Source organism: Artibeus jamaicensis, unplaced genomic scaffold (genome assembly GCF_021234435.1).
Source record: "Artibeus jamaicensis isolate MK-2021 breed Jamaican fruit bat unplaced genomic scaffold, CSHL_Jam_final scaffold_1019, whole genome shotgun sequence".
Lineage (NCBI taxonomy): Eukaryota > Metazoa > Chordata > Mammalia > Chiroptera > Phyllostomidae > Artibeus > Artibeus jamaicensis.
In genome coordinates, this window is record NW_026522025.1 from 8,375,253 (window position 1) to 8,446,680 (window position 71,428).

At 50.3% G+C, this 71,428-nt stretch overlaps 3 long non-coding RNA genes across 4 annotated transcripts in view; all 3 read right to left on the bottom strand.

The window, feature by feature from the left end:
* LOC128625868 (uncharacterized) overlaps positions 1-11,892 on the bottom strand; it is a 12,953-nt gene extending 1,061 nt beyond the window's left edge. The window contains exons 1-4 of the long non-coding RNA XR_008389713.1: positions 11,315-11,892; positions 6,716-6,817; positions 3,586-5,320; positions 1-756 (exon numbers count right to left, since the gene is read on the bottom strand). The exon at positions 1-756 is cut by the window's left edge and continues 1,061 nt beyond it. This is a non-coding gene — a long non-coding RNA (uncharacterized LOC128625868). The remainder of the gene's footprint in view (positions 757-3,585; positions 5,321-6,715; positions 6,818-11,314) is intronic.
* Positions 11,893-21,740: 9,848 nt separating this feature from the next.
* Positions 21,741-50,940, bottom strand: LOC128625869 (uncharacterized). 2 transcript variants are annotated; one of them, XR_008389714.1, is made up of 4 exons: positions 50,583-50,940; positions 46,666-46,792; positions 35,021-35,145; positions 34,175-34,370 (listed from the first exon to the last, which is right to left on the bottom strand). It is a non-coding gene; the product is annotated as an uncharacterized LOC128625869 (long non-coding RNA). The 2 variants fall into 2 exon arrangements; XR_008389715.1 differs by lacking the exons at positions 34,175-34,370; positions 35,021-35,145 and adding an exon at positions 21,741-24,881 and having other exon boundaries at positions 50,583-50,939.
* A 13,189-nt stretch (positions 50,941-64,129) lies between these two features.
* The window catches only part of LOC128625867 (uncharacterized), a 7,803-nt gene continuing 504 nt past the window's right edge, over positions 64,130-71,428 (bottom strand). Inside the window, exons 1-5 of the long non-coding RNA XR_008389712.1 lie at positions 71,265-71,428; positions 69,758-69,882; positions 68,962-69,107; positions 67,987-68,351; positions 64,130-64,214 (exon numbers count right to left, since the gene is read on the bottom strand). The exon at positions 71,265-71,428 is cut by the window's right edge and continues 504 nt beyond it. This is a non-coding gene — a long non-coding RNA (uncharacterized LOC128625867). The remainder of the gene's footprint in view (positions 64,215-67,986; positions 68,352-68,961; positions 69,108-69,757; positions 69,883-71,264) is intronic.

Sequence of the window (71,428 nt, forward strand, 5' to 3'; positions counted from 1 at the left end):
GTGGGGTGTTTTAAAAACTGCTGCGCCACACGAGTGGGCCGCGGCACATGTGTTGGAAATCGCAGCTCCATGGCCTGTGCCCTCGACACGCATCTCAAACATCATTTTAAATGTCAAATCACCGGGTGACCTCCAGGGGGTGGGGGGAGGGGAGAAGGGGGTCCAGGGGGAGGCAATGGTGATGGAAGGAGACTTGACTTGGGGGTGAACAGACAGTACAATATACACATGAGGTTCTATGCAACTGTGCTGCTGAAAACCAAATCCTTGTGTGAACCAGGGGCACCCCAGTGAGATAAATCACTAATAAATAAAGGGTGGGGCCTTTGAGGGGAGAGCCCTTGTGAATAGGATGAACACCCAGTTGAAAGACACCCCTACTAGACTTACTGGGGAAATCACTCTGTAACCTTAAAATGTCTAACCACTACATGGTGCACCTGAATCTAAAACTAGATGTCAACTCTAATTGAAAAAACTTAGATTATTAAAAATACATAGACATATAATGCAGAGTGACCTTTAAAAAGTATAAATCAGATCATGTCAGTGTCGTGTCTAAAGGCCTTGCTGGCTCCAGCAGCCGTCAGCAGTGCAGATGGACCCACTGCTGGGACAGACTCACACAGCTGGGAGAGAAGTGGCCCATCTCCTTCCCCGTGGGACTTCTGTCCTGTCCAGGTGGCCTCTCGTGCTGGTGCAGGCAGAGCTGGGCTGCCCTGAGAGGGGGCTAAGCGTTCACTCGGCTGCTTCGTTCTACAGTGGGAGCAGACACAGAACAAAATTTTAAAAACCCTTAATGATTCCAACAGCATTTTTACCCCACGCAAGGGATCCTTAGCTGCCCACCCACCCCCTCTCCCATGCACCCCAGCCGCCTGGCTCACCCAGCCCTGGGGGACAGGATGGGAGGAGACTGCCCGGGCAGCCGGTTACCACGCGTCTGCAGTGCATGCCGGAACTCAACCAGAGAAAGTCCACAGCAACAGAGCCCAAAGATACTCCCAAAACTGAGGGGAAGAGCGGACGCAATTAGTGAGGACTGAAACGAAGAGATAGTAAGCATGAAAAAGGACAGAGAAGCAGTAAAAAAAAAATAAGTTAGAAGTGAAGAACATAACATCTGAAATGAATATAGTAGAAGGAATAAGTGGTTGGATGAAGGAGAGGATCAAACCAGCGATTTGGAAGACAAGATGGCAGGAAACACAACCAGAACAGAGAAAAATATTTAAAAATGAGAACAGTTGAAGAGACCTGCGGGACGACATGAGGTGTAACAACACCCACATCACAGCGGCACCAGGGGAGGAAGAGGAAGAGACGGGACAGACACCTATTGCAGGTGATCATGACTAAACACTTCCCTACCCTGGCTCTGGCCGGGTGGGCCAGTTCGTTGGAGGGTCTTCCACAAAGCTGATGGGTTGGGTCCCCAGTTGGGGCTCACACAGGAGGCAACCGATCCATGTTCTTCTCTCCCCGTTCTTCTCTGTAAGCATGTCTTCAGGTAAGGAAAAAAATAGCCCTGGCTGGTTTGGCTCAGTGGACTCAGTGCCAGCCTGTGGACCCAAAGGTCACTGGTTCAATTCCCAGTCAAGGCACATGCCTGGGTTGGGGGCCAGGTCCACAGTTGGGGACATGCAAAAGGCAACTGATGGATGTGTCTCTTGCACATCAATGTTTCTCCTCTTCTTTTCCTCTCTCCCTTCCTCTTGCTCTTAAAATAAGTACAGAAAATATATTTTTTAAACTCCCTAATCTGGAGAAGGAAAAAGATACACAAGGCCAAAAGCACAGAGAGTCCCAAGCAAGTGAATCCAAAGAGGCTCCCACCAAGACACATCATATTTAAGGGAACAAACATTAAAGATAAAGAGAATCTTAAGAGCAGCAAGAGACACAGCCCTACCTACAGGGCGGCTCCTGTAAGTCTGTCAGCTGATTTCTCAGCAGACATTTCAGGCAAGAAGGGTTGGCCCATAATAGTCCAAGGGATGAAAAGCAAGGACCTCCAACCAAGACTACTCCACCCAGCAAGGCTGTCATTTAACACTGAAGGAGACTTGCCTTGGCTGGGAGCTCAGTTGGTTAGAGTGTCAGGCCAACATGCCGAGGTTGCAGGTCTCATCCCTGTTCAGGGCACATACCAGAAGCAACTAATGAATGCATCAATACGTGGAACAACAGATTGATGTTTCTCTCTCTCTCTCCCTTCTCTCTATCTAAATCACTTAAAAGAAAAAGAAAAAAACACAGAACCCAAATAAAATCAGACATGAAAGAGAAGTAACAACCGACTCCACAGAAATACAAAGCTGTGTAAGGAAACAGTACAAACAACTACAAGCCAACACAGTGGACAATCTGGACAAAATGGGTGAAGTCCTGGAAACACACCACCTTTCCAATGGAATCGGGAAGAAGAGGAAATTCTGAATAGACCAACTCAATAGACCAAAGAATAAAATTGAAGTAGTAACAAGAAGCAAAAGTCCTGAACCAGATGGCTTCACAGGTGAATTCTACCAAACACTCAAAGAAGTCTTTGAGCTAACACCTGTCTTTCTCAAACTATTCCAAGAAACTCCAGAGGAGGGAACACTCCCAAGCTGCTTTTACAAGGCTAGCATTGTGCTAATTCCAAAACCAGATAAAGACACGACAAAGAAAGAAAATTATAGGCAATATCCCTGTTGAGCACAGACGCCAAAATTCTCAGCAAAATTTGAGCCAACCAGATCCAGCAACATGTATAAGATTCTACACCACAATCAAGTGGACTTAACAAAGCTCCTTGCAGTCCAAGGATGCAAGGTTGGTGTGATATCCACAAATCAATAACTGTGATACACCATATGAACAAAATGAAGGGTGAAAATCACCTGATCATATTGACAGATGAAAGAAGAGCATTTGATAAAATTGAGCACTCGTGACAAAGAACTCTCAGCAACGGGGATGAAGGGGACACACCTCAACACAAAGGCCACTTAGGACAACCTCATGACCAACATCATACTCAACAGGAAACAGCTGAAAGCATCTCCCTTAAGACTGGGGGCAAGGCAAGGATGCCTGCACTCACCACCCTCATCCAACACAGCGCTGGGGTCCTCGTGGCAGCAGCCGGACAAGGGGACAAGGGCGTCCACATCGCAAAGGAGGAAGTGACACTGTCACTATTTGCAGGTTCTGTACACAGAGACCCTCAAGGTTCCACCAAATGCTCCTAGAACTGACACATGAATCCGGTAAAGTAGCAGGACACAAAATAAACACCCAGAAATCACTTGCATTTTCAATGCGCCAACAACGAACCACCAGAAAGGGTGGTTCTCTTAGTTAAGAGAACAATCCCATTTACAGCTGCATCAAAAAAAAAAAAAAAAAAACCACCCTAGGAGTAAACTTTACCAAGTACATTAAAGACCTTCTGGGTACCTCGGCTGGGTCGTGAAGGATGTCAAGGAGCAGTGCCTGTGAGTGACGCTCATCAAGGATGTGCGATGATCTGGCGGCACCGTCGGTGGAATGAGTGCTTTTTAATCATCGGCAGATCACAGCTGCAGACGCGATACTTACACTGTCCAGGTAAGGGGTGATTAATAATTTTCCTCTATGTACTTGGCAGAAGGGTGCTCAGAATGAGGTAATGATGATACCTCATCTTCATAGGCGCTCTCCTTCCACAGGTGGCTTTGATTTATCTTCCAACGTGGCAGAGAAGAGGGACAAGCAATGCTGGTGGGTGGAATCGACACACCCCATTCAGCTGGGGGCTAAACGAAGATGAGGGACACAAAGTGACTCATCAAAAGTCTGACACTTACTCAGCAGTCAAGCCAGGGAGAGTCGAATTGCCCATCAGAGACTCTGCCCATGAAAGTCATAACGGTAAGTTGTCCTAACGAACTTTTCAGCATTTGAACTCAGTGAAATCTACTTGGTCCTTGTGTCCCACGATGTGGGCCAGGGAGCCACCATGGCTCATCCTCTCCACACAGGGACTCAGGGACCCAGGGCTTCTCTGCTCTGTGGTTCCTCCAAGTGCCCCGGAGGCTTGCTGTCCCTCCGAATTCAGCTGGCAAGGAGCACAGACCAGTGGTGTGCAGGACAGACAGACAGGTGGTGTCGGGAAGGCCTGGGAGGAGCCACGACGGCTGGTCCCGCCTCTGTCCAGACCTGAACTGCCTGGTGAGAGGGGCTCAGACACGGAGCAGCACGAACAGGGTGCTTCTGGGCACCGGGAAGGCGCGCCCACCTTCCGGTCCCGGTGCGTGTGCAGCCAACTCCGTGCACCCTCTTCAGGAAGAGCAACCAGAGGAGAAGAAAATAAAAGTGCGTCCTGCCAATCAACACAGCACTTCAGAGGACTGTGAGTAAAGACAACACCGGGCACTGATTTCTGCACAGCAGAAAGTCCACCTGCTGTCCACTCACTCTCTTCCTCCCCTGTGTTCCTTTAAAGAGACCACAGCGTTCTGCAGCCACCAGTGTGGAGCAGGTCCACAGCCAGCCGCCCCCTCACTGATGACAACCAAGAGCTAGGGACAGAACAGAGAAGCCGGTGTCCATGGATTCTGGAGCGAAGCAGCAGTGTGCAGACTGGGGATGGAAGTCAGGACTGGACGAGTGACCAGCATGGCAGTGACCTGGTGGGTCCCCGCCTGCATCTAAGCTCTGTCCTGAAGGAGGTGAGTGTCAGCACTGCTCCATGAGCAGGGTGGGAAGGACGCAGAAAGGACTGGACAGGAGCCTGTCAGAGCCACAGTGGGGGCTGCTGGGCACCCTTCCCCCTCCTCCTCTCCTGGCCCTGCTGCTGCCCTGAAGGTGCAGCCATGGCCAGGGAAGAAGCTCCTGAAATGCAAAGGAAAAACCCTGTCTCTGGCGAGGACCTCAGAAAATGGGCTTTGTGCTACACAATTTGGGGAATCCCGCTTATTTTCTCTCTCTTTTTCCTCTTGCCAGTTAGCCCTGAAAACCACCCAGTTCTGTGAAGGGTCCACGCAGTGCATGAAGAGCTTCTGAGAGAAACCAGAGCTTCCCACTAAAGGACAGGGAAGGTGGCAGAATCCAGGACAAGATGTGCTGATGGTGAGCTGGGGCTATGAGAGCGCACCCTGGAGGCCACCTCGGGCTCTGCGCCACGCTGGTGCTAAGGTCAGCCCTGCAGACACTGAGACAGGACTCACAGACTTAATAGGTGGTGTCACCCTCTGCTGTGTAGTGGTGAGGAGACAGACTACACAACCCCGTTTGGAAAGGAGAAAGGGCAACACATCCATAGGCAGCTTCATCCGAAGTTCGGAGGGAGAATCTGATTGAATGTGAACAGGCACAGAGGTCAAGCAGAAGAAGGCCAGAGTCCTGGAGCCCGGCCTGCAGCCCCACCCCACCCCCTGCAGCCCCCCCCCGCCCTGCCCTGGATTTTAGATTGGAGAACAAGCTCATTTTGGCAAATAAATTGATTTTTCTTTTGTGCTTTCAGTTTTTCCTGTTGCCTATGTTATGCACTAAATTTCTTGTCTGAAAAGTAAACATAAGCAAGTGAAGAGCAGCTCTCAGGAGCCCCCGTCTGCTAGGGAAGTGCTGATCCAGCAGGTGCACAGGCCCAGCCTGACCTCAGCGCCAGGGAGACCAGGCGCAGTTTGGTGCCCCTCAGTGGGTGTGCCTGGTGGGGTCGGGCTGTGCCTGCCGATGGCCCAGCAGTCCTCCCGGTTCTGATGGAAAATGTGGAGACACCATGACCAAATCCACGATACAATCAAGGCATGGCACCTGATTTTAAGTCACACGGGATACACTTTGTTGCCTTTGGGGGCAAGCGGTGGGTGTGAGTAACAGGCCTTAACCAGGAACTGCCCCCCAAACGCTATGCCTTCCATGACACATGAGACGGTTCACCATCAAATCACACTCAGGACTAGGGCGTCAGGACTAACGCCTGCGGGGCCGTATGGTCCCTTCTCTGCCCATGGTCCCAGTCACCCTACTGGATGTTGTGACTAGTTCTACAGACCACCTCACCTGCCCAGAGGTGGGCAGGACGCAGAGACAGGGAAAGAGAAGCGGGGAGGTTTCCCCTCCGCAGGAGGTCTGGACAGCCGAGCATTTGCTGGGGGAGAGAGTCCGCGGCATCTGAGGCATTTAGAGTGTGGCACATGTGACCACCAGGGCACAAAAACCTCCTACTCCTCCGAGGTTTGCTGGCCTCCGCTCCCCCTCCGTGAGACCCCTGCTGTATACACTGGTCACTTTGTGGGTATAACCAGCACGCACCTACGGGGGTAGGAAGTACCAGACAAAATGAGCTCCAGTTCAAGGAAAAATAATAACCATCCTCACAGGTGTGTTTTGGAAGGCAGCCCACCTCTGACTACACACAGGTCTCACTTGAGAACATTTGAACACTATCACTTCATAGGAATTCCTTTGACTTTATCACCCTTACCCCTGCCTGCTGTCAAACAACCAGAGAAATACGCCCAGTCTTCACTGTGGGGCACTTCCCTGGGGGTACTAGAGTGGGAGCCGAACCTGAGGAACTGCAGGGACAGGCAGGAGGCAGCCCCCTGGCACCAGACGGCCCCGGGTGTGAGGGACTAAATGCTTTCATTAAGAGACCCTCCACCCTGCCCAGTGCCACCCTGATGTCCTCTACCACAGTCGCTGAATTTATCGTTGCTGGCACTTTAAGTGGACTGCAGCTTACCTCGAGCTGTGAATTCAGCAGAATTTCACACCATTCACCCCCACTCTGCTCTGCAGATTCAGGTCTATTCTTCAGCTGGTTCCAAGGCCGCGAATCAGAATTCTTTCTTTTATAACGAGAAAAAAATTACTTTATCCACAGAGCAAAAGAGAATAAATCAGAATTCTGTTTCACCTCCAGAAGGGACAGACAAGGGGGAAGGTACTGATTTACATACATGAACAGTTTATGTTATGCCGGGTGCTGGTTCTGTGATTATACTTTTAAAGTTAGGAAACACTTTGGCCCCTGGGGTGGCCAGGGACAGGCTCAGCCAATGGAAATCTCCAGAGTGTTCACTTGGCTGCCTCGCACAGAGCAGAGGAACATGCCTGAAGTCGATGTTTTATTGAAGCACTTTATTGGCTTTTTCTGAGTCTTGGGCATAATCACCAACATCACTGGTGAACATTTGATAATTTTTTGATTTCCAGGGCGGTGGGTACCCTAACCCCAGCGTGCTCAGGAGTCAAGGGCACCCACGGGAACAGCCTTTCAAAGAGGTGCCATTTCCTGAGGTTCTGGGTGCAGCCCAGCACTGTTCTCTCCCCACCAATCACAACAGTCAGCCTGACAGCAGCATTATACACGGAGGGACTATTATCGCTGCTGTACACATGAAGACACAGGCAGGCAGAGGGCGAGTCCCAGTCAGGGCACAGGCCTGGGGTACAAGCCAAGTCCCTGGTGTGGGGCAGGCAAGAGGCAACCACACACTGATGATTTCTCTCCCTCTTTTCTCCCTCCCTTCCCCTCTAAACATAACTCAATATAAAGATATAGGTTTTTTTTTAGATTTTATTGTGTTTATCTTTAGAGGGGAAGGGAAGGAGACAGGGAGAGAAACATCAATGTGTGGTTGCCTTCATGCATCCCCTGCTGGGAACTGGCCTGCAGGGAACGGGCTTGCAACTCAGGCATGTGCCCTGAATAAGAATGGAACCGCCACTGTCTGGTTCGCAGGCCCATGCTCAATCCACTGAGCTACACCAGCCAGGGCAAAGATATAGATTTTGCATGATGGCACATGGCTCTGAAACAGAACATCTCTCTGAAGGCTGGCCTGTTGGCTACTCTGGCCACTGGGTGGGGACAGTGTGAAGGAGAGGTTCGAAGAGCTGGACAGGAGGGTGGCTGGCCCAGCAGCACCACCACAGCTTGCGCCCTGTGCCTCCAAGACGCACCCTCGTTGTGCGTCACCATCTTCGGTGGTGAGTTAAGTGGCCAGGCTCCTGTCCAGATCCCCACAGATGACTGCCTCGGGGTACCTGTACCAGACCCGGCCTGTGCTGCAGCATCCCTTCCACAACCACAGTGTGCCCTTGGCCCCCTTGAACTTTTACATCCTCTCCCTTCCCTTAACAACAATACAGTTGAAGTTGAAATAAAGCAGCAACCAACACTCTTTCTTGCGTTTGGTCACAGCCAACCTGTTGAACATTTCACAAGGAGCACACTGTTAACAGTTCCAAAGCAGGAGGCAGGAAGGTTGCATGGATTTGTCTCTGCAGCAGGAGGACGATGCGGCCTGACTGTCATGAAGACAGAGATCTCCGGGCTGCGGGGCCCAGCAGCTCAGTACCCTCTGACTCTCTGCAGCTGCCACTGAAATGGGGTCTGTGCTGGGCTCCGGGAGCACCCGCGTCCCCCAGACTCCTGCACAGCAGCTGAGCTTGTCTTACTCACCCTGGGCCTGGGCTCCAAGGTCAGCCCTGGATCCTTCCAGAGGCTGCGGGCGGGAGTCTCATGTGCTGTAGGGGCGTGAGGAGCTGGGAGGAGGGGCAGAGACCTCAGCCTCCCTTCTCTGGCCGCCTCCCAGAGGCCCCAGGAGGCTCTGGGGTTCCCAGACTCAGGTTCTGACCCCTGGATGTGAACACCCTTGCTGACACCCTCCTCCGCTCTTTTAAACAAACATGTTAAATCACTAGACTGGGAGTCCTTCCTGAGAGGACAAGGTTTCATTGGCTTGCTATCCCTAGTACTTCCCATACACCTGAAGCCCAATATGCTGAAGGAATAGCTTCAAATACTACTTGGCCTTGACCCTGTGGGACAGGGTACACACGGTCTATAAAACTCATCCTATAACATGTTAGTAGATTCTGTTTAACGATTCTTAGTTAACTATCCCATCACCCATCTAAAGCCTCAGCCAAAAACCAAAGATTGCTCAACACACTGCACACAGCGGGCACGTGATTTACTTTGCGTGTCTGCCAAAATCTGTAGCAGTGGGCACTGACTACATCGGTCCCTGATGCAAGTCAAAACATTACAGGGTAGAGGTGTTTCTTGTTTTAATGTCCAAAATAACGGGAACACTATGTACACCAAGGGCCTCCACGTAAAATAGTAGGTAAAATTAGGTATCGCTTCAGTTTTAAAACCGTAACAATATGAATTTTAGGACTGAAGCTGTCTCTTGGTGAACTGCCTAACCTCAGGATTGACCAAACACTGCATTTAGGTATTTCAGCTTCACAAACCATTGGAGTGAGTTAAATATTTTATTTATTTATTAAACTTTGAGGGCAGAAGATACAGCCACATTTTAATGTTTACAAAGAAGTTGATTTTTACCCAAAGAAAACTGGCTTTTCATACCTGGGAAGTTACTTGTTCAATTTGAATCAAAGTGACAGCATGTGCTACACATCTGTATTTCTGAGTCTATGAAACAGATATTCGATACCAAATACAAAGAACACACAGTTGGTGTTTTTTAAAGATACTGCTAAATTTACTATTTTAGACATACTCTTTCTCTCTAGAAGTCTGTAAAATCACCTTTAATTACTAACCTGTTCCTCACCCTCAATATAGTCAATGAAAATCACAATTGGATTAGAGTCTGAGGTTTAAAAAGAAAAAGTAAGACATTTACTAAGGTTTCCTTTTTTTTTTTTTCAGCTTCTTAGCCAATCCCTAGTCAATCATGGTCCAGATGTTTTTCTTAACAGAACCTACACACATCATTATGATTCAAAAAGCATAGTCTAATGTTAAAATAATAGTGGAACCACTGGTTCACTTTGAATTCAACAGCTTTCCAGTTTTGTTATAGAAAATAATTTTTTTTTAAATGTGTTTGTGCCCTGGCTGGTGTAGCTCAGTGGATTAAGTGCAGGGCTATGAACCAAACAAGGGCATGTGCCTGGGTTGGAGGCCAGTTTCCAGCAGGGGACGCACAAAAGGCAACCATACACTGATATTTCTCTCTCTCCTTCCCTTCTCCTCTAAAGATAAATTAATAAAATCTTTTTTTTAATGTTTAAAAAATGTGTTTGTGTGATTATGTGCCTCAATCCATAAATCCACTACTGCAGCCCACTGTCTGGATAAATACAGAGATTCAAAGAAGAAAGTGACCCCAGCTAATTCTCTTCTCAGTATTTTTAAAACAATGTCTCTGCATTAAGGGAGTGTGCCCACTACAAATTATACCAATAGTTACTATTTACCTAGCCCCTCCTATGGACGGGCATGGGTGCTGGTCACTTCCCATATATGCTTTTATTTACTCCTCAGAGAACCCCTGCAAGAAAGATATTATCTCCACCTCACAGATGAGAAAACAAAGACAGAAAGAAGATACAAGGCTGCAAAGTGGCAGAGCCTGCGTTGGTCCACTTGGAAGTTCATGCACGTTATATTAAGCTACAGTGTTTTGAGCTCCTCAAAGATGTACTAAAGTTTTCTCTAGGTTTCCCAAGCAGAACTATTTCTCTGAGACCAGTACAACTGTTTGTAGTAATAGGCTATCTGCACCATCAATTAATGCAGTCTTGCCAAAAGGATAGGACTGACAAGGAGTAAACAATTCTTGTACCAAGGGACTATCAGAAAATGCAGAGTTAACTCAACACACAGGCACTCCGGCTGATCTTTTCCGCATCACACAAAAGTTCTAATAGGGATAATTAGCCCCGAGTTTTTCCATATTAATTTTAGTGGTATTAGATACACATTCCACCCTGCTACTTGTTGAAATATAGTCACCTCGTGCCAAAAAAAGAAAAAACAAAAAAGAAAAATCATATTACAAAAAAGCCAAACAAATAGGTAAATAAATGTACACTTTAGGCAACACTCATCTCTTTTCCTCCAAGCTCTACTCCTTCCTGTTTCTCCAGCAGCACAGCAGTCACATGACGCCTATTTGCCCAATAAGGGAGCTGGGTCTGGAAACCAGTCCCAGGACCACAAGTGCTGGGCAGCTGGCCCCAGGGAGGGAGGGGTCTGGGTGGGCTCCGAGGCCGAAGAGCTGCTGCTCTCTGTTTTCTGAACAGGCTACAAGCACCCTGAGAAGGACCAGCCCCTGCCCCCTGAGACTGAGCCAGGGCAACTGCGGGCGTTAAAGGGCGATGAGACTCTTTCCCTCTGATTTCTTCCCTAACCAACCAAACCACCATAACTGAACAGTCACCCTTGGGTTGCGCATGGGTTCCCTGGGCGAATTCCCTCCCAGACGTCCACTCCCGGGCCTGGAATCAGTTCCGTCCTTGCCCAGTCCCCTCTGCCCTTCCACAGAACCCCACCCCCCACCCCCACGCCACACACCCCGTTTGTCAAGGCGGTTAATTCTCTGCGGACTACAGATCCTCTTGTCCCTCACCGCCCCCTCTTGAGACCTGGAAAAGCAGAGACCCCCACTTAATAAAAGGGGGTTGGGGGGGGCAGCTGCAGCTGGGCTGGGATTCTGTTCCCGGCGCCCAAAGGTCAGCGCAGCAGCAGCCACCAAGGAACCCGACCTCAGTGTCCGGGAACAAGTCCTGCTGGTTCAAGGGACCAACTACCGGCTCGCTGAGTCCCGCCCTTTGGGAGAGCGCTGACCTGGAGTCAACCCTCCCGCTGCCACTGCTGCCACCGAGCAAGCCCCGAGGAAATGCCAATCCCCCAAGCACTTTGAATAGGCGACCAGCCCAAGCTCGCCCTTCTCGAGCCCCCCACTCACATCTCCCGAGCCCGACCTACGCGGGGCTTTTCAGCCAAAAGGAACGAACCCTTCAGCTGCCGACCGCTACTACCAACACACGTGGCCCGCTCCACGCCCCAGAATCCCAGGGCGCGAGGGGAGGGGCCCCACCTGGCCATCGCGGGAGCAGGACGGCTGCACGGGGCTGACGCCAGCAGTTCTCACCTTGATGACGTGGGACACCAAGGAAGGCTGCCTGGCCCAGCCTTGCAGCCCCACCTCCTCCCTCCAGAAGGGCCCGAGGCACCAGTCCAGCAGGCGCCGCCGGAGGACACCAACGTGAAGGCTGACCAGCGGTGGTTTCTGCACCAGCTGGTCTGGCTCCGATGCCCCGCGGCTCCTTGGGCACGAGGCCAACAGACGCCGCAGCCAGGAGCCTGAGGGGTTCCCAGGACAAGCCCTCTTATCATGCTGTCCACCACCCAGCTCTGCTCCCAGGGAAACAGCCGGAGGGCCAGGTGTTCCTGCCGCCTACAACGCCACCTGCTGAGGCTTCTGCAAAGGACCTTGTGCCAATGGGGATCCCGGGCTCCTTTCTACCAGACCCTCCTTCGCTCTTTGGTGTTGGTTAAGTCATTCTTCCCACCGTGTTTATTGACTGTCTACTCCGCGCAGAAAGACGTCAAGACTGGGCAAGGGGGGAGGCTGGGGAAAATCGGCATAAAAATCCCTGTTCTGCATTTATGGTAATAGCAAGAGATGAAAGCCACAAGTGTTTATGAGTAGGTGGTTGATTAAATCAACTATATAGTATGTCCCTAAGAAGCAATACAAAGCACTGTAACAAAGATGAAGTTCTCTATAAAATGATATGGAATAATGTCCAGGAAATAGTTTCAAGGAAACAATGCTAGGTGCAGCCTATGTATATAATGATATTTTGGGGGTAAGTACGAAAATACGACTATATGTGTACATATATATGCACATATGTCTATATTTGCATAAAAAATACTGGAGGACTAATCAAAATAGTGACTTACGGAGGTAAGGAAGACTGGATAGCCAGAGGCAGGAATGGAAATGAGACTTCTCTAGGTACATTTGAATATCATTTTGACTTTCAACCATGTAAATGATCGCCTGTTCAAAAGTTGAACCTAATTTAAAAGTCAACAACAATATCTGCAAGGCTTTCAAATTTAACGAAATCCCTGCTTGTGAAGGTTACATTCTAGTGAGGAGACATGTCATATAATAAACAAATAAAAGACATACTGCCTTGCCTTGGCTGGTGTGGCTCAGTGGACTCAGCACTAACCTGGCAACCAAAGGGCAGCTGGTTCCATTTCCAGTCAGGCACATGCCTGGGTCACTGGCCAGGTCCCCAGTAGGTAGCGTACAAGAGGCAACCGCACATCGATGTTTCTCTCCCCCTCTTCCTCCCTTTCCCTCTCTTTAAAAATAAATAAAAATAAAATTTTTTCTACAATTTTATTTATTTAGTTTTAGAGAGAGGGGAAGGGAGAGAGGAAGAGAGGGAGAGAAACATCAATGTGTGGTTGCCTTTCATACGCTCCCAACCAGGGACCTGGCCCACAACTCAGGCATGTGCCCTGACTGGGAATTGAACTGGTGATCCATTGGTTCGCAGCCCATGCTCAATCCACTGAGCTACACCAGCCAGGGCAAAATAAAATCTTTTTTAAAAAGAAAAGATGTACTGCCTTTATGGGTTGGCTTGTGCAAGCCCTCCCCCCAAAACAGAGAAATCTTATAGTCCTAACCCCAGTACCTTCCAAAGCAAGCTTGTTCAGAAATAGAGCCATTGCAGATGTAATCAGTGAGGGTGGTTCTACTGGAGTAGGGTGGGCCCTCCATCCAAAATGACTGGTGTCCTTGTAACAAGAGGACAAGAGATACAGACCCAGGAGGGAAGAGGGCAGAGCCATTTTGGAGGATTTGCCAGCAAACTGCCAGGAACTGGGGGAGAGTCATAGAACAGGCTCTCTCAGAGCCTCAGAAGGAATCAACCTCGCCAACACCTTGACATTGGATGTCTAGCCTCCAGGACTCTGAAACAATCCATTTGTAGGGCTTTAAGCCACCCAGTCTGTGGTCCTTGGTTGCACTAGCCCTAGCAAACCAATACACAGGGAAGGAGCAGAAGCAGTGAAGGGTGAAGAGGCTATTGTGTTAGTTTGAGGGAGTGAAGTTGGAGGCTGGGACTGATGACTTTATAGGCACTTAGGTGTCAGCTGTCACAGAGCTTCCATTCAAACGGGAAAGGCAGACAATTAAGAGTAAACAAATAAATAAGCTAATTGCACAATGAGACATGGAATAGTCCTCAGAGTTTACAGTTATCGAGATTCCCTTCACCACTACAATCATTAGTTAATGGAAAAGCCACTTCTCACCTACAGAATCTAGTTTCCCATTTAAAACACTTTACAAATCACGTTTTATCATCAAAACACAATTTGTAAAAATTCAAACAGTACAGAGTTCTGATAAGGACAAGGTCGTCTATCTCTTGGCTCCTGCAATCCCTGTCTCTGAAGTAATAGTTTAATATATAATAGTTATATTCCTAGGTATACACCTCAAAACTCACACGTGAGGAGAGTTCCAGCCAAGATGGAGGTGTAGGTAGAAACCATTCCTTTCCTCATACAACCAAAAGAAGGATAACAACCAATCTGAAAACAATAAACCACAAGAAGTGCCAGAAAATCAAACTGCATGGAACTCCCACAACCAAGCAGTTAAAGAAACAGTCAACCAGACCAACCAGACCGGTACGAGGGGCACAGAGAGAACCTGTGGCGAGGTGGTGGACCATGTGGGCAGGGCTGGCTGGACCGGAAACAGACTCACAGCTGACTGTAGACTATGGCAGGGGTTGCTGTTGGGGGAGAAATGCCCAGTCTCACTTGAGGGTTCAAGGGTTCATTGGAAAGTGGGCTAGAGCCCAGCGGGTGAGCTGCATTGTTCTCTCTCTGGCCCCTCCCCCACAGGCAGCACCACAGCCCCAGCAAAGAGGGTTGCCTGCCGGGGTGAGTACCGAAGGCCCTGTTCCCCTACAACTTAACAGGTGCACTGAGACAAAGAAATATGGCCCAAATGAAATGAGAAAGCAAAACTCCAGAAAGAGAGCTAAGCCACGAGGAGACAGCCAACCTGTCTGATGGAGAGTTCAAAGCCCTGGTAATCAAAATGCTCACAGAAATGGTTGAGTTTTGTCCCAAAATGAAAGAACAAATGAAGGATACCCTAAGTGGAACAAAGCAAAATTTCAAGGAACCAACGGTATCAGAAAGGAAACCAGGACTCCAAGAAACAATTTGGAACAAAAGGAAGAAATAACCCTCCAACCAGAACAGAATGAAGAAACAAGAATTGAAAAAATGAAGAGAAGCTTAGGAACCTCCAGGACAACTTTAAACCTTCCAACATCCAAATGATAGGGGTGCCAGAAGGAGAACAGGAGCAAGAAATTAAAAACTGATTTGAACAAATAATGAGGAAAACATTTTCCAATCTCGTCAAGGAAATAGACTTCCAGGAAGTCCAGGAAGCTCAGAGAGTCCCAAAGAAGTTGGACCCAAAGAGGACCTCATCAAGGCACATCATCATTAAGTTACCCAAGATGAAAGATAAGGAGAGAATCTTAAAAGCACCAAGAGAAAAGGAGACACTTATCTACCAAGGAGTTGCCATTAGATTGAGAGCTGATTTCTCAAAAGAGATCTTACAGGCAAGAAGGGACTGGAAAGAAGTATTCGAAGTCGTGAAAGGCAAGGACGTATATCCAAGATTGCTCTATCTAGCAAAGCTATCATTTAGAATGGAAGGGCAGATAAAGTGCTTCTCAGATAAGGTCAAGTTAAAGGACTGCATCATCACCAAGCCCTTAGTCTATGAAATGCTAAAGGGACTTATCTAAGTAATTGAAGAAGATCCAAACCTATGAACAGTCCTGGCTGGTGTAGCTCAGTGGATTGAGCACAGGCCTGTGAACCAGAGGATCGCAGTTTGATTCCCAGTCAGGGTACATGCCTGGTTTCAGGCCAGTTCCCAGCAGGGGACGCACGAGAGGCACCATACACTGATGTTTCTTTCTCTCTCTCCTTCCCTTCCTGTCTAAAGATAAATGAATTTTTTAAAAACCCTATGAACAGGTACTTCCGCCAAGATGGAGGCATAGGTGGATGTGCCGTGCCTTCTCACACAACGAAGTTTAGAGACGACTAAATATTAGCAACAGAAAACACAGCCAGAACACGGAAAATTGAACTTTTCGGAAGTCCGTTAACAACAAATTCTTCAGCCTGACCGGTAAGGGGCGAAACCAGCGGCTGGTGAAGCGGGGTTGCACAGGAGGACTCGGTCAGACGGACTCAGGCTCGCAGAATCCAGACGCGCGGAATCCAGGTGCGCGGAATCCAGGTGCAGGGTTGGACCTAGTGAGCGACCGAGCGAGTGACCAGGCGAGCGACCGAGGAGGAGACAGCAGGGGAGCGAGGCTGCATGTTGACTGTGGTCCCGCATTTGTGCGCAGGTGGACAGGCGGCAGGGAGGGCACCGCCATTTCCCTGGTCTGACCCCACCTCCACATACAGCGTCATAACCCAGCGACTCTGAGTGGCCCGGCCCACGTGAACCACCTAAGGCTCTGCTCCTCACCCAGCAGCGGTGATAAACAGCACAGGGGGTCGCCATTTCCCCGCTCTGACCACGCCCCCACATACAGCATCACAACCCAGCAACCTGGAAGTCCAAGGCGCCGCTTCTCACACTTAAAGGGCACGAACAGACCAAAAATGGCGCAAGAAGATCTCAAAGCCCCAGAGCCTATAGATCTAAGCAATGAAGAAAGAGCAAAACTCTCAGATGCATAGTTTAAAACACTGGTCATCAGGATCCTCACAGAACTGGTTGATTATAGCCACAAATTGGACAAATATATGAAGGCGAAACTAATGGAAATGAATGGAATTGCACAGGACACCAATAGCAATGAAAAGGAAACTGGGACTCAAATCAATGGAGTGGACCAGAAGAAAGCAAATAATGGCCAAACAGAAAAGAGTCAAGAAGCAAGAATTCAAAGAAATGAGGAGAGTTTTAGGAACCTCCAGGACATCTTTAAATGCTCCAACATCCGAATTATAGGGGTACCAGAAGGGGGAAAGGCACAGCCACCAGTGGAAAACTTATTTGAACAAATAATAAAGGAGAACGTCCCCAATCTGGCAAAAGAAAATAGACTTCCAGAAAATCCAGGAAGCTCAGAGAGTCCTAAAGAAGTTGGACCCAAGAAGGAACACACCAAGGCACATCATAATTACATTAGCCAAAATTAAAATGAAGGAGAGAATCCTAGAAGCAGCAAGAGCTAAGAGGACAGTCACCTACAAAGCAGTCCCCATCAGACTGTCAGCAGATTTCTCAAAAGAGACCTTCCAGGCAAGAAGGGGCTGGAAAGAGGTATTCCAAGTCATGAAATCCAAAGACCTACAACCAAGATTGCTCTATCCAGCAAAACTTTCATTTAGAATGGAAGGACAGATCAAGTGCTTCTCAGATAAGATCAAATTCAAGAAGTTCATCATCACCAAGCCCTTATTATATGAAATGTTAAAGGGACTTATCTAAGAAAAAGAAGTTAAAGAAACATGAACAGTGAAAGGACAACAAACTCACAGTTATTAACAACCACACCTAAAACGAAAGCAAACTAAAAGGACAGCTAGATCAGGAGTGGAAACATAGAAATGAAGATCTCAAGGAGGGTTAGCAACAGGGGAGTGGGAGGAGGAGAAGAGGGGAGAAGGTACAGAAAATAAGTAGCATAGGCAGTAGATAGAAAATAGATGGGGGGGCAAGAATAGCATGGGAAATATAGAATCTAAAGGACTTGAGACACATGGTCATAAACTAAAGGGGGGGTAATGGTGGGGATGGGGGTGTAGGGTGGAGGGGAATGAAGGGGGGAATAGAACAACTGTAACAGCATAATCAATAAAAAATTTTAAAAAACATTCTTAAAAAATAATAATAATAAAATAAAATAAATTAAAATCCCTATGAACAGTAACATGACAACAAACTCACGACTATCAACAAATGAAAATAACAAAAAAAACATAAAAGCATGAAAACAAAAACTAAGCAAACAACTAGGACAGGAACAGAATCACACAAATGAACATCACATGGGGGTTTTCAGTGGGAAGAGGAAGGGGAGGAATAGGGGGGAAATGTACAGGGAGTAAGAAGCATAACTCATAGGCATAAAAGAGACAGGAAGAGGTAAAAAATGCTGTAGGAAACAGAGAACTCACAGAACTTATATGTACAACCCATGGATATGGACTAAGGGGGAATGCTGGAGGGTTGGGTTGCAACCCCTGGGGTGCAACCCTCCAGAGGGGGGGATAAAGGAGGAAAAATTGGGGGAAAATGTAAGAGTATAATCAATAAAATATAGTTTTAAAAAGTAGAATTAGAAATTTCAAGAAGAGCTGATCTTAAAGAACAAAAACTTAAACACGAATACCCACAGCAGCCACAGAGCAGAAACAGCCCAGTGACCACTAACCGATGGATGGACGAACAGACACCGTGGGGCATGTCCATCCAGTGGAACGGGACTCAGCAATAAGAACAAATGAAGTACCGACAGATGGGCATTAAAAACATGCTAATCGGGGACTTCCGCCAAGATGGAGGTTTAAGGTGGATGTGCCTGCCTCCTCACACAACCAAGTTTAGGGACAACTAAATATTAGCATCAGAAAACATAACCAGAACACGGAAAACTGAACTTTTCGGAAGTCCGCTAACAACAAATTCTTCGGCCCGACCGGTAAGGGGCGAAACCGGCGTTGGGTGAGGAGTTACAAAGGAGTCGACCTGGGCGCGGAATCCAGACGCACGAATCCAGTCGCATGGGTTCCAAACCCAGGATTGGACCTAGTGAGCAACCGAGCGGCCCACCGGGTGAGCCACTACAGAGGAGTCAGTGGGGAGGCGGTGGCAGCGAGTTGACTGAGGTTGCATGGTTGCACGCGGGTGAGGGAGTGAGCGCTTGGACCGGCGGAGGCGGCGGCGGCCATTTCCCCGCTCTGACCACGCCCCCACATACATCGTCACAACCCAGCGACCTGGGAATCCAAGGCGCCGCTCCTCCCACTTAAAGGGCCAGAACAGACCAAAAATGTCGCAGGAAGACCTCAAAGCCCCACAGATAAATCTAAGTGACGAAGAAATAGCAAATCTCTCAGACGCACAGTTTAAAACACTGGTCATCAGCTTCCTCACAGATCTGGTGGACTATAGCCACAAATTAGAGAAACATATGAAGGCTAAATTAAGGGAAATGAATGGAATTCCACAGGAAAACCATAGAGATGAAAAAAAAAAACTGCGACTCAAATCAATGGAGTGGACCAGAAGGAAGAAGAAAAAAAATCATCAAACAGAAAGGAATGAAGAAATAAGAATTCAGAAAAATGAGGAGAAGCTTAGGAACCTCCAGGACATCTATAAACGCTCCAATATCCGAATTATAGGGGTACCAGAAGGGGGAAAGACACAACCACCAGTGGAAAAACTATTTGAACAAATAATAAAAGAAAATTTCCCCAATCTGGCAAAGGAAATAGACTTCCAAGAAATCCAAGAAGCTCAGAGAGTACCAAAAAGTTGGACTCAAGAAGAAACACACCAAGGCATATCATAATTACATTAGCCAAAATTAAAATGAAGGAAAGAATCCTGGAAGCAGCAAGAGGTAAGGGGACAATCACCTACAAAGGAGTCCCCATCAGGCTGTCAGCAGATTTCTCAAAAGAGACCTTACAGGCAAGAAGGGACTGGAAAGAAATATTCCAAGTCATGAAATCTAAAGACCTACAACCAAGATTGCTCTACCCAGCAAAACTTTCATTTAGAACGGAAGGACAGATAAGGTGCTTCTCAGATAAGACCAAATTCAAGGAGTTCATCATCACCAAGCCCTTATTATATGAAATGTTAAAGGGACTTATCTAAGAAAAAGAAGTTAAAGAAACATGAACAGTGAAAGGACAACAAACTCACAGTTATTAACAACCACACCTAAAACGAAAGCAAACTAAAAGGACAGCTAGATCAGGAGTGGAAACATAGAAATGAAGATCTCAAGGAGGGTTAGCAACAGGGGAGTGGGAGGAGGAGATGGGGGAGAAGGTACAGAAAACAAGTAGCATAGACAGTAGATAGAAAATAGATGGGGGGGCAAGAATAGTATGGGAAATATAGAACCTAAAGGACTTGAGACACATGGACATAAACTAAAGGGGGGTAATGGTGGGGTTGGGGGGGCAGGGTGGAGGGGAATGAAGGGGGGAATAGAACAACTGTAACAGCATAATTAATTCAAAAATAAATAAATAAATTTATTTTTTAAAAAAAAACATGCTAAACGGGAGGAGCCAGACACACAGACTTCATCCCTTATTATTCCGTTCTATAAACTGCCCGGCACAGGCACATCTGTGGAGACAGAGAGTAGATCAGTGGTTGCGGGGGCTGGGGGTGGTGGGGAGAATGGGGGGTGACTGCCCATGGGCACAGGGTACCTTCTGAGAATGAGGAAATGTTCTAAAGAGAGCTGTGGAGTATAATAAAAACCACTTCACTGGGCACTTGAAATGGGCAAATTGTGTGGCAAGTGAATTATATCTCAGTAGCACTGTTAGGGACTTTTGAGGGAGTGAGAGAGAGAGAAGGAGCTGCAGAGAGAGCCCCGTGCTGAGCCTTTCACTATGGCCACCGAGGAGAGAATCCCCTAGTGTGAAACTGTGAAGACCCCCGGCCTACCTTCTCCCCCTTCTGTGTAAGGAAAACCACCCAGTTCTTCCCTCTTGTGTCTCTCTTCACTCTGGCATGTCAGGTGACCAAATGTGACCAAGCCTTTCTCCCCAACACCACCTGGGCGTCCTGCCATTTAACTGGGTTCTGACACTGTCTGCCTGGAGCTAGCCTCAGGTCCCGCAGGCTGGGGGCTCAGTCCCACAGGCCAACTGCCAGCCTCTCTGGACGCCAACCACAGGGCACAAGTGCCCAGGTGAGCCACAGCTTCTGTCCCAGTTGGCTACAAAGCAGAGGTTCCCACGACACCCTCCTCAGGTTCGGTTAATTCGCCAGAGCGGCTCACAGAACTCAGGGAAACAGGTTTGCCAGTTTACAAAGGGATGTATGTGGTGAAGGGCACCGATGAAGAGCCCCGTGTAGAGAGATACACAGGTGAGGTCTGGATGGTCCCAAGCACAGGGGCACCCGGCCAGTGGAGTTGGGGAGGGTCACCCTCCTCGTGCAGACGTGTTCACCAGCCTAGAAGCTCTTTGAACCCCGTACACCTGGGGTTTCATAGCGCTTCCCCATGAAGGCACAGGCACTTATTAAGGCCATTTCCAGCCCCTCTCCCCTCTCTGGAGGGTGGGGTGGGCTAGAAATCCCAAGTTTCTTACTGTGGCCTTGATGGTGAACAGCCCTCCCCAGGAATCACCCAGGAGCCCACCCGGAGTCCCATCAAAAGAACGAAAGATGCTCCTCGTGCCTCTGTCACTTAGAGAGTCACAGGGCAGTGCCAGGAGCTGGGCACAGAGACCAATGTATACTTTCTTCCATGGGGGCATTTCATACTGGTCCAGGAAAACTCATTCTGTCTCAACATGCAAAATAAAACAGGGGCGTGTCCTTCCCTTTTCCTGGCCCAAAACGTTCATCACAGCTCTGAGGAATCCACCGAGGAATTGTGAGTTTTACAAAATCCCGTGGTTCACTGATTGATAACTGCCAGTCTGGGCAGTGAAAACCAAAGACGAAGAAATTCTACAAAGTTCCAAGAATAAAGAAACATCACATACAGAGAAACAAAGACAACAGTTACAGTAGACTTTTTATTTTTTAATATATATTTTATTGACTTTACTATTCCAATTGTCCCACTTCCCCCCCTTCACTCCCCTCTGCCCTGCACAACCCCCCCACCCACATCCCCCCCTTTAGTTCATGTCCATGGGTCATACATGTAGGTTCTTGGCTTCTACATTTCCTACACTATTTTTGTACTCCCCTGTCTATTGTGTTTGGACCGCTATGCCCGGTTCTAGGTTCTAGGAATTGTAACTCAACCCCCTGTGGCTAAGGGTGAGTGACGACCATTAGAATGCCAGCCACAGGAGACAAAGCTTGTGTATGGTAGCAAATGCTGCCTCAGTTTCCTCTCCCTGCCCCCACAGCTTGGTCAGAAGCCAATGATGGGTAAGACCCCCTCAGAGCAGGGGCAACCTAAGCCAGACTTGATCACGTGGGAGGCCATCATGGAAGGACTCAGGGGGGTGCAACAAAGAGGGAGCAATGGACTCTCGCTACGCCCCCCTCCCCCGCCGCAGGCTTTGACAAAGCTGGAAGCATTTCCTGGTTCTAATCCCCTTAAACCTGAATACCTGCTGGGAAAGGGTGCAGCTCCTTGCTTTGCCAAAGCCTGGGGCGGAGGGGGGGGGGCGGGTGGTGGAATCTGGCATCACGAAGACTTCCTGATACACCTGTGAAGTCTCCTCTGCTAAGAGTGCTTTCATTCATGTTAAGGGTTCCAGCAGGAAACTCTAAAAGTCTGTTCCTGACAGACTCTGACTCATACTAAGCCCTCAGATTTAATTGAAATGTTATCTACTGTTTGATCCTTGCCACCCTGTATTCCTGTGTGTTAGAACCCAATAAAAGCCTTTGGAGGAAGGGGCTCAACTCCTTTTTCCCCTGAGAAACTGGCCACTGCTAAAGGCCTTTTTCCTCTGGGAAAATGGCCATCTCTCCTCCCCAAGCAGTTCACATTATGTCTCAGTCATGTTTACTCTCATCCATGGAGGCTTGGGGAACTTGCAAAGAAAGTTGCCCCCACACTGTTTTCTACCCACTGTCTATGCTATTTATTCTCTGTAGCTTTCCCTCCTCTCTCCCCCTCCCACTCCCCTGTTGATAACCCTCCATATGGTCCCCATTTCTGTGGTTCTGTTCCTATTCTAGTTATTTGCTTAGTTTGCTTTTGTTTTAGGTGTGGTTGTTAATGATTGTGAGTTTGCTGTCATTTCACTGTTCATATTTTTTATCTTCTTTTTCTTAGATAAGTCCCTTTAACATTTCCTATAATAAGGGCTTGGTGATGATGAACTCCTTCCTATAACTTGACGTTATTTGAGAAGCATTTTATGCGCCCTTCCATTCTAAATGAAAGCTTTGCTGGATAGAGCAATCTTGGATGTAGGTCCTTGCCTTCCATGACTTGGAATACTTCTTTCCAGCCCCTTCTTGCCTGCCAAGTTTCTTTTGAGAAATCAGCTGACAGTCTTATGGGAAGTCCTTATCTCTTGCTGCTTCTAGGATTCTCTCCTTCATTTGAATCTTGGCTAATGCAAAGATGATGTGCCTTGGTATTTTCTGCCTTGGATCTAACTTCTTTGGGACTCTCTGAGCTTCCTGGACTTCCTGGAAGTCTATTTCCTTTGCCAGATTGGAGAAGTTCTCCTTTATTATTTGCTCAAATAAGTTTTCCACTTTTTGTTCTTCCTTTTCCCCTTCTGGTACCCCTATAATCAGATGTTGGAGTGTTTAAAGATGTCCTGGAGGTTCCTAAGCCTCTCCTCATTTTTTTGAATTCTTATTTCTTCATTCTTTTCTGGTTGGATGTCTCTTTCTTCCTTCCAGGCCACTTCATTGATTTGAGTCCCAGTTTCCTTCCCATCACTATTGGTTCCTTGTACATTTTACTTTATTTCACTTAGCATAGCCTTCATTGTTTCATCTAATTTGTGACCAAATTCAACCAATTCTGTGAGCATCCTGATTACCAGTGTTTTGAACTGTGCATCTGATAGGTGGCCTATCTCTTCATCATTTAGTTGTATTTTTTTCTGGACCTTTAATCTGTTCTTTCATTTGGGCCATTTTTTTTGTGTGTGTGTCTTGACGTGCCTGTTCCGTAGTGAGGGGTGGAGCCTTAGGTTTTCACCAGGGTGGGGCAACCCATTGTCTGGGTTGTGACACTGTTTGTGGGGGAGGAATCCAAGAGGGAACAACAGTGCTTGCTCTACTCTCTGTCGAATTTCAGTTGCTTCCCACGATTCCCACAAGCAAAGTGGGCCCTTCTGGTGCTGATTCTCATGTCGGTGGTTTTGTGTACATACTAGGACCCTGGGGGTCTCTCCAATGAACTCTCCTGTGAGACCTGGAGATCCTCCCACCACTGTCGAAACCCCCACAGGCGTTTTCAACCAGTGGTTTGAGGCTTTATTTATCTGCTGGGGTCCTGGGTTGAGCAGTCCTGCTCCCCAGGTTTCCTCCTGGTTTATTCACTGGGGAATGTGGGACCACCCACTCACCTTGTCTACCAGCTGCTGCCTTGCTGGCCAGCTGAAGCCTTGTGCACCCCACTCCACAATCCGCCACCTCACTGGGTCCTCCAGCCACTGCCTTGCCCCAAGTCCTCTCCACCCAGATGCCTGTCTCCACCCCTCCTACTGGCCTGGATGCATCTGTCTTCTTTAACCACATGGTTGACGGACTTCCTTTCCATACAGTTCAATTTTCTGTCAGTTCTGGTTGTTTTTTGTTTTAAAATTGCTGTTGTCCTTCTTTTGGTTGCTCGAGGATGCACAGTGTGTCTACCTACACCTCCATCTTGGCTGGAAGTCTTACAGTAGACTTCTCATTGCAAAATGAAACAAAAAAATTATAACTCTCTCAAGAAGTTTGCATCATTCTCTCAAAGAAAAGTTTCCCAATTCCAATGGGTTCCATAATTTCTACAATATTAACCATTACCTGCTCCCTTTACAAAATTCACTGTCTAAGTAACTTGGAGGAAGTCTAAGCCACTCATTTAGAGTCACAAAGCACCTTGAATTAGAAATTCTTGGACATCTGGAATGCAGTTTCGCCTTCTCAGCCTCTTTAAATTCTATCATTGTCTGCATGTTGCCTGCAAGAAGGTTGGTAACACAAATCAGCTCAGTGGAACACAACTCCCGTTGCTCTTGGGTCCTGGAACTGCATAACAGTTAGAAACGAAGTACCAGCCTCACACTGAAGAAGAGTTCTTGTTTCCTCATCTTTGTCATACTGTGCCTTTTTCAAAGGGTCACAAAACAGTGGGATGGTGACCTACAAGAAAAGCATTTTGTTAAGGACTTGGTTTCAGGTCTTTTCCAGTCTGTCCTGAACATCCATTTATGGCTCTTATGCCAGAAGAACCCAGACCACGGGGTCTACAGGCTGACGGCAGTCTAACCATTACATGTATTGAACATATAATCAAGGGATGGGGCCCTGTGCGGCTTCACTTAGTGAGCCTTCCAGTCACGTTAGCCCTTCTTTTATGGCCTCTTCAGACCGTGCGGCTGAGTCTCAGGCACTACACCCCAACTCAGCAAGTGGTAGTTTCTTCAGGATTAGTTAGGATGTGGGATCTGAAACCATACCAATCAACTATTCAAACTCCGCTATGTTAAAAACCCATTGGTCTGTGGGGACGGGGCTGGGATGGGAGTAAAAAAAAAAACACAAAAAAAACCAAAACAGAAAACTGTATTTGAACAATAATTAAATTTTAAAAAAACATTGGTCTGTCTTGAACTTTGAATGAATCATTTTAGCACGTCATGGATCGGTTGTTTGGAAAAAATCAGGTCCAAGTCAGGTGAGATCTTCCAAATGTTAACACACTTCATTACACAGTAACCACATTTATTGAACCATCACCAGTCTCACCAGCCAAGCCTCTGAGTATTGGAATGCTGTCCCACTCAATAGAATTTTTTCCAAAAGTCTAATGTTTGCTTAAAAGCTCACATTTTATCACTGGCAACAAATACTGCCTGTCATTGTTCTTAAAGTGCAGACTGACTTGGATAACCTTCCAGAAAACGTCTGCCAAACACCCAAGATTAAACACCATGGTTTTGTTGGCCCTTCTTTCCTGTAACGAGAGCGTTCCATGGAAATCCCGGCCAGGCCAGCTCACAGCGCGACCATCACACTGGATGGCAGATGTGCTGGAAGTGCCCTCCGCACGCTTCCTGTTCACCACCCGACGCTGAGAAGACGTGTACTCAATGACCAAGGTCTAATACAATTAGTGATTTTTACCGTTTGGTCCAGGATATTCTCAGGGAAATGGAGCTGTTTTCTTGCTGGGAGCACAGGGCCACAGAGGCCGGGACGCCCAGCAGCACATACGAAAAACTGCTATTTCTCCATTTTCATAACAAACCTTCCACAATTAAATACATAACAGAAAATATGGGAGGTTGATTTCTAACATACATGTGAATGTAGTTAAGGTCACTGAGTTGTACTTTTAAAAACTGGTTAGAACTTCCAGTCAAGATGGTGGTGTAGGTAAACACAGCTCACCTCCTCCCACAACCACAGCAAAAATTACAACTCAATGACAAAACAACTATCATCCAGAATTGCCAGAACATCAAGCTGTGTGGAAGTCGAACAACCAAGGAATTAGAGAAGACACATTCATCAAGGCGGGTGGGAGGGATGGAGGCATGGAGATGCACAGAGACCCGGAGATATGGAACCAGTGGTCCCACACCCATGAGTGGTGGATAAAAATTGGGAGGGATACCTCGGGAGAGAGGGATTCCTTCCCAGGGTTCCAGTGCAAGGAGAGAAGACCCAATTACTTCTGGCTGTATAAATGAGTGGGCGTTAGGGAGTCAGAAAAAACCGCAGAATTCTCAGGTGTCTCCTATTAAAGAGCACCTAACTGACTGAGGACTGGACTTGCACAGACTCACTCCCTCTGGGCTCCAGCACCAGGACAGCAGCTGGAAGGGCACCACAGCATAGCGGGAAAACTGAAGTGTGTGGCATCAGGGCAAGTGCCAGGGGACAGCTTCCTCCTGGACAAAAACTCCAGAGGCCTGGCAGCGACCATTGTCCCCTTTCTGAGCCCACAGTTTACCAGTGCGCTTTTCTACACTAGGCCAGGCTACTGAGACAGGGAGTCAAAGCAGCTCTACCTAATCCAGAGAAACAAACACAGGGAGGCTGCCAAAATGGGCAGACGAAGAAACGTGGCCCAGAAGAAAGAACAGAACAAAACCCCAGAAATAGAACTAAACAAAATGGAGTTAAGCAATCTGTCAGATGCAGAGTTCAAAACACTGGTTAGCAGGGTGCTCAAGGAACTCATTGGGTACTTCAACAGCACAAAAACAACCCAGGCAGAACTCTCAACTAAGTAGGAAAAAAAGAAAAATTTACAGGGAATCAACAGTGGAGAGAATCAAATCAATAACTTGGAACATATGGAAGAAAAGAACATTCAATCAGAACAGCAAGAAGAAAAATAAAACCAAAAATACAAGGATAGAGTAAGGAGCCTCTGGGATATCTCCAAACATACCAGCGTTCAGATCAATGGGTACTGGAAGGAGAAGAGGAAGAGCAAGAAATTGAAAACTTATTTGGAAAACTAACGAAACAAAACTCCCCTGATTTGGTGAAGGAAATAGACATGCCAGTCCAGGAAGCACAGAGAGGCCCACACAACATGGATGTTTTGAGGTCATGCAAGGTGCCAGCAAGGGCAAGTGGCCTCCGTGGCCTGACAGATCCTCACATGCCCGCGTCACCACCCACTTAAGCAGCAGAGGAGACAGGAAGTTCAGTTACAAAATATGATCATTAAGTGACTGGGACGTAATTGGTAGAAAGTGTCACCAGTGGTTTCTTATCTGAGAGACAGGGAAGGGGAGGGGGAGGAGGGAAAGGAGAAGAGGAAGAGATGTGAGGTGATAAAGTGCAAAATTCTGGAAAATTGGGGGAGACCGCCATTCTCTACAGTGAGATCCGTTTATGTTTGTGTTAAATACGAGGGGATACAGTATCTACACAAACCTGAAATGAAAATTAACAGGACAAAGCAAAACTAAGTTCTGGCATAAGAGGAGCTATTCTTACATTCTCAGGCTTTAGCCTATGGGAACCTTCAGATTAACTAAAATGCTTCCAATAAATACCTTTTTTTTTACACTAAAACTGAGGTGGGCAGGGGGCAGGGGGACAGGGGAGACCCCCATAGGTGGGCAGGGCAGGGGACAGGGAACCCTCCATGGAGGTGGGGAGGGCAGGGGGACAGGGGGACCCTCCATGGAGGTGGGGAGGGCAGGGGACAGGGAGGACCCTCCATGGAGGTGGGCAGGGCAGGGGACAGGGGGACCCTCCATGGAGGTGGGGAGGGCAGGGGACAGGGGACCCTCCATGGAGGTAGGGGACAGGGGACCCTCCATGGAGGGGGAGGGCAGGGGACAGGGGACCCTCCATGAAAGGGTGAGAGCTGGAGAGAAAGGGGAGGAGGGACAGGGGACAGGGAAACCAGCCCCTTTTATGGAGAGTCCCTATCCCCCTTCTTTACCCCTGTCTCTGCTCCCCTGTCCCCCCACCCTGTCCCTTCCTGGCCTCTCATGTCCCCCTTCCTTGTCCCTCCTAAGGTCCTGTCCTGACCCTTTCTCTGTCCCCTGTCCCTCCCATTCCCTCCTGCTGGGCCTTCTGTTTTCCTGTCCCCTCCCCTCGCTCATGGGCCTCTGCGGGGCCTGTGCTGAGCCTCAGTCTCCACCTCTCCTGCCTCCCGGCCACGTGCCCGCCTCTGTGCCTGAACCACACCCTCACCCTGTGCATCTGTCTACACGAGCGATTTTCCACGGGTGTGCCCGGTCCCCAGGGGCGTGGCACCGAACTGTGCAGGCTGGGCACAGGCCTGTCCCCTTACAGTGCCCGATAAGTATGACACCCTGGCTTCAAGTTGGGGCCTAAAGAAATGCTGCTTGGCCGTTTCAGATCTTAGAAAACGTAAAACACAATTCCTTAGAAAGAAGCACCTGAGAAAAAAGGAAAAAGAGAAAAGAAAGAAAGACAGAAAGAGGAAAACATGGCAATAGCCTTGGAAAGAAGGCAGTGCCCTGAATCAACAGGTCAGGTGTGGGGTGTTTTAAAAACTGCTGCGTCACACGAGTGGGCCGAGGCACATGTGTTGGAAATCGCAGCTCCATGGCCTGTGCCCTCGACACGCATCTCAAACATCATTTTAAATGTCAAATCACCGGGTGACCTCCAGGGGGGGGGGGGAGGGGAGAGGGGGGTCCAGGGGGAGGCAATGGTGATGGAAGGAGACTTGACTTGGGGGTGAACAGACAGTGCAATATACACATGAGGTTCTATGCAACTGTGCTGCTGAAAACCAAATCCTTGTGTGAACCAGGGGCACCCCAGTGAGATAAATCACAAATAAGTAAAAGGTGGGGCCTTTGAGAAGAGAGCCCTTGTGAATAGGATGAACACCCAGTTGATAGACACCCCTACTAGACTTACTGGGGAGATCACTCTGTAACCTTAAAATGTCTAACCACTACATGGTGCACCTGAATCTAAATCTAGATGTCAACTCTAATTGAAAAAAATTTAGAGTTATTAAAAAATACATAGACATATAATGCAGAGTGACCTTTAAAAAGTATAAATCAGATCATGTCAGTGTCGTGTCTAAAGGCCTTGCTGGCTCCAGCAGCCGTCAGCAGTGCAGATGGACCCACTGCTGGGACAGACTCACACAGCTGGGAGAGAAGTGGCCCATCTCCTCCCCCGTGGGGCCTCTGTCCTGTCCGGGTGGCCTCTTGTGCTGGTGCAGGCAGAGCTGGGCTGCCCTGAGAGGGGGCTAAGCGTTCACTCGGCTGCTTCGTTCTAGAGTGGGAGCAGACACAGAACAAAATTTTAAAAACCCTTCATGATTCCAACAGCATTTTTACCCCACGCAAGGGATCCTTAGCCGCCCACTCACCCACCCTCCCATGTACCCCAGCCGCCTGGCTCACCCAGCCCTGGGGGACAGGCTGGGAGGAGACTGCCCGGGCAGCCGGTTACCACGCATCTGGGCGGACATCTGAACACAACTGCACTTCTCTTAAGAAGCAAATGGAGGGAGGCATCTGCTAGGATCCGCACATACGAGGGGACAAACCTCTTCATGACACAGTGACAGGGTCACAGCCGCATGACCCCAGCATGCTCTCGTCCCACCACCACATCCCAAGGACCCAGGATTCACCCGCAGCTGGAAGCAGCTCCCTGGCCTCTGAGAACCCAGGGACCCTCTGCAGAGCCCTTCCACATGGCTGCTCTCACGTGACTGCGGGGCCTGGACTGCTGAAGTGCGGGCATGTGGCCTACTTGGACTTTTTAATTCCACTCTGGCAGAGAAAGCCAGCCCGGGCCTCACATCCTTCACTGCTGCAGCTGCTGTGAGGAACAGCATGGAGGTTCCCCCGCAACACAATGAAAACCCCAGAACTAAAGAACTGAAGGCGCATCTGGAAGAGATGCGTGCACGCCCTTGTTCACAGCGGCGTTTCCCACAGTGGCGAAAACGTGGACGCAACTCAAGGGTTCCACTGACAGGTGAATGAGTAAATTCAACGTGGCCGATGGATAAAACAGAATATTATTCCTCCTTAAAGGAAGGACATCTCGAGAGATCCAATATGGCAGAGGAGCAATTGCATATCACACTTGCCTCCTTTCAGGACCAAAATGAAGGTACAATTAAAACAGAGAGCCAGTCACCAGAACAACCAACTGAAGAGCAGCTGAAGAGAAGTCTTATAACCAAGGATTTCAAGAGGCCGCCACAGGGAGGCCGGTCGGAAGTGCAGAGACACGAAAAGGGGACACGCCCCGCACCTCCCGGCTCCCAGCTGTCCTGCCCCAGTGACCTTGGCCTCCCAACAGAGTCTTGGACTGACTCAGGGCCCTCAGGACCCACACAAGGGACGTTCCTGGAGCACCCGACTCAGGCGATCAGGAGACTGTACCACTGGGTCCCAGGGGACACCCACACACCATGAGGTCGCCCTGCCAACACTGGGGATCGTGGCAGATCTACCTAATACACAGAAACAAACACAGAGAGGCGGCCAAAGCGGGGACACAGAGCAGCAGCCCCAAGTGGAAAACAGAAGGAATCTCCAGAGAAACAGCCAAACGCAGTGCACGCCGGAACTCAACCAGAGAGAGTCCACAGCCACAGAGCCCAAGGATACCCCCAAAACTGACGGGAAGAGCGGACGCAATTAGTGAGGACTGAAACGAAGAGATAGTAAGCATGAAAAAGGACAGAGAAGCAGTAAAAAAAAATAAGTTAGAAGTGAAGGACATAACATCTGAAATGAATATAGTAGAAGGAACAAGTGGTTGGATGAAGGAGAGGATCAAACCAGCTATTTGGAAGACAAGATGGCAGGAAACACAACCAGAACAGAGAAAAATATTTAAAAATGAAAACAGTTGAAGAGACCTGTGGGACGACATGAGGTGTAACAACACCCACATCACAGCGGCACCAGGGGGAGGGAAGAGGAAGAGACGGGACAGACACCTATTGGAGGTGATCATGACTAAACACTTCCCTACCCTGGCTCTGGCCAGGTGGGCCAGTTCGTTGGAGGGTCTTCCACAAAGCTGATGGGTTGGGTCCCCAGTTGGGGCTCACACAGGAGGCAACCGATCCATGTTCTTCTCTCCCGGTTCTTCTCTGTAAGCATGTCTTCAGGTAAGGAAAAAAAAGCCCTGGCTGGTTTGGCTCAGTGGACTCAGTGCCAGCCTGTGGACCCAAAGGTCACTGGTTCAATTCCCAGTCAAGGCACATGCCTGGGTTGTGGCCAGGTCCACTGTTGGGGACATGCAACAGGCAACTGATGGATGTATCTCTTGCACATCGATGTTTCTCCTCTTCTTTTCCTCTCTCCCCTTCCTCTTGCTCTTAAAATAAGTACAGAAAATATATTTTTTTAAACTCCCTAATCTGGAGAAGGAAAAAAGATACACAAGGCCAAAAGCACAGAGAGTCCCAAAACAAGTGAACCCAAAGAGGCTCCCACCAAGACACATCATATTTAAGGGAACAAACATTAAAGACACAGAGAATCTTAAGAGCAGCAAGAGACACAGCCCTACCTACAGGGCGGCTCCTGTAAGTCTGTCAGCTGATTTCTCAGCAGACATTTCAGGCAAGAAGGGTTGGCCCATAATAGTCCAAGGGATGAAAAGCAAGGACCTCCAACCAAGACTACTCCACCCAGCAAGGCTGTCATTTAACACTGAAGGAGACTTGCCTTGGCTGGGAGCTCAGTTGGTTAGAGTGTCGTGCCAATATGCCAAGGTTGCAGGTCTCATCCCTGTTCAGGGCACATACCAGAAGCAACTAATGAATGCATCAATACGTGGAACAACAGATTGATGTTTCTCTCTCTCTCTCCCTTCTCTCTATCTAAATCACTTAAAAGAAAAAGAAAAAAAAAACAGGGAACCCAAATAAAATCAGACATGAAAGAGAAGTAACAACCGACTCCACAGAAATACAAAGCCATATAAAGAAACAGTACAAACAACTACAAGCCAACACAGTGGATAATCTGGACAAAATGGGTGAAGTCCTGTAAACACACCACCTTTCCAATGGAATCGGGAAGAAGAGGAAATTCTGAATAGACCAACTCAATAGACCAATGAATAAAATTGAAGTAGTAACAAGAAGCAAAAGTCCTGAACCAGAGGGCTTCACAGGTGAATTTTATCAAACACTCAAAGAAGTCTTTGAACTAACACCTGTCTTTCTCAAACTATTCCAAGAAACTCCAGAGGAGGGAAGACTCCCAAGCTGCTTTTACAAGGCTAGCATTGTGCTAATTCCAAAACCAGATAAAGACACGACAAAGAAAGAAAATTATAGGCAATATCCCTGATGAGCACAGACGCTCAAATTCTCAGCAAAATTTGAGCCAACCAGATCCAGCAACATGTATAAGATTCTACACCACAATCAAGTGGACTTAACAAAGCTCCTTGCAGTCCAAGGATGCAAGGTTGGTGTGATATCCACAAATCAATAACTGTGATACACCATATGAACAAAATGAAGGGTGAAAATCACCTAATCATATCAACAGATGAAGGAAGAGCATTTGATAAAATTGAGCACTTGTGACAAAGAACTCTCAGCAACGGGGATGAAGGGGACACACCTCAACACAAAGGCCACTTAGGACAACCTCATGGCCAACATCATACTCAGCAGGAAACAGCTGAAAGCGTCTCCCTTAAGACTGGGGGCAAGGCAGGGATGCCTGCACTCACCACCCTCATCCAACACAGCGCTGGAGTCCTCGTGGCAGCAGCCGGACAAGGGGACAAGGGCGTCCACATCGCAAAGGAGGAAGTGACACTGTCACTATTTGCAGGTTCTGTACACAGAGACCCTCAAGGTGCACCAAATGCTCCTAGAACTGACATGAATCCGGTAAAGTAGCAGGACACAAAATAAACACCCAGAAATCACTTGCATTTTCAATGCGCCAACAACGAACCACCAGAAAGGGTGGTTCTCTTAGTTAAGAGAACAATCCCATTTACAGCTGCATCAAAAAAAAAAAAAAAAAAACACCCTAGGAGTAAACTTTACCGAGTACGTTAAAGACCTTCTGGGTACCTCGGCTGGGTCATGAAGGATGTCAAGGAGCAGTTCCTGTGAGTGATGCTCCTCAAGGATGTGCGATGATCTGGCGGAACCGTCGGTGGAATGAGTGCTTTTTAATCATCGGCAGATCACAGCTGCAGACGCGATCCTTACACTGTCCAGGTAAGGGGTGATTAATAATTTTCCTCTATGTACTTGGCAGAAGGGTGCTCAGAATGAGGTAATGATGATACCTCATCTTCATATGCGCTCTCCTTCCACAGGTGGCTTCGATTTATCTTCCAACGTGGCAGAAAAGAGGGACAAGCAATGCTGGTGGGTGGAATCGACACACCCCATTCAGCCAGGGGCTAAACGAAGATGAGGGACACAAAGTGACTCATCAAAAGTCTGACACTTACTCAGCAGTCAAGCCAGGGAGAGTCTAATTGCCCATCAGAGACTCTGCCCATGAAAGTCATAACGGTAAGTTGTCCTAACGAACTTTTCAGCATTTGAACTCAGTGAAATCTACTTGGTCCTTGTGTTCCACGATGTGGGCCAGGGAGCCACCAGGGCTCATCCTCTCCACACAGGGACTCAGGGACCCAGGGCTTCTCTGCTGTGTGGTTCCTCCAAGTGCCCCGGAGGCTTGCTGTCCCTCCGAATTCAGCTGGCAAGGAGCACAGACCAGTGGTGTGCAGGACAGACGGACAGGTGGTGTCGGGAAGGCCTGGGAGGAGCCACGACGGCTGGTCCCGCCTCTGTCCAGACCTGAACGGCCTGGTGAGAGGGGCTCAGACACGGAGCAGCACGAACAGGGTGCTTCTGGGCGCAGGGACGGCACGCCCACCTTCCGGTCCCAGTGCGTGTGCAGCCAACTCCGTGCACCCTCTTCAGGAAGAGCAACCAGAGGAGAAGAAAATAAAAGTGCGTCCTGCCAATCAACACAGCACTTCAGAGGACTGTGAGTAAAGACAATACCTGATTTGTGCACAGCAGAAAGTCAACCTGCTGTCCACTCATTCTCTTCCTCCCCTGTGTTCCTTTAAAGAGACCACATCGTTCTGAAGCCACCAGCATGGAGCACGTCCAGAGCCAGCCGCCCCCTCACTGATGACAACCAAGAGCTCGGGACAGAACAGAGAAGCTGGTGTCCATGGATTCTAGAGCGAAGCAGCAGCTTGCAGACTGGGGATGGAAGTCAGGACTGGACGAGTGACCAGCATGGCAGTGACCTGGTGGGTCCCCGCCTGCATCTAAGCTCTGTCCTGAAGGAGGTGAGTGTCAGCACTGCTCCATGAGCAGAGTGGGAAGGACGCAGAAAGGACTGGACAGGAGCCTGTCAGAGCCACAGTGGGGGCTGCTGGGCACCCTTCCCCCTCCTCCTCTCCTGGCCCTGCTGCTGCCCTCAAGGTGCAGCCATGGCCAGGGAAGAAGCTCCTGAAATGCAAAGGAAAACCCTGTCTCTGGCGAGGACCTCAGAAAATGGGCTTTGTGCTACACAATTTGGGGAATCCCGCTTATTTTCTCTCTCTTTTTTCCTCTTGCCAGTTAGCCCTGAAAACCACCCAGTTCTGTGAAGGTTCCACGCAGTGCATGGGGAGATTCTGAGAGAAACCAGAGCTTCCCACTAAAGGACAGGGAAGGTGGCAAAATCCAGGACAAGATGTGCTGAGGGTGAGCTCGGGCTATGAGAGAGCGCACCCTGGAGGCCACCTCGTGCTCTGTGCCACGCTGGTGCTGAGGTCAGCCCTGCAGACACTGAGACAGGACTCACAGACTTAATAGGTGGTGTCACCCTCTGCTGTGTAGTGGTGTGGAGACAGACGACCGAACCTCGTTTGGAAAGGAGAAAGGGCAGCACATCCATAGGCAGCTTCATCCGAAGTTCGGAGGGAGAATCTGATTGAATGTGAACAGGCACAGAGGTCAAGCAGAAGAAAGCCAGAGTCCTGGAGCCCGGCCTGCAGCCCCACCCCGCCCCGCCCCGCCCTGGATTTCAGATTGGAGAACAAGCTCATTTTGGCAAATAAATTGATTTTTCTTTTGTGATTTTAGTTTTCCTGTTGCCTATGTTATGCACTAAATTTCTTGTCTGAAAAGTAAACATAAACAAATGAAGAGCAGCTCTCAGGAGCCCCCGTCTGCTAGGGAAGTGCTGATTCAGCAGGTGCACAGGCCCAGCCTGACCTCAGCGCCAGGGTGACCAGGCACAGTTTTGTGCCCCTCAGTGGGTGTGTCTGGTGGGTCTCTGCCCCTGTTTATGAATAGGTGGTTGATTAAATCAACTATATAGTATGTCCCTAAGAAGCAATACAAAGCACTGTAACAAAGATGAAGTTCTCTATAAAATGATATGGGATAGTGTCCAGGAAATAGTTTCAAGGAAACAATGCTAGGTGTAGCCTCTGTATATAATGATATTTTTGGTGTAAGTATGAAAATAAGACTATATGGGTACATATATATGCACATATGTATATATTTTCATAAAAAATTCTGGAGGACTAATCAAAATAGTGACTTACCGAGGTAGGGAAGACTGGATAGCCAGAGGCTGGAATGGAAATGAAACTTCTCTAGGTACATTTTAATATCATTTTGACTTTCAACCATGTAAATGATTGCCTGTTCAAAAGTTTAACCTAATTTAAAAGTCAACAACAATATCTGTAAGGCTATCAAATTTAACTAAATCCCTGCTTGTGAAGGTTACATTCTACTGAGGAGACATGTCATATAATAAACAAAATACATACTGCCTTGCCCCTGGCTGGTGTGGCTCAGTGGACTCAGCACTAACCTGGCAACCAAAGGGCAGCTGGTTCCATTTCCAGTCAGGCACATGCCTGGGTCGCTGGCCAGGTCCCCAGTAGGTAGCGTACAAGAGGCAACCGCACATCCATGTTTCTCTCCCCCTCTTCCTCCCTTTCCCTCTCTTTAAAACTAAATAAAAATAAAATTTTTTCTACAATTTTATTTATTTAGTTTTAGACAGAGGGGGAAGGGAGAGAGGAAGAGAGGGAGAGAAACATCAATGTGTGGTTGCCTTTCATACGCTCCCAACCAGGGACCTGGCCCACAACTCAGGCATGTGCCCTGACTGGGAATTGAACTGGTGATCCTTTGGTTCGCAGCCCATGCTCAATCCACTGAGCTACACCAGCCAGGGCAAAATAAAATCTTTTTTAAAAAGAAAAGACGTACTGCCTTTATGGGTTGGCTTGTACAAGCCCTCCCCCCAAAACAGAGAAATCTTATAGTTCGAACCCCAGTACCTTCCAAAGCAACCTTGTTCAGAAATAGAGCCATTGCAGATGTAATCAGTGAGGGTGGTCCTACTGGAGTAGGGTGGGCCCTCCATCCAAAATGACTGGTGTCCTTGTAACAAGAGGACAAGAGATACAGACCCAGGAGGGAAGAGGGCAGAGCCATTCTGGAGGATTTGCCAGCAAACTGCCAGGAACTGGGGGAGAGTCACAGAACAGGCTCTCTCAGAGCCTCAGAAGGAATCAACCTCGCCAACACCTTGACATTGGATGTCTAGCCTCCAGGACCCTGAAACAATCCATTTGTAGGGCTTTAAGCCACCCAGTCCGTGGTCCTTGGTTTCAGTAACCCTAGCAAACCAATACACAGGGGAAGGAGCAGAAGCAGTGAAGGGTGAAGAGGCTATTGTGTTAGTTTGAGGGAGTGACGTTGGAGGCTGGGACTGATGACTTTATAGGCACTTAGGTGTCAGCTGTCACAGAGCTTCCATTCAAATGGGAAAGGCAGACAATTAAGAGTAAACAAATAAATAAGCTAATTGCACAATGACACATAGAATAGTCCTCAGCGTTTACAGTTATTGAGATTCCCTTCACCACTACAATCATTAGTTAATGGATAAGACACTTCTCATGAACAGATTCTAGTTTCCCATTTAAAACACTTTACAAATCACGTTTTATCATCAAAACACAATTTGTAAAAATTCAAACAGTACAGAGTTCTGATAAGGACAAGGTCGTCTATCTGTTGTCTCCTGCAATCCCTGTCTCTGAAGTAATAGTTTAATATGTAATAGTTATATTCCTAGGTATACACCTCAAAACTCACACATGAGGAGAGTTCCAGCCAAGATGGAGGTGTAGGTAGAAACCATTCCTTTCCTCATACAACCAACAGGAGGATAACAACCAATCTGAAAACAATAAACCACAAGAAGTGCCAGAAAATCAAACTGCATGGAACTCCCACAACCAAGCAGTTAAAGAAACAGTCAACCAGACCAACAAGACCAACCAGACCAACCAGACCAACCAGACCAACCAGACCGGTACGAGGGGCACAGAGAGAACCTGTGGCGAGGTGGTGGACCATGTGGGCAGGGCTGGCTGGACCAGAAACAGACTCACAGCTGACTGTGGACTATGGCAGGGGTTGCTGTTGGGGGAGAAATGCCCAGTCTCACTTGAGGGTTCAAGGGTTCATTGGAAAGTGGGCTAGAGCCCAGCAGGTGAGCTGCATTGTCCTCTCTCTGGCCCCTCCCCCACAGGCAGCACCACAGCCCCAGCAAAGAGGGTTGCCCTGCCAGGGTGAGTACCGAAGGCCCTGTTCCCCTACAACTTAACAGGTGCACTGAGACAAAGAAATATGGCCCAAATGAAATGAGAAAGCAAAACTCCAGAAAGAGAGCTAAGCCACGAGGAGACAGCCAACCTATCTGATGGAGAGTTCAAAGCCCTGGTAATTGAGTTTTGTCACAAAATGAAAGAACAAATGAAGGATACCCTAAGTGAAACAAAGCAAAATTTCAAGGAACCAACGGTATCAGAAAGGAAACCAGGACTCCAAGCAACAATTTGGAACAAAAGGAAGAAATAACCCTCCAACCAGAACAGAATGAAGAAACAAGAATTGAAAAAATGAAGAGAAGCTTAGGAACCTCCAGGACAACTTTAAACCTTCCTACATCCAAATGATAGGGGTGCCAGAAGGAGAACAAGAACAAAAAATTAAAAACTTATTTGGAACATTTAAGTTCCAAAAACTTATTTGGAACTTATTAAAAACATTTTCCAATCTCGTCAAGGAAATAGACTTCCAGGAAGTCCAGGAAGCTCAGAGAGTCCCAAAGCAGTTGGACCCAAAGAGGACCTCATCAAGGCACATCATCATTAAGTTACCCAAGAAGAAAGATAGGAGAGAATCTTAAAAGCACCAAGAGAAAAGGAGACACTTATCTACCAAGGAGTTCCCATTAGATTGAGAGCTGATTTCTCAAAAGAGATCTTACAGGCAAGAAGGGACTGGAAAGAAGTATTTGAAGTCATGAAAGGCAAGAACCTATATCCAAGATTGCTCTATCTAGCAAAGCTATCATTTAGAATGGAAGGGCAGATGAAGTGCTTCTCACATAAGGTCAAGTTAAAGGACTTCATCATCACCAAGCCCTTAGTATATGAAATGCTAAAGGGACTTATCTAAGTAATTGAAGAAGATCAAAACCTATGAACAGCCCTGGCTGGTGTAGCTCAGTGGATTGAGCACAGGGCTGTGAACCAGAGGATCGCAGTTTGATTCCCAGTCAGGGTACATGCCTGGTTTCAGGCCAGTTCCCAGCAGGGGACACACGAGAGGCACCATACACTGATGTTTCTTTCTCTCTCTCCTTCCCTTCCTGTCTAAAGATAAATGAATTTTTTAAAAAACCCTATGAACAGGTACTTCCGCCAAGATGGAGGCATAGGTGGATGTGCCGTGCCTTCTCACACAACCAAGTTTAGAGACGACAGAATATTAGCAATAGAAAACATAGCCAGAACACGGAAAATTGAACTTTTCGGAAGTCTGTTAACAACAAATTCTTCAGCCTGACCAGTAAGGGGCGAAACCAGCGGCTGGTGAAGCGGGGTTGCACAGGAAAACTCAGTCAGACGGACTCAGGCGCGCAGAATCCAGGCGCGCAGAATCCAGGCGCACGGAATCCAGGCTCAGGGTTGGACCTAGTGAGCGACCAAGCGAGCGACTAGGCGAGCGACCGAGGAGGAGACAGCGGGGAAGCGGGGCTGCATGTTGACTGTGGTCCCGCATTTGTGCGCAGGTGGACAGGGCACCCAGCAGCCGGGAGGGCGCTGCCATTTCCCTGCTATGACCCCACCTCCACATACAGCGTCATAACCCAGCGACTCTGAGTGGCCCGGCCCACGCGAAGCACCTAAGGTTATGCTCCTCACCCAGCTGTGAGAACCAGCAGAGGGTGCCGCCATTTCCCCACTCTGACCACGCCCCCACATACAGCATCACAACCCAGCGACCTGGGAGTCCAAGGCGCCACTTCTCACACTTAAAGGGCACGAACAGACCAAAAATGGCGCAAGAAGATCTCAAAGCCCCAGAGCCTATAAATCTAAGCAATGAATAAATAGCAAAACTCTCAGATGCAGAGTTTAAAACACTGGTCATCAGGATCCTCACAGAACTGGTTGATTATAGCCACAAATTGGACAAATATATGAAGGCGAAACTAATGGAAATGAATGGAATTTCACAGGACACCAATAGCAGTGAAAAGGAAACTGGGACTCAAATCAATGGAGTGGACCAGAAGAAAGCAAATAATGGCCAAACAGAAAAGAGTCAAGAAGCAAGAATTCAAAGAAATGAGGAGAGTTTTAGGAACCTCCAGGACATCTTTAAACGCTCCAACATCCGAATTATAGGGGTACCAGAAGGGGGAAAGGAACAGCCACCAGTGCAAAACTTATTTGAACAAATATTAAAGGAGAACTTCCCCAATCTGGCAAAGGAAATAGACTTCCAGGAAATCCAGGAAGCTCAGAGAGTCCCAAAGAAGTTGGACCCAAGAAGGAACACACCAAGGCACATCATAATTACATTAGCCAAGATTCAAATGAAGGAGAGAATCCTAGAAGCAGCAAGAGCTAAGGGGACAGTCACCTACACAGGAGTCCCCCATTAAAATGCTTTATAAGCCCTGAGTGGTATGGCTCAATAGGTTGAGCATCTCCCCACAAACCAAAAGGTCACCGATTTGATTCCTGGTCAGGGCAAGTGTCTGGGTTGCAGGCAAGTGCCCGGGTTGCAACCAATCAATGTTTTTCTCACACACTGATGTTTCTCTTCCTCCCCCCACTTTCCCTGCTCTAAAAAGATATAAATAAAATCTTTAATTAAAAAATACTTGATAAGGACAGAGTCCTTTTGTCCAGTACAAAATCTGCATGAATACTAAACAACCCTTGTTTTCTCCAAACCATATGTCTGTGTGCCCTTGGGGTCCAGCCCGGGGTGAACCCTGGTCTGGGACATTGCTGTGGCTTCGGAGTCCGGGAGGGCTGGGACCCGTGTGGATGGAACTGCAGGAGGTGAAGCTCTGGCAGGGGCACAGTGTTAGCTCACCACCAGCACCTGCAGGAGGAGGAGGCGCAAAAGCTATGACCCCACATCCCTTAGAAAGAACTGCCCCGCCAAGAAAAGGAGCACGAGAATCTGGTCTCCAAGGAGTTGGACAAACCTGGACGGCTGCTCTAGGGCAGCTGGGATTTACTCCTCAGGACTGATCTGGAGGCAGGAAGACACCCCGACAACCTGGGCACAAACTCACAGGGAAGGGATTCGAAAGATGACTGAGCAGCAGCAACTGGAAGCCTCACCCTGGGCAAAGGGAGCAGTGGGGGAGTGTTTCTGCCCCACCCCCACCTCCTGCCCTTCCAGCCAGTGGAGCCTGATCCACCCAAAGGGCCTGCTGGGTGGTTGGAGCCCTGATGCTGGAACCCATAGTAGCAGAAGCTTCACTCGTGTCCCTCATCACAGCAATCCCAAGGTCAGCAGGGCTGCCAGCCTCATTTTACAGGTAAAGAGACTAAAGCTCCATGAGAAGTCATTTGCAGAGGTACCAGGCATCTCATGCTTCCTGCAGGGAGTGTAAGTCCCAGTCCTCTTTCATGGTGCTGGCGGGAGGAACCCCATGTCCCCAGAGACCTGCACTGGCATGGTGCCCAGGCTCACCCATGGTGACAGCACCTTCTCCCTCCTGCCTTCCCACCTGCACCCCTGCTCCAGCCTTACAGGCCCCCAAACATGCCTCTTCTCTCCCTCCTCCTTCAGGACCATGTTGTCTGCAGGGCAGGGACTAACAGGGCTGAGGCAGCGCAGATGGAGGGCAGACTCATCCCTTCCTGCCACCCCCTCAGCAAGGACCCCAGAGGGCCTGGGACCAGGAAAGCACAAGGCAGGTAAGGCCCCGACTGCACGTGGTGGCGATTCCAGGAACAGCAGCAGGGGGGAGAGGAGATGGTTGTGCGCCCCAGTGTCAAAGGGTTTGGACAAGAAGAGAGAGGTTCCCTCCAGCCTCTTCCATGGTCAGCTAAAGTACCAGGGTGAAGCAAATTATGTAAATGTATTGAAACCCTTCATCTGTAAATGGGCTGATGCCCACCACCCATATTGCTGCTGTTGTCTCCTCCCAGTGAAGAAGTTGTACATGAGCCAGAGGTTGTGCAGGTGAGGGAGGGAGGTCTTGAAGCGCATACACAGGGCTTGTGACAATCACCAGCTGACTGACAGGTGTGGTGGGACAGGGACAGACAGAGGACATGAAAGGCTGCCTCTGGGGTTGAGAGGACCAGAAACATCAATGCTGACTCCTGCTGGAGATGCCGTTGGGTGCAGTTGGAAGAAAACCTCCCAAGAGATAAGACTCTGAGTTTCACTGAAGCCTGGGGCTGTGGACAGGAAATCAGTGGCTACTGTTAATGGCCTGGGGGAGGAGGTGAGGGTCCAACCCCAGGGCTGCTACTGGGAAGTGATTGCTCTGAAACAAAGGCTGTCTCCTCCATGATAAGGGCGTCTGAAGGGGGCCCTGGACACTGCTCTGGTCCTAGCTCAGTGTCCAGAGAGCTGCTCAGTGACTCGGGGACAGCTGAGCACATGGCCGGCCAAGTATGGCCACCTGAAAGAAAGAGGGCCCCAGGCAGGGCAGGCAGGGCAACCTCTCCATCAGTCTCAGGATCACAGAGTCTCGTCCGAATGCTCTTCTACCCGAGTCAGGGGGGTGACTGGCCCCACAACACCACGGGGGCCCGGGCAGCTGCTGTTTCCTGTGGGTCTTCATAGCCATGGCTGAAATGTCAGTGAGGAATGTGGATACTTTTTGGCCTGGCATCTGCCACTGTGCCCCTCATTCCTGCTTCCCAGACACAGTGTGGAGCTAACAGACACCTTCTGCAGGACTGGTTCATCCGGGTTTTCCCAACAAAGCCCTCGCTGCATCTTAGTTTTTAGTCTCACCTTTGGAAGGAAAACCCATCCCTCTGCAGAACTGCTTTTGGATCGGCTGGTGTTTGCTGAGGACAAGCATTTCCCGAGGGGAACAGCACCCCGCTATGGGCAGCTGTGTCTGCCCCTCCTGCCTCCAAAGCACCTGCTTGCTTAATCCCAGGGAGACCAACCAGACACCCGACATCACTCTGTCCCCGACACTGTCCCTGACAGCCTCAAACAAAACCAGAAGGGAGCTGCCATCGAGGGCATGGCCAGGCAACAGGCCGGCTAGCAGCGGCTTCAGGAGGGGCTGCTCCACACCATCCACTCCCCACACGGGCCTGCAGCCACGAGCCACAGCATCCGAGCTGCCCCTACTTCCGGTGGCCATATTCCTCATCCCCAAGTAAGAAAGAACCAAGAATGAGACCTCAAGGAGTTAAGGTCACCAGAGCTGTGATGGCCCAGGATGGGAGGCCCCCAGCCTTGCCAGAAGCCACAGCAGGCGGGTGACCATGAGATGAGGCGTCAGGAGCACCAAAGGGCCGGCCTGTGGGAATGGGGACAATGGCACATCCTGTGAGAGCCTGGTCTGCAGGCAGGACCTGCCCCCTCCAGGAGGCGGCCCGGTGGCACCTCTGCACCAAAATCTGAGATGCAGGTTTGACAAAAGGTGAAAAGATTTTTTTTTACTTGTGAATTTATTTATTTGAGATGCTTTAAGACGTTTGAGGAATCATATGTTCATGAGTCAGTTTTATGACAACAGTCAAATTTTATGAAATCAGAAACATGAGTGGCGTCCCCGCCTCTGTGGCCCCCTTCCAGGTGCTGAGAGGGGCGGGGAGACAGACAGGTGGACAGAATGGCACTGTGTCTGGGAAGATGCCAGGAGCCAGGAAGATACCAGACTCAGGCAATGCGACTAGGGAGTGAGAGGGATGACAAGGGTCTTCCCCCACAGCCCTGAGGAACTCAGAAGGAGCTCCCTCAGCACAGAGGGTGCACTCCCAGGTGCTGTGGCAAGAAAACTGGGGTTCATGGGGCTGCGCTCCACCCCAGAGGCTCCAGGAAGCCTGGTCCCTTGCTTGTGGGGCGCTGGCAGCATCCTCTCCTTAGGGGACTGTTCCCTTCCATGTCCCTGACAAAGCCACTCCCAGCTTCCAGGGGCCCTAGAAAAACTTGGCCTGGGGTCCCTTCATCCAGCCTCAACTGGTTACCTTGGGCCCCCTGGCTGACCCAGGACAGTTGCTAGGATACCTCTATGACCTGTCTTACCATTGTGACCTGTGTTACTTCTGTCACCTGTTGCCACCTGATACCAAACAGTGCTGGGCTGGGGCCGCTGCAGGGACTCCCCAGCAGTGGCAGGGAAGGGCTCCCCAAGACCTTGTCATACTTAAAGTGAGATTTGGCTATTGAGACAGAGCTGGCCCCATGGAGAACTGGGGAAGCCACCCCCAAAGCAACAGCAAGGGCCCCCAGCAGGGCACAGCCAGGCTGGCCAGGGTGCAGGGCAGGGGGCAGGGCGGCTACAGGGCCTCTGGTGGGTGGAAGAGGCCATCACAGCCATGAAGGCTGTAGGCACGAGAAGGGCATCATCTGGTTTATATTTTTAAAGACCACCCGGGATTTGACATTTAAATGACATCTGAGATCTGTTGTGAGAGCACAGGTCCAGGGGAGACAGATAAGGAGGGTGAGACGTGTGCTTCGGGTGCAGATGGCGGGCACGGCCCACGGCCCGGAGGCAGGAGACGTGAAGATGGAGACCATGGTGCAGGCCCCAAGGAGACCTGTGAGTGACGGGACAGGGACAGGACACAGAAGACCCACCAAGGAGGAGAGAGTGGAGGGGGGACAGGGGACCATCCATGGAGGGGGCAGGGCAGGGGCATAGGGACCCTCCATGGAGGGGGAGGGGAGGGGAGGGGGATAGGGACCCTCCATGGAGGGGGGGAGGGGAGGGGGACAGGGACCCTCCATGGAGGGGGAGGGAGGGGGACAGGGACCCTCCATGGAGGGGGAGGGGAGGGGAGGGGGATAGGGACCCTCCATGGAGGGGGAGGGGAGGGGAGGGGGATAGGGACCCTCCATGGAGGGGGGGGGGAGGAGGGGGATAGGGACCCTCCATGGAGGTGGGGAGGGCAGGGGACAGGGACCCTCCATGGAGGGTGAGGGGAGGGGAGGGGGATAGGGTCCCTCCATGGAGGCTGAGGGAGGGGGTTAGGGACCCTCCATGGAGGGGGGAGGGGGATAGGGACCTTCTGTGGAGGGGGAGGGGGATAGGGACCCTCCATGGAGGGGGAAGGGGATAGGGACCCTCCATGGAGGGGGGAGGGGGATAGGGACCCTCCATGGAGGGGGAGGGGGATAGGGACCCTCCATGGAGGGGGAGGGGGATAGGGACCCTCCATTGAGGGAAGAACGGAGGGGACAGGGACCCTCCATGGAGGTGGGGAGGGCAGGGGACAGGGAACCCTCCATGGAGGTGGGCAGGGAAGGGGACAGGGACCCTCCATGGAGGTAGGGGTCAGGGGACCCTCCATGGAGGGGGAGGGGAGGGGGGATAGAGACCCTCCATTGAGGGAAGAAGGGAGGGGACAGGGACCCTCCATGGAGGGGAGCAGGGAAGCAGGATAGGGACTCTCCATGGAGGGCAGGGGACAGGGGACCCTCCATGGTGGTGGGGAGGGCAGGGGAGAGGGGACCCTCCATGGGGAGGGCAGGGGACAGGGGACCCTCCATGGGGAGGGCAGGGGACAGGGGACCCTCCATGGGGGAGCGCAGGGGACAGGGGACCCTCCATGGAGGTAGGGGACAGGGGACCCCCGGAGGAAGGCAGGGGACAGGGGACCCTCCATGAAAGGGTGAGAGCTGGAGAGAAAGGGGAGGAGGGACAGGTGACAGGGAAACCAGCCCCCCTTTTATGGACAGTCCCCTATCCCCCCTTCTTTACCCCTGTCTCTGCTCCCCTGTCCCCCCACCCCGTCCTTCCTGGCCTCTCATGTCCCCCTTCCTTGTCCCTCCTAGGGTCCCTGTCCTGTCCCTTTCTCTGTCCCCCTGTCCCCTCCCATTCCCTCCTGCTGGGCCTTCTGTTTTCCTGTCCCCTCCCCTCGCTCATGGGCCTCTGCGGGGCCTGTGCTGGGCCTCCAGTCTCCACGTCTCCTGCCTCCCGGCCACGTGCCCGCCCTCTGTGCCTGAACCACACCTCACCCTGTGCATCTGTCTACACGAGCGATTTTCCACGGGTGTGCCCGGTCCCCAGGGGGCGCGGCACCGAACTGTGCAGGCTGGGCACAGGCCTGTCCCCTTACAGTGCCCGACAAGTATGACACCCTGGCTTCAAGTTGGGGCCTAAAGAAATGCTGCTTGGCCGTTTCAGATCTTAGAAAACGGAAAGCACAATTCCTTAGAAAGAAGCACCTGAGAAAAAAGGAAAAAGAGAAAAAAGAAAGACAGAAAGAGGAAAACATGGCAATAGCCTTGGAAAGAAGGCAGTGCCCTGAATCAACAGTCAGGTGTGGGGTGTTTTAAAAACTGCTGCGCCACACGAGTGGGCCGAGGCACATGTGTTGGAAATCGCAGCTCCATGGCCTGTGCCCTCGACACGCATCTCAAACATCATTTTAAATGTCAAATCACCGGGTGACCTCCAGGGGGTGGGGGGAGGGGAGAAGAGGGTCCAGGGGGAGGCAATGGTGATGGAAGGAGACTTGACTTGGGGGTGAACAGACAGTGCAATATACACATGAGGTTCTGTGCAACTGTGCTGCTGAAAACCAAATCCTTGTGTGAACCAGGGGCACCCCAGTGAGATAAATCACAAATAAATAAAAGGTGGGGCCTTTGAGGGGAGAGCTCTTGTGAATAGGATGCACACCCAGTTGAAAGACACCCCTACTAGACTTACTGGGGAGATCACTCTGTAACCTTAAAATGTCTAACCACTACATGGTGCACCTGAATCTAAATCTAGATGTCAACTCTAATTGAAAAAACTTAGATTATTAAAAATACATAGACATATAATGCAGAGTGACCTTTAAAAAGTATAAATCAGATCATGTCAGTGTCGTGTCTAAAGGCCTTGCTGGCTCCAGCAGCCGTCAGCAGTGCAGACGGACCCACTGCTGGGACAGACTCACACACCTGGGAGAGAAGTGGCCCATCTCCTTCCCCGTGGGGCCTCTGTCCTGTCCGGGTGGCCTCTTGTGCTGGTGCAGGCAGAGCTGGGCTGCCCTGAGAGGGGGCTAAGCGTTCACTCGGCTGCTTCGTTCTAGAGTGGGAGCAGACACAGAACAAAATTTTAAAAACCCTTCATGATTCCAACAGCATTTTTACCCCCACGCAAGGGATCCTTAGCCGCCCACCCACCCACCCTCCCATGTACCCCAGCCCGCCTGGCTCACCCAGCCCTTAGGGAGAGGCTGGGAGGAGACTGCCCGGGCAGCCGGTTACCACGCATCTGGGCGGACATCTGAACACAACTGCACTTCTCTTAAGAAGCAAATGGAGGGAGGCATCTGCTAGGATCCGCACATACGAGGGGACAAACCTCTTCATGACACAGTGACAGGGTCACAGCCCCATGACCCCAGCATGCTCTCGTCCCACCACCACATCCCAAGGACCCAGGATTCACCCGCAGCTGGAAGCAGCTCCCTGGCCTCTGAGAACCCAGGGACCCTCTGCAGAGCCCTTCCACATGGCTGCTCTCACGGGACTGCGGGGCCTGGACTCCTGAAGTGCGGGCATGTGGCCTACTTGGACTTTTTAATTCCACTCTGGCAGAGAAAGCCAGCCCGGGCCTCACATCCTTCACTGCTGCAGCTGCTGTGAGGAACAGCATGGAGGTTCCCCCGCAACACAATGAAAACCCCAGAACTAAAGAACTGAAGGCGCATCTGGAAGAGATGCGTGCACGGCCTTGTTCACAACGGCGTTTCCCACAGTGGCGAAAACGTGGACGCAACTCAAGGGTTCCACTGACAGGTGAATGAGTAAATTCAACGTGGCCGATGGATAAAACAGAATATTATTCCTCCTTAAAGGAAGGACATCTCGAGAGATCCAATATGGCAGAGGAGCAATTGCATATCACGCTTGCCTCCTTTCAGGACCAAAATGCAGTTACAATTAAACAAGCCAGACCAGAACAACCAACTGAAGACCAGCTGAAGAGAAGTCTTATAACCAAGGATTTCAAGAGGCCGCCACAGGGAGGCCGGTCGGAAGTGCAGAGACACGAAAAGGGGACACGCCCGCACCTCCCCACTCCCGGCTCCCAGCTGTCCTGCCCCAGTGACCTTGGCCTCCCAGCACAGTCTTGGACTGACTCAGGGCCCTCAGGACCCACACAAGGGACGTTCCTGGAGCACCCGACTCAGGCGATCAGGAGACTGTACCACTGGGTCCCACGGGACACCCACACCATGAGGCCGCCCTGCCAACACTGGGGATCGTGGCAGATCTACCTAATACACAGAAACAAACACAGAGAGGCGGCCAAAGCGGGGACACAGAGCAGCAGCCCCAAGTGGAAAACAGAAGGAATCTCCAGAGAAACAGCCAAATGCAGTGCACGCCGGAACTCAACCAGAGAGAGTCCACAGCCACAGAGCCCAAGGATACTCCCAAAACTGACGGGAAGAGCGGACGCAATTAGTGAGGACTGAAACGAAGAGATAGTAAGCATGAAAAAGGACAGAGAAGCAGTAAAAAAAATAAGTTAGAAGTGAAGGACATAACATCTGAAATGAATATAGTAGAAGGAATAAGTGGTTGGATGAAGGAGAGGATCAAACCAGCTATTTGGAAGTCAAGATGGCAGGAAACACAACCAGAACAGAGAAAAATATTTAAAAATGAAAACAGTTGAAGAGACCTGTGGGACGACATGAGGTGTAACAACACCCACATCACAGCAGCACCAGGGAAGGAAGAGGAAGAGACGGGACAGATCACCTATTGGAGGTGATCATGACTACACACTTCCCTACCCAGGCTCTGGCCGGGTGGGCCAGTTCGTTGGAGGGTCTTCCACAAAGCTGATGGGTTGGGTCCCCAGTTGGGGCTCACACAGGAGGCAACCGATCCATGTTCTTCTCTCCCCGTTCTTCTCTGTAAGCATGTCTTCAGGTAAGGAAAAAAAAAAGCCCTGGCTGGTTTGGCTCAGTGGACTCAGTGCCAGCCTGTGGACCCAAAGGTCACTGGTTCAATTCCCAGTCAAGGCACATGCCTGGGTTGGGGCCAGGTCCACTGTTGGGGACATGCAACAGGCAACTGATGGATGTATCTCTTGCACATCGATGTTTCTCCTCTTCTTTTCCTCTCTCCCTTCCTCTTGCTCTTAAAATAAGTACAGAAAATATATTTTTTAAACTCCCCTAATCTGGAGAAGGAAAAAGATACACAAGGCCAAAAGCACAGAGAGTCCCAAACAAGTGAACCCAAAGAGGCTCCCACCAAGACACATCATATTTAAGGGAACAAACATTAAAGACACAGAGAATCTTAAGAGCAGCAAGAGACACAGCCCTACCTACAGGGCGGCTCCTGTAAGTCTGTCAGCTGATTTCTCAGCAGACGTTTCAGGCAAGAAGGGTTGGCCCATAATAGTCCAAGGGATGAAAAGCAAGGACCTCCAACCAAGACTACTCCACCCAGCAAGGCTGTCATTTAACACTGAAGGAGACTTGCCTTGGCTGGGAGCTCAGTTGGTTAGAGTGTCGTGCCAATATGCCAAGGTTGCAGGTCTCATCCCTGTTCAGGGCACATACCAGAAGCAACTAATGAATGCATCAATACGTGGAACAACAGATTGATGTTTCTCTCTCTCTCTCCCTTCTCTCTATCTAAATCACTTAAAAGAAAAAGAAAAAAAAACACAGAACCCAAATAAAATCAGACATGAAAGAGAAGTAACAACCGACTCCACAGAAATACAAAGCCATATAAAGAAACAGTACAAACAACTACAAGCCAACACAGTGGATAATCTGGACAAAATGGGTTAAGTCCTGTAAACACACCACCTTTCCAACGGAATCGGGAAGAAGAGGAAATTCTGAATAGACCAACTCAATAGACCAATGAATAAAATTGAAGTAGTAACAAGAAGCAAAAGTCCTGAACCAGATGGCTTCACAGGTGAATTCTACCAAACACTCAAAGAAGTCTTTGAGCTAACACCTGTCTTTCTCAAACTATTCCAAGAAACTCCAGAGGAGGGAAGACTCCCAAGCTGCTTTTACAAGGCTAGCATTGTGCTAATTCCAAAACCAGATAAAGACACGACAAAGAAAGAAAATTATAGGCAATATCCCTGATGAGCACAGACGCTCAAATTCTCAGCAAAATTTGAGCCAACCAGATCCAGCAACATGTATAAGATTCTACACCACAATCAAGTGGACTTAACAAAGCTCCTTGCAGTCCAAGGATGCAAGGTTGGTGTGATATCCACAAATCAATAACTGTGATACACCATATGAACAAAATGAAGGGTGAAAATCACCTAATCATATCAACAGATGAAGGAAGAGCATTTGATAAAATTGAGCACTTGTGACAAAGAACTCGCAGCAACGGGGATGAAGGGGACACACGTCAACACAAAGGCCACTTAGGACAACCTCATGGCCAACATCATACTCAACAGGAAACAGCTGAAAGCGTCTCCCTTAAGACTGGGGGCAAGGCAGGGATGCCTGCACTCACCACCCTCATCCAACACAGCGCTGGGGTCCTCGTGGCAGCAGCCGGACAAGGGGACAAGGGCGTCCACATCGCAAAGGAGGAAGTGACACTGTCACTATTTGCAGGTTCTGTACACAGAGACCCTCAAGGTTCCACCAAATGCTCCTAGAACTGACATGAATCCGGTAAAGTAGCAGGACACAAAATAAACACCCAGAAATCAGCTGCATTTTCAATGCACCAAGAACGAACCACCAAAAGGGTGGTTCTCTTACTTAAGAGAACAATCCCATTTACAGCTGCATCAAAAAAAAAAAAAATACCCTAGGAGTAAACTTTACTGAGTACATTAAAGACCTTCTGGGCACCTCGGCTGGGTCGTGAAGGATGTCAAGGAGCAGTGCCTGTGAGTGATGCTCCTCAAGGATGTGCGATGATCTGGCGGCACCGTCGGTGGAATGAGTGCTTTTTAATCATCGGCAGATCACAGCTGCAGACGCGATACTTACACTGTCCAGGTAAGGGGTGATTAATAATTTTCCTCTATGTACTTGGCAGAAGGGTGCTCAGAATGAGGTAATGATGATACCTCATCTTCATAGGCGCTCTCCTTCCACAGGTGGCTTCGATTTATCTTCCAACGTGGCAGAGAAGAGGGACAAGCAATGCTGGTGGGTGGAATCGACACACCCCATTCAGCCGGGGGCTAAATGAAGATGAGGGACACAAAGTGACTCATCAAAAGTCTGACACTTACTCAGCAGTCAAGCCAGGGAGAGTCGAATTGCCCATCAGAGACTCTGCCCATGAAAGTCATAACGGTAAGTTGTCCTAACTAACTTTTCAGCATTTGAGCTCGGTGAAATCTACTTGGTCCTTGTGTTCCACGATGTGGGCCAGGGAGCCACCAGGGCTCATCCTCTCCACACAGGGACTCAGGGACCCAGGGCTTCTCTGCTGTGTGGTTCCTCCAAGTGCCCCGGAGGCTTCCTGTCCCTCCAAATTCAGCTGGCAAGGAGCACAGACCAGTGGTGTGCAGGACAGACGGACAGGTGGTGTCGGGAAGGCCTGGGAGGAGCCACGATGGCTGGTCCCGCCTCTGTCCAGACCTGAACGGCCTGGTGAGAGGGGCTCAGACACAGAGCAGCACGAACAGGGTGCGTCTGGGCACAGGGACGGCACGCCCACCTTCCGGTCCAGGTGCGTGTGCAGCCAACTCCATGCACCCTCTTCAGGAAGAGCAACCAGAGGAGAAGAAAATAGAAGTGCATCCTGCCAATCAACACAGCACTTCAGAGGACTGTGAGTAAAGACAACACCCTGATTTGTGCACAGCAGAAAGTCAACCTGCTGTCCACTCATTCTCTTCCTCCCCTGTGTTCCTTTAAAGAGACCACATCGTTCTGAAGCCACCAGCATGGAGCACGTCCAGAGCCAGCCGCCCCCTCACTGATGACAACCAAGAGCTCGGGACAGAACAGAGAAGCCGGTGTCCATGGATTCTAGAGCGAAGCAGCAGCTGTGCAGACTGGGGATGGAAGTCAGGACTGGACGAGTGACCAGCATGGCAGTGACCTGGTGGGTCCCCGCCTGCATCTAAGCTCTGTCCTGAAGGAGGTGAGTGTCAGCACTGCTCCATGAGCAGGGTGGGAAGGACGCAGAAAGGACTGGACAGGAGCCTGTCAGAGCCACAGTGGGGGCTGGCTGGGCACCCTTCCCCCTCCTCCTCTCCTGGCCCTGCTGCTGCCCTCAAGGTGCAGCCATGGCCAGGGAAGAAGCTCCTGAAATGCAAAGGAAAACCCTGTCTCTGGCAAGGACCTCAGAAAATGGGCTTTGTGCTTCACAATTTGGGGAATCCTGCTTATTTTCTCTCTCTTTTTTCCTCTTGCCAGTTAGCCCTGAAAACCACCCAGTTCTGTGAAGGGTCCACGCAGTGCATGAAGAGCTTCTGAGAGAAACCAGAGCTTCCCACTAAAGGACAGGGAAGGTGGCAGAATCCAGGACAAGATGTGCTGAGGGTGAGCTCGGGCTATGAGAGCGCACCCTGGAGGCCACCTCGGGCTCTGTGCCACGCTGGTGCTGAGGTCAGCCCTGCAGACACTGAGACAGGACTCACAGACTTAATAGGTGGTGTCACCCTCTGCTGTGTAGTGGTGTGGAGACAGACGACCGAACCTCGTTTGGAAAGGAGAAAGGGCAGCACATCCATAGGCAGCTTCATGCGAAGTTCGGAGGGAGAATCTGATTGAATGTGAACAGGCACAGAGGTCAAGCAGAAGAAGGCCAGAGTCCTGGAGCCAGGCCTGCAGCCCCACCCCGCCCCGACCCGCCCTGGATTTCAGATTGGAGAACAAGTTCATTTTGGCAAATAAATTGATTTTTCTTTTGTGATTTTAGTTTTCCTGTTGCCTATGTTATGGACTAAATTTCTTGTCTGAAAAGTAAACATAAACAAATGAAGAGCAGCTCTCAGGAGCCCCCGTCTGCTAGGGAAGTGCTGATTCAGCGGGTGCACAGGCCCAGCCTGACCTCAGCGCCAGGGAGACCAGGCACAGTTTTGTGCCCCTCAGTGGGTGTGCCTGGTGGGTCTCTGTCCCTGTTTATGAATAGGTGGTTGATTAAATCAACTATATAGTATGTCCCTAAGAAGCAATACAAAGCACTGTAACAAAGATGAAGTTCTCTATAAAATGATATGGAATAGTGTCCAGGAAATAGTTTCAAGGAAACAATGCTAGGTGCAGCCTATGTATATAATGATATTTTTGGTGTAAGTACGAAAATAAGACTATATGGGTACATATATATGCACATATGTATATATTTTCATAAAAAATTCTGGAGGACTAATCAAAATAGTGACTTACCGAGGTAGGGAAGACTGGATAGCCAGAGGCAGGAATGGAAATGAAACTTCTCTAGGTACATTTTAATATCACTTTGACTTTCAACCATGTAAATGATTGCCTGTTCAAAAGTTTAACCTAATTTAAAAGTCAACAACAATATCTGTAAGGCTATCAAATTTAACTAAATCCCTGCTTGTGAAGGTTACATTCTACTGAGGAGACATGTCATATAATAAACAAAATACATACTGCCTTGCCCTGGCTGGCGTGGCTCAGTGGACTCAGCACTAACCTGGCAACCAAAGGGCAGCTGGTTCCATTTCCAGTCAGGCACATGCCTGGGTCGCTGGCCAGGTCCCCAGTAGGTAGCGTACAAGAGGCAACCATACATTGATGTTTCTCTCCCCCTCTTCCTCCCTTTCCCTCTCTTTAAAAATAAATAAAAATAAAATTTTTTCTACAATTTTATTTATTTAGTTTTAGACAGAGGGGAAGGGAGAGAGGAAGAGAGGGAGAGAAACATCAATGTGTGGTTGCCTTTCATACGCTCCCAACCAGGGACCTGGCCCACAACTCAGGCATGTGCCCTGACTGGGAATTGAACTGGTGATCCTTTGGTTCGCAGCCCATGCTCAATCCACTGAGCTACACCAGCCAGGGCAAAATAAAATCTTTTTTAAAAAGAAAAGATGTACTGCCTTTATGGGTTGCCTTGTACAAGCCCTCCCCCCAAAACAGAGAAATCTTATAGTCCGAACCCCAGTACCTTCCAAAGCAACCTTGTTCAGAAATAGAGCCATTGCAGATGTAATCAGTGAGGGTGGTCCTACTGGAGTAGGGTGGGCCCTCCATCCAAAATGACTGGTGTCCTTGTAACAAGAGGACAAGAGATACAGACCCAGGAGGGGAGAGGGCAGAGCCATTCTGGAGGATTTGCCAGCAAACTGCCAGGAACTGGGGGAGAGTCACAGAACAGGCTCTCTCAGAGCCTCAGAAGGAATCAACCTCGCCAACACCTTGACATTGGATGTCTAGCCTCCAGGACCCTGAAACAATCCATTTGTAGGGCTTTAAGCCACCCAGTCTGTGGTCCTTGGTTTCAGTAGCCCTAGCAAACCAATACACAGGGAAGGAGCAGAAGCAGTGAAGGGTGAAGAGGCTATTGTGTTAGTTTGAGGGAGTGACGTTGGAGGCTGGGACTGATGACTTTATAGGTACTTAGGTGTCAGCTGTCACAGAGCTTCCATTCAAATGGGAAAGGCAGACAATTAAGAGTAAACAAATAAATAAGCTAATTGCACAATGAGACATGGAATAGTCCTCAGCATTTACAGTTATTGAGATTCCCTTCACCACTACAATCATTAGTTAATGGAAAAGCCACTTCTCACGAACAGATTCTAGTTTCCCATTTAAAACACTTTACAAATCACGTTTTATCATCAAAACACAATTTTTAAAAATTCAAACAGTACAGAGTTCTGATAAGGACAAGGTCGTCTATCTGTTGTCTCCTGCAATCCCTGTCTCTGAAGTAATAGTTTAATATGTAATAGTTATATTCCTAGGTATACACCTCAAAACTCACACGTGAGGAGAGTTCCAGCCAAGATGGAGGTGTAGGTAGAAACCATTCCTTTCCTCATACAACCAACAGGAGGGTAACAACCAATCTGAAAACAATAAACCACAAGAAGTGCCAGAAAATCAAACTGCATGGAACTCCCACAACCAAGCAGTTAAAGAAACAGTCAACCAGACCAACAAGACCAACCAGACCGGTACGAGGGGCACAGAGAGAACCTGTGGCGAGGTGGTGGACCATGTGGGCAGGGCTGGCTGGACCGGAAACAGACTCATAGCTGACTGTAGACTATGGCAGGGGTTGCTGTTGGGGGAGAAATGCCCAGTCTCACTTGAGGGTTCAAGGGTTCATTGGAAAGTGGGCTAGAGCCCAGCAGGTGAGCTGCATTGTCCTCTCTCTGGCCCCTCCCACACAGGCAGCACCACAGCCCCAGCAAAGAGGGTTGCCCTGCCCTCACCCTGCTGGGTTGCTCACCCAGCAAAGAGGGTGAGTACCGAAGGCCCTGTTCCCCTACAACTTAACAGGTGCACTGAGACAAAGAAATATGGCCCAAATGAAATGAGAAAGCAAAACTCCAGAAAGAGAGCTAAGCCACGAGGAGACAGCCAACCTGTCTGATGGAGAGTTCAAAGCCCTGGTAATCAAAATGCTCACAGAAATGGTTGAGTTTTGTCACAAAATGAAAGAACAAATGAAGGATACCCTAAGTGAAACAAAGCAAAATTTCAAGGAACCAACGGTATCAGAAAGGAAACCAGGACTCCAAGCAACAATTTGGAACAAAAGGAAGAAATAACCCTCCAACCAGAACAGAATGAAGAAAAAGAATTGAAAAAATGAAGAGAAGCTTAGGAACCTCCAGGACAACTTTAAACCTTCCAACATCCAAATGATAGGGGTGCCAGAAGGAGAACAAGAACAAAAAATTAAAAACTTATTTGAACAAATAATGAGGAAAACATTTTCCAATCTCGTCAAGGAAATAGACTTCCAGGAAGTCCAGGAAGCTCAGAGAGTCCCAAAGCAGTTGGACCCAAAGAGGACCTCATCAAGGCACATCATCATTAAGTTACCCAAGAAGAAAGATAGGAGAGAATCTTAAAAGCACCAAGAGAAAAGGAGACACTTATCTACCAAGGAGTTCCCATTAGATTGAGAGCTGATTTCTCAAAAGAGATCTTACAGGCAAGAAGGGACTGGAAAGAAGTATTTGAAGTCATGAAAGGCAAGGACCTATATCCAAGATTGCTCTATCTAGCAAAGCTATCATTTAGAATGGAAGGGCAGATGAAGTGCTTCTCACATAAGGTCAAGTTAAAGGACTTCATCATCACCAAGCCCTTAGTATATGAAATGCTAAAGGGACTTATCTAAGTAATTGAAGAAGATCAAAACCTATGAACAGCCCTGGCTGGTGTAGCTCAGTGGATTGAGCACAGGGCTGTGAACCAGAGGATCGCAGTTTGATTCCCAGTCAGGGTACATGCCTGGTTTCAGGCCAGTTCCCAGCAGGGGACACATGAGAGGCACCATACACTGTTTCTTTCTCTCTCTCCTTCCCTTCCTGTCTAAAGATAAATGAATTTTTTAAAAAACACTATGAACAGGTACTTCCGCCAAGATGGAGGCATAGGTGGATGTACCGTGCCTTCTCACACAACGAAGTTTAGAGACGACTAAATATTAGCAACAGAAAACACAGTCAGAACACGGAAAATTGAACTTTTCGGAAGTCTGTTAACAACAAATTCTTCAGCCTGACCGGTAAGGGGCGAAACCAGCGGCTGGTGAAGCGGGGTTGCACAGGAAAACTCGGTCAGACGGACTCAGGCGCGCAGAATCCAGGCGCGCAGAATCCAGGCGCACGGAATCCAGGCTCAGGGTTGGACCTAGTGAGCGACCGAGCGAGCGACTAGGCGAGCGACCGAGGAGGAGACAGCGGGGGAGCGGGGCTGCATGTTGACTGTGGTCCCGCATTTGTGTGCAGGTGGACAGGTTAGGGAGTGGGCGATGGGACTGGGACCCAGCTGGTCCCCGTGGCTAGCGGCTGGGAGGGCGCCGCCATTTCCCTGCTATGACCCCACCTCCACATACAGCGTCATAACCCAGCGACTCTGAGTGGCCTGGCCCAGGTGAAGCACCTAAGGTTCTGCTCCTCACCCAGCTGTGAGAACCAGCAGAGGGGGCCGCCATTTCCCCGCTCTGACCCCACCTCCACATACAGCATCACAACCCAGCGACCTGGGAGTCCAAGGCGCCACTTCTCACACTTAAAGGGCACGAACAGACCAAAAATGGCGCAAGAAGATCTCAAAGCCCCAGAGCCTATAAATCTAAGCAATGAATAAATAGCAAAACTCTCAGATGCAGAGTTTAAAACACTGGTCATCAGGATCCTCACAGAACTGGTTGATTATAGCCACAAATTGGACAAATATATGAAGGCGAAACTAATGGAAATGAATGGAATTTCACAGGACACCAATAGCAATGAAAAGGAAACTGGGACTCAAATCAATGGAGTGGACCAGAAGAAAGCAAATAATGGCCAAACAGAAAAGAGTCAAGAAGCAAGAATTCAAAGAAATGAGGAGAGTTTTAGGAACCTCCAGGACATCTTTAAACACTCCAACATCCGAATTATAGGGGTACCAGAAGGGGGAAAGGAACAGCCACCAGTGCAAAACTTGTTTGAACAAATATTAAAGGAGAACTTCCCCAATCTGGCAAAGGAAATAGACTTCCAGGAAATCCAGGAAGCTCAGAGAGTCCCAAAGAAGTTGGACCCAAGAAGGAACACACCAAGGCACATCATAATTACATTAGCCAAGATTCAAATGAAGGAGAGAATCCTAGAAGCAGCAAGAGCTAAGGGGACAGTCACCTACACAGGAGTCCCCCATTAAAATGCTTTATAAGCCCTGAGTGGTATGGCTCAATAGGTTGAGCATCTCCCCACAAACCAAAAGGTCACCGATTTGATTCCTGGTCAGGGCAAGTGTCTGGGTTGCAGGCAAGTGCCCGGGTTGCAACCAATCAATGTTTTTCTCACACACTGATGTTTCTCTTCCTCCCCCCACTTTCCCTGCTCTAAAAAGATATAAATAAAATCTTTAATTAAAAAATACTTGATAAGGACAGAGTCCTTTTGTCCAGTACAAAATCTGCATGAATACTAAACAACCCTTGTTTTCTCCAAACCATATGTCTGTGTGCCCTTGGGGTCCAGCCCGGGGTGAACCCTGGTCTGGGACATTGCTGTGGCTTCGGAGTCCGGGAGGGCTGGGACCCGTGTGGATGGACCTGCAGGAGGTGAAGCTCTGGCAGGGGCACAGTGTTAGCTCACCACCAGCACCTGCAGGAGGAGGAGGCGCAAAAGCTATGACCCCATATCCCTTAGAAAGAACTGCCCCGCCAAGAAAAGGAGCACGAGAATCTGGTCTCCAAGGAGTTGGACAAACCTGGACGGCTGCTCTAGGGCAGCTGGGATTTACTGCTCAGGACTGATCTGGAGGCAGGAAGACACCCCGACAACCTGGGCACAAACTCACAGGGAAGGGATTCGAAAGATGACTGAGCAGCAGCAACTGGAAGCCTCACCCTGGGCAAAGGGAGCAGTGGGGGAGTGTTTCTGCCCCACCCCCACCTCCTGCCCTTCCAGCCACTGGAGCCTGATCCACCCAAAGGGCCTGCTGGGTGGTTGGAGCCCTGATGCTGGAACCCATAGTAGCAGAAGCTTCACTCGTGTCCCTCATCACAGCAATCCCAAGGTCAGCAGGGCTGCCAGCCTCATTTTACAGGTAAAGAGACTAAAGCTCCATGAGAAGTCATTTGCAGAGGTACCAGGCATCTCATGCTTCCTGCAGGGAGTGTAAGTCCCAGTCCTCTTTCATGGTGCTGGCGGGAGGAACCCCATGTCCCCAGAGACCTGCACTGGCATGGTGCCCAGGCTCACCCATGGTGACAGCACCTTCTCCCTCCTGCCTTCCCACCTGCACCCCTGCTCCAGCCTTACAGGCCCCCAAACATGCCTCTTCTCTCCCTCTTCCTTCAGGACCATGTTGTCTGCAGGGCAGGGACTAACAGGGCTGAGGCAGCGCAGATGGAGGGCAGACTCATCCCTTCCTGCCACCCCCTCAGCAAGGACCCCAGAGGGCCTGGGACCAGGAAAGCACAAGGCAGGTAAGGCCCCGACTGCACGTGGTGGCGATTCCAGGGGACAGCAGCAGGGGGGAGAGGAGATGGTTGTGCGCCCCAGTGTCAAAGGGTTTGGACAAGAAGAGAGAGGTTCCCTCCAGCCTCTTCCATGGTCAGCTAAAGTACCAGGGTGAAGCAAATTATGTAAATGTATTGAAACCCTTCATCTGTAAATGGGCTGATGCCCACCACCCATATTGCTGCTGTTGTCTCCCTCCCAGTGAAGAAGTTGTACATGAGCCAGAGGTTGTGCAGGTGAGGGAGGGAGGTCTTGAAGCGCATACACAGGGCTTGTGACAATCACCAGCTGACTGACAGGTGTGGTGGGACAGGGACAGACAGAGGACATGAAAGGGTGCTCTGGGGTTGAGAGGACCAGAAACATCAATGCTGACTCCTGCTGGAGATGCCGTTGGGTGCAGTTGGAAGAAAACCTCCCAAGAGATAAGACTCTGAGTTTCACTGCAGCCTGGGGCTGTGGACAGGAAATCAGTGGCTACTGTTAATGGCCTGGGGGAGGAGGTGAGGGTCCAACCCCAGGGCTGCTACTGGGAAGTGATTGCTCTGAAACAAAGGCTGTCTCCTCCATGATAAGGGCGTCTGAAGGGGGCCCTGGACACTGCTCTGGTCCTAGCTCAGTGTCCAGAGAGCTGCTCAGTGACTCGGGGACAGCTGAGCACATGGCCGGCCAAGTCTGGCCACCTGAAAGAAAGAGGGCCCCAGGCAGGGCAGGCAGGGCAACCTCTCCATCAGTCTCAGGATCACAGAGTCTCGTCCGAATGCTCTTCTACCCGAGTCAGGGGGGTGACTGGCCCCACAACACCACGGGGGCCCGGGCAGCTGCTGTTTCCTGTGGGTCTTCATAGCCATGGCTGAAATGTCAGTGAGGAATGTGGATACTTTTTTGGCCTGGCATCTGCCACTGTGCCCCTCATTCCTGCTTCCCAGACACAGTGTGGAGCTCCTAACAGACACCTTCTGCAGGACTGGTTCATCCGGGTTTTCCCAACAGAGCCCTCGCTGCATCTTAGTTTTTAGTCTCACCTTTGGAAGGAAAACCCATCCCTCTGCAGAACTGCTTTTGGATCGGCTGGTGTTTGCTGAGGACAAGCATTTCCCGAGGGGAACAGCACCCCGCTATGGGCAGCTGTGTCTGCCCCTCCTGCCTCCAAAGCACCTGCTTGCTTAATCCCAGGGAGACCAACCAGACACCCGACATCACTCTGTCCCCGACACTGTCCCTGACAGCCTCAAACAAAACCAGAAGGGAGCTGCCATCGAGGGCATGGCCAGGCAACAGGCCGGCTAGCAGCGGCTTCAGGAGGGGCTGCTCCACACCATCCACTCCCCACACGGGCCTGCAGCCACGAGCCACAGCATCCGAGCTGCCCCTACTTCCGGTGGCCATATTCCTCATCCCCAAGTAAGAAAGAACCAAGAATGAGACCTCAAGGAGTTAAGGTCACCAGAGCTGTGATGGCCCAGGATGGGAAGCCCCCAGCCTTGCCAGAAGCCACAGCAGGCGGGTGACCATGAGATGAGGCGTCAGGAGCACCAAAGGGCCGGCCTGTGGGAATGGGGACAATGGCACATCCTGTGAGAGCCTGGTCTGCAGGCAGGACCTGCCCCCTCCAGGAGGCGGCCCAGTGGCACCTCTGCACCAAAATCTGAGATGCAGGTTTGACAAAAGGTGAAAAGATTTTTTTTACTTGTGAATTTATTTATTTGAGATGCTTTAAGACGTTTGAGGAATCATATGTTCATGAGTCAGTTTTATGACAACAGTCAAATTTTATGAAATCAGAAACATGAGTGGCGTCCCCACCTCTGTGGCCCCCTTCCAGGTGCTGAGAGGGGCGGGGAGACAGACAGGTGGACAGAATGGCACTGTGTCTGGGAAGATGCCAGGAGCCAGGAAGATACCAGACTCAGGCAATGCGACTAGGGAGTGAGAGGGATGACAAGGGTCTTCCCCCACAGCCCTGAGGAACTCAGAAGGAGCTCCCTCAGCACAGAGGGTGCACTCCCAGGTGCTGTGGCAAGAAAACTGGGGTTCATGGGGCTGCGCTCCACCCCAGAGGCTCCAGGAAGCCTGGTCCCTTGCTTGTGGGGCGCTGGCAGCATCCTCTCCTTAGGGGACTGTTCCCTTCCATGTCCTGACAAAGCCACTCCCAGCTTCCAGGGGCCCTAGAAAACTTGGCCTGGGGTCCCTTCATCCAGCCTCAACTGGTTACCTTGGGCCCCCTGGCTGACCCAGGACAGTTGCTAGGATACCTCTATGACCTGTCTTACCATTGTGACCCGTGTTACTTCTGTGACCTGTTGCCACCTGATACCAAACAGTACTGGGCTGGGGCCGCTGCAGGGACTCCCCCAGCAGTGGCAGGGAAGGGCTCCCCAAGACCTTGTCATACTTAAAGTGAGATTTGGCTAATGAGACAGAGCTGGCCCCATGGAGAACTGGGGAAGCCACCCCCAAAGCAACAGCAAGTGCCCCCAGCAGGGCACAGCCAGGCTGGCCAGGGTGCAGGGCAGGGGGCAGGGCGACTACAGGGCCTCTGGTGGGTGGAAGAGGCCATCACAGCCATGAAGGCCGTAGGCACGAGAAGGGCATCATGTGGTTTATATTTTTAAAGACCACCCGGGATTTGACATTTAAATGACATCTGAGATCTGTTGTGAGAGCACAGGTCCAGGGGAGACAGATAAGGAGGGTGAGACGTGTGCTTCGGGTGCAGATGGCGGGCACGGCCCACGGCCCGGAGGCAGGAGACGTGAAGATGGAGACCATGGTGCAGGCCCCAAGGAGACCTGTGAGTGACGGGACAGGGACAGGACACAGAAGACCCACCAAGGAGGAGAGAGTGGAGGGGGGACAGGGGACCATCCATGGAGGGGGCAGGGCAGGGGCATAGGGACCCTCCATGGAGGGGGAGGGGAGGGGAGGGGGACTCTCCATGGAGGTGGGGGAGGGGAGGGGACAGGGACCCTCCATGGAGGGTGAGAGGGAGGGGGATAGGGTCCCTCCATGGAGGCTGGAGGGAGGGGTTAGGGACCCTCCATGGAGGGGGGAGGGGGATAGGGACCCTCGAGGGGGAGGGGGATAGGGACCCTCCATGGAGGGGGGAGGGGATAGGGACCCTCCATGGAGGGGGAGGGGGGATAGGGACCCTCCATGGAGGGGGGAGGGGGGTAGGGGACCCTCCATGGAGGGGGAGGGGGACAGGGACCCTCCTGGAGGGGGAGGGGGACAGGGACCCCTCCATGGAGGGGGAGGGGAGGGACCCTCCATGGAGGGGGGGGGGGGGATAGGGACCCTCCATGGAGGGGGGAGGGGGATAGGGACCCTCCAAGGAGGGGGAGGGTGATAGGGACCCTCCGTGGAGGGGGGAGGGGACAGGGACCCTCCATGGAGGTGGCAGGGAAGGGGACAGGGGACCCTCCATGGAGGTGGGGGACAGGGGACCCTCCATGGAGTTGGGGAAGGCAGGGGACAGGGAACCCTCCATGAAGGGGGAGGGGAGGGGGAAGAGACCCTCCAGAGGGAAGAAGGGAGGGGACAGGTGACCCTCCATGGAGGGAGCAGGGAAGCGGGATAGGGACTCTCCATGGAGGGCAGGGGGACAGGGGACCCTCCATGGAGGGCAGGGGACAGGGGACCCTCCATGGAGGGCAGGGGACAGGGGACCCTCCATGGAGGAGGGGAGGGCAGGGGACAGGGGACCCTCCATGGAGGGCAGGGGACAGGGGACCCTCCATGGAGGTGGGAGGGCAGGGGACATGGGACCCTCCATGGAGGTGGGAGGGCAGGGGACAGGGGACCCTCCATGGAGGTAGGGGACAGCGGACCCTCCATGGAGGTGGGAGGGCAGGGGACAGTGGACCCTCCATGGAGGTAGGGGACAGGGGACCCTCCATGGAGGGGGAAGGCAGGGGACAGGGGACCCTCCATGAAAGGGTGAGGGCTGGAGAGAAAGGGGAGGAGGGACAGGTGACAGGGAAACCAGCCCCCTTTTATGGAGAGTCCCCTATCCCCCCTTCTTTACCCCTGTCTCTGCTCCCCTGTCCCCCCACCCTGTCCTTCCTGGCCTCTCATGTCCCCCCCTTCCTTGTCCCTCCTAAGGTCCCTGTCCTGTCCCTTTCTCTGTCCCCTGTCCCCTCCCATTCCCTCCTGCTGGGCCTTCTGTTTTCCTGTCCCCTCCCCCTCGCTCATGGGCCTCTGCGGGGCCTGGGCTGGGCCTCCAGTCTCCACCTCTCCTGCCTCCCGGCCACGTGCCCGCCCTCTGTGCCTGAACCACACCTCACCCTGTGCATCTGTCTACACGAGCGATTTTCCACGGGGTGTGCCCCGGTCCCCAGGGGGCGCGGCACCGAACTGTGCAGGCTGGGCACAGGCCTGTCCCCTTACAGTGCCCGATAAGTATGACACCCTGGCTTCAAGTTGGGGCCTAAAGAAATGCTGCTTGGCCGTTTCAGATCCTAGAAAACGTAAAGCACAATTCCTTAGAAAGAAGCACCTGAGAAAAAAGGAAAAAGAGAAAAAAGAAAGACAGAAAGAGGAAAACATGGCAATAGCCTTGGAAAGAAGGCAGTGCCCTGAATCAACAGTCAGGTGTGGGGTGTTTTAAAAACTGCTGCGCCACACAAGTGGGCCGAGGCACATGTGTTGGAAATCGCAGCTCCATGGCCTGTGCCCTCGACACGCATCTCAAACATCATTTTAAATGTCAAATCACCGGGTGACCTCCAGGGGGTGGGGGGAGGGGAGAAGGGGGTCCAGGGGGAGGCAATGGTGATGGAAGGAGACTTGACTTGGGGGTGAACAGACAGTGCAATATACACATGAGGTTCTATGCAACTGTGCTGCTGAAAACCAAATCCTTGTGTGAACCAGGGGGCACCCCAGTGAGATAAATCACAAATAAATAAAAGGTGGGGCCTTTGAGGGGAGAGCCCTTGTGAATAGGATGCACACCCAGTTGAAAGACACCCCTACTAGACTTACTGGGGAGATCACTCTGTAACCTTAAAATGTCTAACCACTACACAGTGCACCTGATCTAAAACTAGATGTCAACTCTAATTGAAAAAACTTAGATTATTAAAAATACATAGACATATAATGCAGAGTGACCTTTAAAAAGTATAAATCAGATCATGTCAGTGTCGTGTCTAAAGGCCTTGCTGGCTCCAGCAGCCGTCAGCAGTGCAGACGGACCCACTGCTGGGACAGACTCACACACCTGGGAGAGAAGTGGCCCATCTCCTTCCCCCGGGGCCTCTGTCCTGTCCAGGTGGCCTCTCGTGCTGGTGCAGGCAGAGCTGGGCTGCCCTGAGAGGGGGCTAAGCGTTCACTCGGCTGCTTCGTTCTAGAGTGGGAGCAGACACAGAACAAAATTTTAAAAACCCTTCATGATTCCAACAGCATTTTTACCCCACGCAAGGGATCCTTAGCCGCCCACCCACCCCCCCTCCCATGCACCCCAGCCCGCCTGGCTCACCCAGCCCTGGGGGACAGGCTGGGAGGAGACTGCCCGGGCAGCCGGTTACCACGCATCTGCTCGGACATCTGAACACAACTGCACTTCTCTTAAGAAGCAAATGGAGGGAGGCATCTGCCAGGATCCGCCACATACGAGGGGACTACCTCTTCATGACACAGTGACAGGGTCACAGCCCCATGACCCCAGCATGCTCTCACCCCACCACCACATCCAAGGGACTCAGGATTCACCCGCAGCTGGAAGCAGCTCCCTGGCCTCTGAGAACCCAGGGACCCTCTGCAGAACCCTTCCACACGGCTGCTCTCACGTGACTGCGGGGCCTGGACTGCTGAAGTGCGGGCATGTGGACTACTTGGACTTTTTAATTCCACTCTGGCAGAGAAAGCCAGGCCTGGGCCTCACGTCCTTCACTGCTGCCGCTGCCGCTGCTGTGAGGAACAGCGTGGAGGTTCCCCCAGAACACAACAAAAACCCCAGAACTAAAGAACTGAAGGCGCATCTGGAAGAGATGCGTGCACGGCCTTGTTCACAGTGGCGTTGCTCACAGTGGCAAAAACGTGGACGCAACTCAAGGGTTCCACTGACAGGTGAATGAGTAAACACAATGTGGCGGATGGATAAAATAGAATATTATTCCTCCTTAAAGGAAGGACATCTCGAGAGATCCAATATGGCAGAGGAGCAATTGCATATCACGCTTGCCTCCTTTCAGGACCAAAATGCAGTTACAATTAAAACAGAGAGCCAGTCACCAGAACAACCAACTGAAGACCAGCTGAAGAGAAGTCTTATAACCAAGGATTTCAAGAGGCCGCCACAGGGAGGCCGGTCGGAAGTGCAGAGACACGAAAAGGGGACACGCCCCACAGCTCCCGGCTCCCAGCTGTCCTGCCCCAGTGACCTTGGCCTCCCAACAGAGTCTTGGACTGACTCAGGGCCCTCAGGACCCACACAAGGGACGTTCCTGGAGCACCCGACTCAGGCGATCAGGAGACTGTACCACTGGGTCCCACGGGACACCCACACCATGAGGCCGCACTGCCAACACTGGGGGATCGTGGCAGATCTACCTAATACACAGAAACAAACACAGAGAGTCGGCCAAAGCGGGGACACAGAGCAGCAGCCCCAAGTGGAAAACAGAAGGAATCTCCAGAGAAACAGCCAAATGCAGTGCACGCCGGAACTCAACCAGAGAGAGTCCACAGCAACAGAGCCCAAGGATACTCCCAAAACTGACGGGAAGAGCGGACGCAATTAGGGCTGAAACAAAGAGATAGTAAGCATGAAAAAAGGACAGAGAAGCAGTAAAAAAAAATAAGTTAGAAGTGAAGAACATAACATCTGAAATGAATATAGTAGAAGGAATAAGTGGTTGGATGAAGGAGAGGATCAAACCAGCGATTTGGAAGTCAAGATGGCAGGAAACACAACCAGAACAGAGAAAAATATTTAAAAAATGAAAACAGTTGAAGAGACCTGCGGGACGACATGAGGTGTAACAACACCCACATCACAGCAGCACCAGGGGAGGAAGAGGAAGAGACGGGACAGACACCTATTGGAGGTGATCATGACTAAACACTTCCCTACCCTGGCTCTGGCCAGGTGGGCCAGCTCGTTGGAGGGTCTTCCACAAAGCTGATGGGTTGGGTCCCCAGTTGGGGCTCACACAGGAGGCAACCGATCCATGTTCTTCTCTCCCCGTTCTTCTCTGTAAGCATGTCTTCAAGTAAGGAAAAAAAAAAGCCCTGGCTGGTTTGGCTCAGTGGACTCAGTGCCAGCCTGTGGACCCAAAGGTCACTGGTTCAATTCCCAGTCAAGGCACATGCCTGGGTTGGGGGCCAGGTCCACAGTTGGGGACATGCAACAGGCAACTGATGGATGTGTCTCTTGCACATCAATGTTTCTCCTCTTCTTTTCCTCTCTCCCTCCCTCTTGCTCTTAAAATAAGTACAGAAAATATATTTTTTTAACTCCCTAATCTGGAGAAGGAAAAAGATACACAAGGCCAAAAGCACAGAGAGTCCCAAACAAGTGAACCCAAAGAGGCTCCCACCAAGACACATCATATTTAAGGGAACAAACATTAAAGACACAGAGAATCTTAAGAGCAGCAAGAGACACAGCCCTACCTACAGGGCGGCTCCTGTAAGTCTGTCAGCTGATTTCTCAGCAGACGTTTCAGGCAAGAAGGGTTGGCCCATAATAGTCCAAGGGATGAAAAGCAAGGACCTCCAACCAAGACTACTCCACCCAGCAAGGCTGTCATTTAACACTGAAGGAGACTTGCCTTGGCTGGGAGCTCAGTTGGTTAGAGTGTCGTGCCACTATGACAAGGTTGCAGGTCTCATCCCTGTTCAGGGCACATACCAGAAGCAACTAATGAATGCATCAATACGTGGAACAACAGATTGATGTTTCTCTCTCTCTCTCCCTTCTCTCTATCTAAATCACTTAAAAGAAAAAGAAAAAAAACACAGAACCCAAATAAAATCAGACATGAAAGAGAAGTAACAACCAACTCCACAGAAATACAAAGCCATATAAAGAAACAGTACAAACAACTACAAGCCAACACAGTGGATAATCTGGACAAAATGGGTTAAGTCCTTGAAACACACCACCTTTCCAACTGAATCGGGAAGAAGTGGAAGTTCTGAATAGACCAACTCAATAGACCAATGAATAAAATTGAAGTAGTAACAAGAAGCAAAAGTCCTGAACCAGATGGCTTCACAGGTGAATTCTACCAAACACTCAAAGAAGTCTTTGAACTAACACCTGTCTTTCTCAAACTATTCCAAGAAACTCCAGAGGAGGGAAGACTCCCAAGCTGCTTTTACAAGGCTAGCATTGTGCTAATTCCAAAACCAGATAAAGACACGACAAAGAAAGAAAATTATAGGCAATATCCCTGATGAGCACAGACGCTCAAATTCTCAGCAAAATTTGAGCCAACCAGATCCAGCAACATGTATAAGATTCTACACCACAATCAAGTGGACTTAACAAAAGCTCCTTGCAGTCCAAGGATGCAAGGTTGGTGTGATATCCACAAATCAATAACTGTGATACACCATATGAACAAAATGAAGGGTGAAAATCACCTGATCATATTGACAGATGAAGGAAGAGCATTTGATAAAATTGAGCACTTCTGACAAAGAACTCTCAGCAACGGGGATGAAGGGGACACACCTCAACACAAAGGCCACTTAGGACAACCTCATGACCAACATCATACTCAGCAGGAAACAGCTGAAAGCATCTCCCTTAAGACTGGGGGCAAGACAGGGATGCCTGCACTCACCACCCTCATCCAGCACAGCGCTGGGGTCCTCGTGGCAGCAGCCGGACAAGGGGACAAGGGCATCCACATCGCAAAGGAGGAAGTGACACTGTCACTATTTGCAGGTTCTGTACACCGAGACCCTCAAGGTTCCACCAAATGCTCCTAGAACTGACATGAATCCGGTAAAGTAGCAGGACACAAAATAAACACCCAGAAATCACTTGCATTTTCAATGCGCCAACAACGAACCACCAGAAAGGGTGGTTCTCTTAGTTAAGAGAACAATCCCATTTACAGCTGCATCAAAAAAAAAAAAAAAAACACCCTAGGAGTAAACTTTACCGAGTACGTTAAAGACCTTCTGGGTACCTCGGCTGGGTCGTGAAGGATGTCAAGGAGCAGTGCCTGTGAGTGATGCTCCTCAAGGATGTGCAATGATCTGGCGGCACCGTCGGTGGAATGAGTGCTTTTTAATCATCGGCAGATCACAGCTGCAGACGCGATACTTATACTGTCCAGGTAAGGGGTGATTAATAATTTTCCTCTATGTACTTGGCAGAAGGGTGCTCAGAATGAGGTAATGATGATACCTCATCTTCATAGGCGCTCTCCTTCCACAGGTGGCTTCGATTTATCTTCCAACGTGGCAGAGAAGAGGGACAAGCAATGCTGGTGGGTGGAATCGACACACCCCATTCAGCTGGGGGCTAAACGAAGATGAGGGACACAAAGTGACTCATCAAAAGTCTGACACTTACTCAGCAGTCAAGCCAGGGAGAGTCGAATTGCCCATCAGAGACTCTGCCCATGAAAGTCATAACGGTAAGTTGTCCTAACGAACTTTTCAGCATTTGAACTCAGTGAAATCTACTTGGTCCTTGTGTCCCACGATTTGGGCCAGGGAGCCACCACGGCTCATCCTCTCCACACAGGGACTCAGGGACCCAGGGCTTCTCTGCTGTGTGGTTCCTCCAAGTGCCCCGGAGGCTTGCTGTCCCTCCGAATTCAGCTGGCAAGGAGCACAGACCAGTGGTGTGCAGGACAGACGGACAGGTGGTGTCGGGAAGGCCTGGGAGGAGCCACGACAGCTGGTCCCGCCTCTGTCCAGACCTGAACTGCCTGGTGAGAGGGGCTCAGACACAGAGCAGCACGGACAGGGTGCTTCTGGGCGCCGGGACGGCACGCCCACCTTCCGGTCCCGGTGCGTGTGCAGCCAACTCCGTGCACCCTCTTCAGGAAGAGCAACCAGAGAAGAAAATAAAACTGAGTCATGCCAATCAACACAGCACTTCAGAGGACTGTGAGTAAAGACAATACCTGATTTGTGCACAGCAGAAAGTCAACCTGCTGTCCACTCACTCTCTTCCTCCCCTGTGTTCCTTTAAAGAGACCACATCGTTCTGAAGCCACCAGCATGGAGCAAGTCCAGAGCCAGCCGCCCCCTCACTGATGACAACCAAGAGCTCGGGACAGAACAGAGAAGCCGGTGTCCACGGATTCTAGAGCGAAGCAGCAGCTTGCAGACTGGGGATGGAAGTCAGGACTGGACGAGTGACCAGCATGGCAGTGACCTGGTGGGTCCCCGCCTGCATCTAAGCTCTGTCCTGAAGGAGGTGAGTGTCAGCACTGCTCCATGAGCAGGGTGGGAAGGACGCAGAAAGGACTGGACAGGAGCCTGTCAGAGCCACAGTGGGGGCTGCTGGGCACCCCTTCCCCCTCCTCCTCTCCTGGCCCTGCTGCTGCCCCTGAAGGTGCAGCCATGGCCAGGGAAGAAGCTCCTGAAATGCAAAGGAAAAACCCTGTCTCTGGCGAGGACCTCATAAAATGGGCTTTGTGCTACACAATTTGGTGGAACCCTGCCTATTTTCTCTCTTTTTTCCTCTTGCCAGTTAGCCCTATAAACCACCCAGTTCTGTGAAGGGTCCACGCAGTGCATGGGGAGATTCTGAAAGAAACCAGAGCTTCCCACTAAAGAACAGGGAAGGTGGCAGAATCCAGGACAAGATGTGCTGACGGTGAGCTGGGGCTATGAGAGCGCACCCTGGAGGCCACCTCGGGCTCTGCGCCACGCTGGTGCTGAGGTCAGCCCTGCAGACACTGAGACAGGACTCACAGACTTAATAGGTGGTGTCACCCTCTGCTGTGTAGTGGTGAGGAGACAGACTACACAACCCCGTTTGGAAAGGAGAAAGGGCAGCACATCCATAGGCAGCTTCATCCGAAGTTCGGAGGGAGAATCTGATTGAATGTGAACAGGCACAGAGGTCAAGCAGAAGAACGCCAGAGTCCTGGAGCCCGGACTGCAGCCCCACCCCACCCCGCCCTGCCCTGGATTTTAGATTGGAGAACAAGCTCATTTTGGCAAATAAATTGATTTTTCTTTTGTGCTTTCAGTTTTTCCTGTTGCCTATGTTATGGACTAAATTTCTTGTCTGAAAAGTAAACATAAGCAAGTGAAGAGCAGCTCTCAGGGAGCCCCCCGTCTGCTAGGGAAGTGCTGATCCAGCAGGTGCACAGGCCCAGCCTGACCTCAGCGCCAGGGAGACCAGGCGCAGTTTGGTGCCCCTCAGTGGGTGTGCCTGGTGGGGTCGGGCTGTGCCTGCCGATGGCCCAGCAGTCCTCCCGGTTCTGATGGAAAACGTGGAGACACCATGACCAAATCCACGATACAACCAGGGCATGGCACCTGATTTTAAGTCACACGGGATACACTTTGTTGCCGTTGGGGGCAAGTGGTGGGTGTGAGTAACAGGCCGTAACCAGGAACTGGCCCGCCCAAATGCTGTGCCTTCCATGACACATGAGACAGTTCACCGTCGAATCCCACTCAGGACTAGGGCGTCAGGACTAACGCCTGCGGGGCCGTATGGTCCCTTCTCTGCCCGTGGTCCCAGTCACCCTACTGGATGTTGTACCTACTTCTACAGACCACCTCACCTGCCAGAGGTGGGCAGGACGCAGAGACAGGGAAAGAGAAGCAGGGAGGTCTCCCCTCCGCAGGAGACCTGGACAGCCGAGCATGTGCTGGGGAGAGAGTCCGCGCCATCTGAGGCATTTAGAGTGTGGCACATGTGACCACCAGGGCACAAAAACCTCCTACTCCTCCGAGGTTTGCTGGCCTCCGCTCCCCCTCCGTGAGACCCCTGCTGTATACACTGGTCACTTTGTGGGTAAAACCGTCACGCGCCTACGGGGGTAGGAAGTACCAGACAAAATGAGCTCAAATTCAAGGAAAAATAATAACCATCCTCACAGGTGTGTTTGGGAAGTCAGCCCACCTCTGACTACACACAGGTCTCACTTGAGAACATTTGAACACTATCACTTCATAGGAATTCCTTTGACTTTATCACCCTTACCCCTGCCTGCTGTCAAACAACCAGAGAAATACGCCCGGTCTTCACCGTGGGGCACTTCCCTGGGGGTACTAGAGTGGGAGCCAAACCTGAGGAACTGCAGGGACAGGCAGGAGGCAGCCCCCTGGTACCGGACGGCCCCGGGTGTGAGGGACTAAATGCTTTCATTAAGAGACCCTCCACCCTGCCCAGTGCCACCCTGATGTCCTCTACCACAGTCGCTGAATTTATCGTTGCTGGCACTTTAAGTGGACTGCAGCTTACCTCGAGCTGTGAATTCAGCAGAATTTCACTCCATTCACCCCCACTCTGCTCTGCATATTCAGGTCTATTCTTCAGCTGGTTCCAAGGCCGAGAATCAGAATTCTTTCTTTTATAACGAGAAAAAAATTACTTTATCCACAGAGCAAAAGAGAATAAATGAGAAT